Below are 72089 nucleotides of genomic sequence, written 5' to 3'. Positions count from 1 at the left end.
TTGCGCGGGCGCGCCTGCAATTGCATACATTACAGCGCGGCCGCCATTTTGAAATCGCATGGGGGATCGCATGGGGGACGATATTTGTGGAATCTGATGACTGAAATTCGTCTTGTGGCCAGATGGATGAAAATATTGAGACCAAAGAACGTTTTTTTCGAAAAGGTATGAGTTGCTCTACGACTACAAACCTTAACTTTGGAAATTTGTGTCCTGGATGAAAAGATAATCGCGATCGAAAGATGTAGCAAAATCGCTACATCGGCGGCCAACAAAATTCAGTCTCTGTGGAAGCATCGGGCGTCTGGCCGTACTACAGAGCTTGCGATAGTACTGTACGGCCATACGCAGTCGGGCTAGGAGGGAGGCAATTTACTTTAATGAAAACCTCAGCGTAATATTATAATATACTGACTATACAAACAAACAAGTATAACTTCCGAGACATTAATTTATAAAATACACACAAGTACTGAGGTTATGAAGGATTACAGTTACTGTAGCTCTTTTAGCCGGGTTCTGAAAACGAAGTTTTCTACGATTTAATGCTAACTCAATCATTATTGGTTTCTCAACTAAACGAAATGAAAACTTTTTTCCAATTACAAAACAATACCTCTACTATGATGTAAATAAACCATGAAAAATCATTAGATTAAACATCTGCACTCGTCAGGCTACTATGTAGAGTAAAACTAAGTTACAAAAATTAAATATTCAAATCAAAATAAAACAAAAATACTCAAACTAGAAAAAGCAATTTACAATTTCAGCGTAATATAATAATAAAGCTACTGAGGTTATGAAGGATTACAGGCACTTAGCTCTTTTTGCTGGGTTCTGAAAGTGGAGTTTACTAAAAAGGAATAAATGTGTGTTTTGGAGGTTTTCAACACTTTGTTTTAGAATGGTTGGAGTCTGGATGCTGATAATTACCCGAACCGAAGGTGAAGGTAATTATCAGCATCCAGACTCCAACCGGTCTTAAACATAGTGTTTAATACCGACCAAGTACATTATTTATTCCCATTCATTTTTAATACCTTTTCGATCATAATAAAATCACAACTGTTCGGTACAAAAGTCAAAACAAGTCAAACATTAAAAAATTCCAACGATTTCGTTCACAATTTCACTTCACGTTCTTCGAAACACCCCTCTAGCTACAGAATGGAGTGTCCAGCTCGCGAGTAAGACGTAAACAACTCTTTTTATGGAGATTGGCGCGCGCGTCGCGTGTACTGCGCGATGTCGCCCAGATGCAGCTGTAGCGAGTGCGTTGTGAATTTAGGAATGTGAACTTTTACTATACCTCATACATATTCATGATCAAGAGCCGCATTCTTACTGGTCCTTTCACCATCACGTGCCAGATGCCAGAGTATAAGGTACTGTATTGCGAATTTTTTAACTGAACTTTTCTGAGATTGAGCAATAATATTCTTCTGGTGAGCTGGACAAGTTGCATTCGGCAACTGAATATGTATGAGGTATAGTAACCATTGTTATACCTCTGACTTGTATTTCATTGTCCCAGAACGATCACGTGTTAAGTTTGTAAAAAGTCATGGCACACTCTCTGTGGGATATCACGTACGTGAAACGCTTGTATCTTTGGTAGCAAGCGCTTTTTCCACCATGTTTTCACGCATGAGTGGGAGCAGCGAGCAAGCAGACGACCAGCTTTTTCGAGCACGCGACGGGGCTTGTGAGTTGACGTTCAATTGTCATGATTGTTTTGTTTACTGCTGTTTGTTTTCGTGATTTTTACATCAAAATCCAAAGAATGCAAGACAGAGGTATAACAACACAATTGTTGACTGCTGTGATGTGCTATATAACGATTTGAACACCCTTGGGGCGTATTGCACCCTCGGTTTCGCCTCGGGTGGTATGCGCCCCTCGGGTGTTCAAAACGTTATATCCCACATCACCGCAGTCAAAAATGGTTAAATATAACCTGGTTTATTTCGGGTGGACAGTCGATATCAGCTCCCCGAGGTATCGAAAGTTGACAAACTAGTTCCCGAGGCGAAACGTCCAATACCTTGGGGAGCTAATATCGACTGTCCACCCTCAAACCATATATACTGACTCACAGTCACTCACTATTCGCTCGTACCCCCGCCCTGCAAACAGGACGCTGGGATACTCTGATGAGCTTCACAGAATCTTGTGAAGGATTAAGTGGCCTATGACCTATGTATAAGGCTGCAGCTGTTCAAGACCGCAGTTTGACAATGTGCGCAAATGCTATCCAAAAATTTCCCATAAAATTGCGCACATTCCATACCGGATGTGATTTCTGTTTCATTGCGGACCATGTGGACAAAATTGAGTTGAGCGTCGCATAATGCAATCCGACCGTTCGTGATTCGAAACGGAGCCTGAGCAAGTGACGGGAATTGTAAATTTACAATACAGATAAGTTTGACAGAATTTCCTACATTATTACGCTTTTTTAACGAGAAAAAAACATCTCTAAACTGGAATAAAAAAAAGTAATGAATCAGTCTTAACGGCCGTTTCAAACCTTGCAGCGTCATGACCTTGATGACGCGCAGGTCACTGGTTACGCAAAATCCAACCAATCAGAGCCTGAATTCATCAGAGTATCCCAGCGTCCTGTCTGCAGGGCGGGGGGGGGGGGGGGGGGGGGGGGGTACGAGCGAATCACTCACTAGTGGTATTGCGCATGCCTACGCGATGATAGTGAACGTTCTTCTTCTTGCGTGTGAAACCAAACAAACAAAAGTAGTTAGATCTCTGGGTGCTCAAGCCGAGAAGCCACCCTCGAGTTGCTGCATCTGCATCAATCTCGATCAGGCCATGGTACTCGTGGTATAGTGAGCGTTCAACCAATGAAACTTTAAAGAACTGGATTTCATAGTCCAAATTTCAAGTGACGCTGGAAAAGTGTTTAAAACCAGCCAGCCGGCATTTATCATCCGTTTAATACCGGCCACGTGACGGGCTCTCGACCAATGAGAATGGGTGAACTGCATTCGGTATCATGAAAACGATTTAATGCTAATTCAATCTTTATTGATTTCCCAACTAAACCAAATGGAAATTGTTTTCCCATTACAAAACAGTACCTGATGTAAATAAACCATGAACAATTATTAGATTAAGAAAGCGATATAATTATGTTTGCACTCGTCAGGGTATATAAAGTAAAACTAAGTTAATAAAAATTACTCAAACTGAAAAAAAATATTTATTTAATTAATTAATTAATTTATTTATTATCTACATCCAAAAGCAGAAAAAGAACCGCCAATTACAGGACTGGGTTAAAAACATTATAAAATTATTTTAAAAAAATATATATAAAAAACAAATATGTTCAAAAAGAATCATTATAAAAAAATGTATAAAGATATATAAAATGCTTAAAAGTAATGGATAAAAAAGACACACATACAACGCACATATACTTGAGACAAACACAAAACAAACAAACAAAATAACAAAAATAAGAAAAAAAGAGAGCAAAACAACAAACGTAACTAAACAAAACAAAAACAAGACAAGACAAGGAAAACAAAATAAAACAAAACAAACAGAGCAAAACAGAACAAAAAAATTCCAAGCCAAGCAGAACAGAACAAAACTGAACAAAGCAAAACAGAACAAAAAAGTAAGGAAATTATACACTAAGAAAAAACAAGATAGCAAAATTTTTGTCACAGAAATGAAAATAATAAAAACGAATGGCATAAAAAAAAATTAATCTGGAGAGAAGTGATGACAGTATAAAAGGAGTAGCCAAAAAAAAGGATAAACAAATACAATTCCAGCGTAATATGATAAAATATGTTACTTACAAGGCCAAGCAAGTAACCACAAGGCTGACAAAGCATACTAAAAGAAAATGGTTCTCAAATTTAAACAATGATCGTTATACGAACGGAGACAGACGCTTAAAAAGTCTCCTGACGATTGATGTAAGCGAGACGATTGACAGCTAGTCGTCCACCGAGACGAGTGAACCGTGACTCGTGAGTCAGCTTGCCGTGATATGGGTTGTACAGACGCTGGGGCGGATGGGCCCCTCTGTCATACGCCATCAGGTTTAGTTCCGGGGGTGCCGCAGGTTGTTCCGAGGCCTCGTACGCAGCGGATCTCATAAGGAATATGCACACACCAATTACCACCAGAAGGCAGACGAGAGCTATTACGGGGATAAGTACGGCGGCAAGGCTAGTAGTACCTAGAAAGGAATGGCAGAATTTTGATGATGGGTTTATTACTTAGTCCTGTAAATAAGACACAATATTGTCTTTCACTCTCTTATGGTTTTCCTCTTCCCATGACTTTTAATTTGCTATGATGGTACACTTTTCAGATCATATCCAAAGTCTAGTTTGGATATAAAGGTCTAGCGGTGGAGCACAGGATTCACGATCGTGAGGTTGTGGGTTTGAGCCCCGCCTCGGCCCCTTCGTGTTGTGCCCTTGAGTAAGGCGCTTTACTTCAATACTTCTCTCAACCCAGGTGTTAAAGGGGCACTAGGTCCTAAAATCCCCGAACATTTTATGTTTTGGATTGTTTACTTAGCCTATTTCAAACATCTGCTTGAAAGAAAACCAACCTAATGTCTTACCGTTCCCGAGAAAAGACGAACCCCCCCCCCCCCCCCGCTTGTTTACATCGTGCATGACGGAGTACGAATACGTTTTTCGTGTCGTTGTCAGTGTACGATATACACGTTATGTGTCTTGGGAACAGCGGTGACCAATCACCAATGGAAAAAAGGGTTTCTTCAACGTCCGCAAAAGGCAAACACACAAGACCGTGACGCCCTCGCACACACGCGGCGGCCACTTTGACACTCCCTCATTGAAGCCCACAACGCACGGATCCGTATTTATATAAAATTATTACATATTATACAGTAGCTTAGGAAGCAATTTTGGATCATCGAACACGTTTTTATATATTAATTTTGCCCACAATGTTATTTTACTCATGTTAATATTTGTTTCAAATATATAATTTTATTTCGTGATTTTGAATATATTTTTACGTGGCCAAAGGGAGTGTCAAAATGGCGTCCAGTGACTTCACCCCCACGGCCCGAAGTGCTATCCAGTCAGTATAACAGAGATCAGTGCGACCTATACCTAGCGTGACAGGACGAATTCGGATCGTAGAAAAATACCAAACAACATCGATGGAGAAAGAGAATTTCTTCAAATTAATTCTCAGAACATGATCTCTCTTTTCTGTGTATGTATTTTACATTATATTCATAACGAGATTGTTCCGCTCGTACTTGATACACCGTTTGCGTACAAAATGTTCGGCCATAGCACGTGGGTTGCGCCGTGTGCGCGAGGCGATATACGGCCACTGCTGGCTGGCGGCTGACGGTGACTAACGTTGAGCACAGCGACGTGGACAACTTAAATTCTCCATTATTTTTAAGAATCATTCACCTTAAATATTTTCATATTAGTTAAGGCAAGTTTTTATGGACAGTCTCGATAACTTTCGTGGCGCGAATGAAAATTATCCGGGCACAAAATATGCCTTATTCCTACGTGCTCCATTCATTCAATCAACACACAATATTTTGTTTAAAGAAATTAAATCAATTCCGACCTACCTTAATTTGCAACTTACTTTTAATCCATACTTTTCCAGTTCAGGAAGTTGTAATTTTGTGAAATGTTTATTCTATTTTTATTTGTAAAATATAAATTTACTCTGAATTTTGAGGAAAAATCTACCTCAAAGATCCCCACATTTGCTCTAAAATGCACCAGAGAGCTTCTGAAATTCAAAATTTTTCGGGGTCCTTAAGCGGGCCCCGAACCCCACGCCGTGGCTTCCCAAGTTGGTGTATCACGACAAAAATGTTCCACACAGGTTTGAAAAAATGCACGCCCCGCACCCTTTGAAAAATCCTGGATCCGCCCCTGTATATCATAGGGATAATATTTGTTTCTTGTTAGACCCATTCAGTTCGGGTTCGCATTACTACTGCCCAGTAAATGCACAGACGTCAAGTGCGATGTATTTGGCGGGGATAATGACCCTTGTGCGTTGTTGATGAATGAACAATTATTATGTAAAGGTAACTTTCTTACTGGTACTCTAAATGGTAAACCATGCTTGAAAACAGGTTATGCATCCCCATTCTATAAGTCGATCTCACTTCTGGATACAATAATAATTATGTTAGTGATTATTACAAATAGGCTTACCTGTTGGGTCTGGCACACATCACCACCGAATCCATTAGAGCAGCTTTGTAAGCAAAAAAAAAGAAAGAGTTCAACATACGGGGTAAAAACAAGCCAGGAAATGTGATTACGGCTGCGTTTCAGGAATGATCATGTCATTATCAGCCGTGATATAGACATGGTATACAGATGTTATTGTGCACCTATTACCCTTTTAATGGCGAAGTCATTGCCTCAGCAAAGAACTTACTGTCACTGCTGAACAAGTAATAACATTAATGTGAACCTACTTGCAGGAGAACTGGACTCTTGGCACTGTTCCTTCCAACAGACATTCCCCGCCATTTTGACAGTAGTCGACAGGGCACGTGATTGACTCCGCTATATCAAACAAAGAAACAAAGGAGCTGACTGTTACATGCATTGAACAGTGAGTCCTAATTTAGCATGGAACTGTCCTCCACTCCACATACACTGAATTCAAGAGATTGATGGTTGAGCAATATTAATTTCCACGTATCACAATCATGAAAAAATGTAAGACCAATAGATAGGGGTCCGCTCACAGCAAGTCCGACACCTCATAGGTCCGACGCCTCATAACAAAATCTCCTCCCCAACCAAATAAAGGCCCATAAATCCAACGCCTCATAAGTCCGACGCCCCATAGCTCCGACGCCCCCTATTTCCGACGCCTCATAAATCCGACACCTCGTTTGTCCGACGTCGACCGGATGTATTTGAGGCGTCAGACTTACAAGGCGTCGGAGCTATGTTGCTGAATCAGTGGCGTCGCCAGGATTTGTTTCTAGAGGAAGGCAAAGCACATTTTCCCTCCGAAATCCCTGTACTGTTCCCAATATAATTCTCGATTTATTATTTTTCGAGGGTGGACAGGGACATTTGTCCCCCACAACCCATTAGATTAACAGCAATATGACTTCCCACCTCTTTTTCTTACTGCTTTTTCCTTTTTTCTCTCTCCTTCCCCCCCCGTTTTTTTGCTTTTCGTGGGGGGGGGGGGGGGGGGGAACACCCATGTGCAGAATACATAAGTACAAGTCCGATGCCTCCTGCATGAATCCGACGCCTCATAAATCCGACGCCTCACAATTCCGACATTACGGAAGCTCTTAAAGTAGTGATTCTTTATAGAATAATGTACAAATTGTATAGAAACGTTGCAAATTGAAAGAACTTTTGTAAGTTTAAATGTGTATATGTATATCTATACATTTTTATGATACCTGTAAATGGCGGGTCTCTGCTGTTGGTTATCGAATAAATAAAAAAATAGAACAAGACAAGACATGCCTAGCTAGACTCAGAACTCTCAGTAACACTGACTAATCTGGTAACCGACTCGCGTATAAATTTATCATTAACGAATAGTATTGTGTATGGCCGATTGACCGGAAACTGTGTGGGTGTGGGTGTGGGTGTGTGTGTGTGTGTTTTCCCATATTATTATTATCACCTTTTGAGATACATGTCTTTTCAAAATGTTGTTAATTTATTGGCAGGACCGAATACACCCAGTCGGGGAAAACCCCCCAAACATATTGGACGTCGCCACGTTGTAACTCCACACGATCTGCCTGGTAGTCACGTATTCCAGTTTTTAGGTCCATTTGCAACCCAAAAGACATACAAAAAAGCAAAACTACAATAAATGTGTTTTAAGATAACGAAAAATAAAACCAAATGGCTGAGAAATAAAACTAGCCTGGTAGTAAAGACACAAAGTAATCACTTGGGCCCAATATTCTTCAATCATTGCCGAGCCTATCAGAAAATAACGCCGGATGAATTATTTTATTCAACTCACATTGTGCGACCACTGACTCTGGGTTGATAGTGTAGGTAACACTACCGCCAGCTCCAAATGTCCCCTCTGTGATGACGTTTTGGAGGACCCCCTGCACAGCGCCACTAAGAGGCGCGCTATTTGGATCGGGACTGAAGCCCAAGCGCACGTCCACGATAATGCTGCCTTGGTAGATAGCGATACATTTTGCCGTCGCAATTGAAGCCATCTCAGGGCTTAAAGCTTCCAACATCTGTTCACAAAAATATGTTCGGTTTGTTTATACTCAAATAGTCAACAGTACGGTATGATGTTCCATTGAAGGTTTGAAGCTGTAAACCTTAGGTTGACGTGAAGTAATTATGAACAGATACAATTTGCAGCATTCAAGAAAACGGCCGTTAGCCGATGCCATCAAATACGACATAATATTAAACAACGAAAATGGAATTTTTACGGCCGTTTCAACAGGCAGGCACAGTTCTCGCGACTCTGGACTCGTGACGTCGTTGTACGCGTCGATGAAGGGAACATCTGACCCATTAGTTTCATTTATCGCCATGGAAACAACAACAACTTCGGGATCTGTAATACAAATAAGGAAAAATCAACGAGTCAAAGAAAGATTGCAGCATTTCATGAACGGACTAGCCTCCTTTCTTAACATCAACTTACCGACGGTTACGCTAAAGTTGCATCCCGCCTCATTTCCAGCAGTATCTCTTGCAGTACAAACAACAGTTGTACGAACATCAACTGGGAATGAGCTACCAGCGGCTGGAATGCAGGTTACTGCAGGACTTGTCCCGTCATTGTCAGTAGCTGTAGGATCTGGTGTCCAGGTTACCATAACGTTGTTGGTTCTAACATCTGACGGACAATCGTCGATCGCAGGTGCTTGCTGATCTGAAATTGTGTCCAAGTTGAATGCATTTGTTACTTTTCTAATTTTGTTAAAATGTTATTCTGACTGTGAATTTCAATCAGACCCGTATACCATTCAGGAATTAATGTTACGTTTTGTTTATGAGCGGTTTGTATAACGTCTCGAGGAACATACCCACTGTGACCCTGAATGTGCAGCTGGCTTCATTTCCAGCAGTATCTCGTGCAGTACAAACAACAGTTGTACTATCATCCACTGGAAATGAGCTACCAGCGGTTGGAGTGCAGGTTACTGCAGGAGTAGTCCCATCATTGTCAGTAGCTGTAGGATCTGGTGTCCAGGTTACCACAGCGTTGTTGGTCCTTACATTAGAAGGACAATTGTTGATCACAGGTACTTGCTGATCTGAAATAATTGTTAAATGAAAAAGAACTTTACCTTTTAATTGTGATGTTCCCTCCAGCTGCAGAAATGTTCAAATTCTTTCCAACATCAAGTGCAATAGTAATATTTGCATTTACACATACCTACAGTTACATTAAAAGTGCAGATGGCCTCATTTCCAGCAACATCACTCGCGTTACAAACCACAATTGTAGTTGCGTCGACTGGAAATAAACTACCAGCGGTTGGAGTGCAGGTTACTGCAGGAGTAGTCCCATCATTGTCAGTAGCTGTAGGATCTGGTGTCCAAGTTACCATAGCGTTGTTGGTCCTTACATTAGAAGGACAATTGTCGATCACAGGTGCTTGCTGATCTAAAAATAATTGTTAAATGAAAAAAACTTTACCTTTTAATTGTGATAATCCCTAAAGCTGCAGAAATGTTCAAATTCTTTTCAAGTGCAATAGTAATATTTGCATTAACACATACCTACAGTTACATTAAAAGTGCAGATGAAGGCCTCATTTCCAACAGCATCAGTCGCGTTACAAACCACAATTGTAGATGCATCAACTGGAAATGAACTTCCAGCGGTTGGAGTGCAGATTACTTCTGGAGTGGCCCCATCATTGTCAGTAGCTGTAGGATCTGGTGTCCAGGTTACCACAGCGTTGTTGGTCCTTACATTAGAAGGACAATTATCGATCACAGGTGCTTGCTGATCTGAAATAATTGTTAAATGAAAAAGAACTTTACCTTTTAATTGTGATGGGAGCGTCTCATAAGTCGGGAACGTTCGCGGTCCAGTGGAACGTTCCGTTGGAACGCCAGGCGTTTCATTGGGAACGTGCCGTGTTCCCAATGGAACGCGGGGGCGTTCCGCGCATTGAATGGAACGCACCGAGCTGCGGTCCAGCTAGAACGGGGAGGGAACACCGTGATCCCGGTGGAACGCTGCACGGCGGGGTATTCGCGGTCGGGTATACGTACGGACGTCTGTGCGTAGCTGCAGGACTTGGAGTAGGAGTTTATTCAATCGCTAGATTTTTATGACAAATTGTGCATCGTCAATGGTAAGCTCCGCTTGTATCAGCGTTCTATGTTTATTTAGTAAAAGTATACAATGGTTTAGGTATTAAAGCCGTTGTTCTTGCACCAGCATAATTTAACGCGAATACACAATCACCGTAGCTATTGCATGTGATGTGAGGTCGGGGCTACCGAAATTTCACGACAGAAACGACATTTACGTTTGATTCAAGATTCCATCAACGTTCACTCGTAACTTGTGTCGAACTATTTACCCAAACCGTCATAGGAATTTCACAATCACGTCCAAATACAAATCCGCATAAACAAGAAAAACCTACCGTTCAGTGACGCACGGGTTGCCAGGGATCGGGACGCCATTTTTCCTGACGCAATATGTGCAAATATTCTAAACTGGGACATCGTTTACACGATATGCTGGGAACGTTCCACTGGAACGCCCAATAGAACGCGTGTTCCCAACCGTTCTGCTGGACCGTTCTCGCAAAGGGATTGTGGCGTTCCAACAGAACGGTCCCCAGTTCCCAATGGAACGCCAGATCGTTCCAGTCCGGGGACACGCGTTCCAATGAGACCATTCCAAGCCTTGCGACTTATGTGACGAAAGCTGCAGAAATGTTCCAAATCTTTTCAACATCAAGTGCAATAGTAATATTTGCATTTACACATACCTACAGTAACATTAAAAGTGCAGATGGCCTCATTTCCAGCAACATCACTCGCGTTACAAACAACAATTGTAGTTGCGTCGACTGGAAATGAACTACCAGCGGTTGGAGTGCAGGTTACTGCAGGAGTAGTCCCATCATTGTCAGTAGCTGTAGGATCTGGTGTCCAGGTTACCACAACGTTATTGGTCATTACATAAGAAGGACAATTGTCGATCACAGGTACTTGCTGATCTGAAATAATTGTTAAATGAAAAAGAACTGTACCTTTTAATTGTGATAATCCCAAACGCTGCATAAATGTTCCAACTCTTTCCAACATCAAGTGCAATAGTAATATTTGCATTTACACATACCTACAGTAACATTAAAAGTGCAGATGGTCTCATTTCCAGCAACATCACTCGCGTTACAAACCACAATTGTAGTTGCGTCGACTGGAAATAAACTACCAGCGGTTGGAGTGCAGGTTACTGCAGGAGTAGTCCCATCATTGTCAGTAGCTGTAGGATCTGGTGTCCAAGTTACCATAGCGTTGTTGGTCCTTACATTAGAAGGACAATTGTCGATCACAGGTGTTTGCTGATCTGAAATGATTGTTAAATGAAAAAGAACTTAAGCTTTTAATTGTGACGTTTCGTAAAGTTGCAGAAATGTTCCAATTCTTTTCAACATCAAGTGCAATAGTAATATTTGCATTTACACATACCTACAGTTACATTAAAAGTGCAGATGGCCTCATTTCCAGCAACATCACTCGCGTTACAAACCACAATTGTAGTTGCATCGACTAGAAACGAACTACCAGCGGTTGGAATGCAGGTTACTTCGAGTGTGGTCCCATCATTGTCAGTAGCTGTAGGATCTGGTGTCCAAGTTACCACAACGTTATTGGTCCTTACATAAGAAGGACAATTGTCGATCACAGGTGTTTGCTGATCTGAAATGATTGTTAAATGAAAAAGAACTTAAGCTTTTAGTTGTGACGTTTCGTAAAGTTGCAGAAATGTTCCAATTCTTTTCAACATCAAGTGCAATAGTAATATTTGCATTTACACATACCTACAGTTACATTAAAAGTGCAGATGGCCTCATTTCCAGCAACATCACTCGCGTTACAAACCACAATTGTAGTTGCATCGACTGGAAACGAACTACCAGCGGTTGGAATGCAGGTTACTTCGAGTGTGGTCCCATCATTGTCAGTAGCTGTAGGATCTGGTGTCCAAGTTACCATAGCGTTGTTGGTCCTTACATTAGAAGGACAATTGTCGATCACAGGTGCTTGCTGATCTGAAATGATTGTTAAATGAAAAAAACTTTACCTTTTAATTGTGATAATCCCTAAAGCTGCAGAAATGTCCAAATTCTTATCAAGTGCAATAGTAATATTTGCATTAACACATACCTACAGTTACATTAAAAGTGCAGAGGATGGCCTCATTTCCAGCAACATCAATCGCGTTACAAACAACAATTGTAGTTGCATCGACTAGAAACGAACTACCAGCGGTTGGAATGCAGGTTACTTCGAGTGTGGTCCCATCATTGTCATTAGCTGTAGGATCTGGTGTCCAGGTTACCACAGCGTTGTTGGTCCTTACATTAGAAGGACAATTGTCGATCACAGGAGCTTGCTGATCTGAAACAATCATTGTTAAATGAACAAAGAACTTTACCTTTTAATTGTCACATGTTGCTTAGGCCTCAAGCTACAAAAATGTTCCGCAACCTTTCCACATCAAGAAACCAAAGAAAATAGTAATTTTCGCATGTACACAACTACCTACAGTTACAAGTTAAAGGTGCAGGTGGCCTCATTTCCTGCAACATCACTCGCATTACAAACAACAATGGTACGGGTACTTTTTGGTGGGCGCCGTTTTAGGCAAAAAAAGTCTCCGGTTTCTGGTATGCGCGCACGTCGCCGTAGCCATGCGCGTCGGCAAAATGGAAAAAAATCAATGTAAGATGGTGTCTCAAAACCGCCAAACTCACTGTTGGGAGTCATGTTGTCCCGACAAATTACTAAACCACGCCCGCGAATTTCACTTAAAGGGAAGATACAGCATTTGCAACCATCACAAAATGGGATGATCAAATTATCACGAAATACCTCACTGGACTGTAATAGGGAATGACAGTCTAAAGCATCATTTAAAATCGTAGCTCCTGGTGTGCTGGCATTTTCAAGAAGGTTGTATTTTTTTCCAACACTGGTCGGCCAGCGTTGGAGAAAACTGGGTTTTTTCAAAAACTGCTCCTAAGTTTTCATATTTAGTTATTCCGCATTTTCTTTGCAATTGATTACACACCTGTGAAGGAGTACATGCCTGCTGGACTGATTCTCTGACCTTACAATTCCCCAAAGTCTATAAATTGCTCTGTTTCATCTTAAGTGGGGCCAGGGAACCAGACTACAAGAACATGATTGGTTTTCTTGTTTTTTTTCCAGCATCTACAAGCCCCAAAAGTGAAACAAGTCAGTTTAACAATATTTGCTATAACATACTAATCACCCAAATAGATAGATTAATTGTTATGTAAATAATACCCGCATGAAAGACGTGTGCTTCACAAAATAGGCTCTTCAGCAAAAACTACTGGACCGAATCGGGAGATTTTGGTATCATATTTCTTTTAAAAAGATTCTCTAGCCATTGGTACAGGTGGTTTGAGTCTGCATCTGAAGGTAGTGGAAATATGCCGTTCCGGTTTTTTTTTTGGGGGGGGGGGGGGAACCCGGTATAAGGGGGTGATCGATTTGGAAAAAAATGAAGCGTCATCGGTTAAAGCAATTCTTGTAAACGTACCCAATACAACGTTGAATGTACAGGTAGCCTCTCCTCCAGCCGTATCAGAGGCTGTGCAGTTAAAAATGGTCTCGTTGGTTGTAAGATGTATTGCACCTCTGGTCTCTACGCAGTGTATAGGCACGGAGTTATTAACGTTGTCAGTAGCTGTGACGTCTAGGCCAGAGATGATATCGCTCACCAGAGCTTTGTTCGTCCGCACATCTATGCAACTATCTATCGTTGGTGGCGCTCCATCAATTAGAGCACAGGGTGTTCTGGCAGAAGCGTTTACTACCGCAGGGTCTATTATGTACAAGAAATGCAAGTATAAATTAAGTATCAACAATCCTCTTTATTTTTTTTTTCGATATCTCTTACGGCTAGTTCAAAGCACCGGTAGAAGCATTAAGGATTCCCATTGGAGTATACTTGTCACATGTCCAATAATTTAAGTGCAGGTCTAGCCAATGCAATGTCATGTTAAGCCTTAAAAGTGAACAATTTTGAAAACATTCCTTTTCAAGCGAATTTGAGAGTCTTCAGTCTTGCGGAATTTATTCACGCTGATCAGCTCCTTTGAGAGAAAACTGAAGAAATGTTTATTTGACAGCAATTTTTATGAAGGTAAAATACTTTTCACTTTTCAGATTTCTGTGATAAAACCACATGTAATTAATATGAATATTTATACATGTATCTAACTGATTAGCTGGTGAAATATTTAACTTCTTTAGCAACATAAGTGCCTACGTACCGTAACAACTAAGCTCGTTCTCAAAATTCCTACAGTAACAGCACAGCACGCCCTCTCGTTGACTTACACATTTTCCGCCGTTTGTGCATGGATGACTATGACAGTAGTCCGGGTCCGGTGAAGATTCTGGGAATTCAACTATTAAAAACGAAAAAAATGTTACCAGTTCAGGGAAAGGCCATTAATACTTAGTTGACAATACTAGTAATTCGTTTTCAGCCTTTAAAACATAACGGTACTTTTATTTTGGCAAATGCGTTTCTTCACACAGGTAAGGTTTTGAGAGTAATCAACTCCACAACTTTCCAGGAACACGGGAATCCCCTTTTTTCATAAATGTAAAGTGTTAAAAGTAAATGATATTTATTGTTTCCAACTTGGTACCTTCATGCATCAACTTAATAATTCTAAACTACCCAATTTTATCTGTTAAATGTTCACCCAAAAAAATGAAAATATTCATCACTATTTTACAAGACAATGTACTGAATTCCACCGGTTCACGTACTAAACTTGCAGCACGAGGGTCCCAAACTATGGAATTCACTGGATACGTCTTAAAATTTTTTGCAGTCAATCGTTAATATAAATATATATATAGGCTCACTTGCTGAATAATTACTTATGTATAACGGGTTTACTCGTCATGTTCATGTCCCTTGAAGTAATTTCTGTGTTATTTATGTATGTGTATGTGATGTGATTGTTGTAACTTAAATTAAATGAACTAATTAATTAATCATTACTAATTAAGTGGAGTCACTACTCGACAAGCTTTGCTTTTTAGGGGCCCCTTCCACATTATTGTGATCTTATGATTTCTGGTATGGAGCTTGCCCAAAAAGTGGTGCGGCGACGCGGCTTTTTTGTAACCTTTTTTTTTGCTTCAAATGTCGACTGATGAATGCAAATGGTGCCCGACTTAACTTAGTGCAAATATATGGGAGTCCAGAGAGGCCACATAAAGCTTATTCTTGATCATAACCCCATCTAAAAACACGTTAAAATTGTGCAGCAGCAGGATTCCAGTCAAACCAGTGAGTTTGGCGGTTTTGAGACATCATCTTTCATTGGAAAAAAAAAGTCATTTTGCCGACGCGCATGGCTACGGCGTCGCGCGCGCATACCAGAAACCGGAGACTTTTTTTCTGGCCTATAACGAACATTTTTATGGACCAGTGTTCGTTGTAGTGGCGTTCTATTTTATACATGTTTATGTACACTCACGACGTGCATCATACATTGAATCGTCCGGCAAAGGACAAAGAAGTTTGTGGGTAACTCCTCGTATAAGAAGAAGAATTATTTGAGGCTGGAATTCATCTATCTGTGCATTGGCGGACCGCGTGGCGGCATAGGGGGCCACCCCCCCCCCAAAATAACCCATTGTTGTAATCGGAGGAGTGAAGACACCTTCTCCTTTTTGAAAAACAAAAACAATATTCTAGGCCTCTTGCCTCCCCCCCCCCCCAAAAAAAAATCCTGCCATGTCAGAAGCAAACAACCGGATACTAGTTTTTCTTCATATTTTCTCAGGCATCGTGACATATTTGGTTAGTAACCTTTTTGAAAACAAAAACAAGAAAACAGCCAGAAAGAATACAAATTCGGAGATTTCGTGAGGATGTACCCCTAGCCCTTTACACAAACACAATTGAGTGCCATATAGTACTTAGTAAAGTAGAGTTTACATTTCGCATACAGGCATGGAATGGATGCATTGAACGATGGGTAAAATGCCACTCAAAATATAAATTCACAAAACGTTTAAAGTCAACCAAACCTATACTTACCTACTGAGCATATCTGTGTCGTAACGCCGTTGCATTCACCAAATGCCACTGTAGGCCTGTTTACGTTGTAACATGGTTTACTCCGGTTGCATGAATCTGTAGGGAGCGTGTCCGGAGATAATGTCTTATACTGTTACACTTCATAGGCGTAGCCAGCGGGAGAGGTGGGGGGGGGGGGGGGGGGGTAAGGGGAATCCCCCCAATCCAAATGTTTTGTTAAGAACCCTTCTTTTGTTAACGTCGTGATGACGTCATCATTAGTCATGTGAGTCATCTAAAATGCGCAGAATTTAAATGTCAATATCCAGAGTTCTCAAGGGGGCATCCAGGGGGGCCAACGGGTGCCGCCCCCTTCCCCCCCCCCCCAAAAAAACCCCATTTTTATTCTAAGTGACGTCGCATTAAAGGCAGGTACTGCGTACACCACCATCTTTTCCTCCAAACAAAGTGGTTAAAGTGGTCGGAAATTGCCTCAGATCGCACCACAGAGCATCTAGAAACTAAAAATAATTTCGGGGCCCTTAAGCGGGCTCCGAACCCCTCGCCGTCATTTTTTTCTGCCCACGTTTTGGGGACCACATTTTTGTTGCACCCCCCCCCCCCCCAAAAAAAAATTGTGTTCTGGATCCGCCAGTGGGATTATAGGGGAATTTCCCTAAATTGTGCTAGTCCTCTACATGTATAACCAGCCTAAATATTTGTCGCACTTTGGCTGCAGATGTAAATGGTTCAGGTGGAATAATAGATAACATGTGATTTCGTTCTGAGCAGCACTTGTGACTTTTTCACGAATCCGATCGATGGCACAGTACTTAGACCATCATCTGAAAATACGTTCCGAATCATGACGTCATGAGTACGTCATCATGCACGTGTCATGTCACGCCATCATGAAAGTGCATATTGTTCAAGGGCATATATCTAGAGAACTACAAGGCCGATTCGGTTGAAACTTTGTATGTACACATAGCGGGATGTGTTGATAAACAATGCCGTGACGTCACGATGACGTCATCGTGTGGATTTTTTATTGATTTTTCATATTTTCAGCTCATCTTCATTTGTCCTGAAACAAAACATGCTACATTCAAAATTCTTTTTGTATTAAGTTCGGTAGGCAATAGATGTATACACAAAGTTTCGAAAAATGTGTGACGTCATTATGACGTCATCAAAAATGCCCCATATGACAGTTGTTGATAAACTGGTGCCGAAACAGCTATGTGGTTGTCGACAAACACAATTCTATTTAAGCATTGTAATTATGAAATGCACTTGTCAGGATTCAACTAATATTGGCACATAAATGGAAGAAAAAAATGATTCGGGATGGCATTCATATCTATCTGTGCACTTACCAAGGAAAGAAGTACAATTAATAATTTCATGAGTCTCATATCAAAGAAGAATTGTAATATGTATGTTTTATTGAAGACTTCATAACTACATCACTCATAAGTCTTCTTCTTCTTCCTTTCAAGTGCAGACTTCATGGCTGAAGATAAACGCACTGCCAGAAACATCAGGGCAAACCCCTTCTCTTAGCGATAAGTGTTACTGGATTCTTTTACGTGCATTAAACAACGCACGGGACCTACAGCTTTACGTCCCATCCGAAGGACGAAACAATAATGGTAAAGTGCCTTGCTTAAGGACACAAGTGTCAAAAAGATCGGCCGGGACTCGACTTGAACCCACACTCTGCTGATCAGAAACACTAGAGCTTGAGTCCGGTGCGCCTTACCGTTCGGCCATGACACTCTAAGTCTATTGGTTGCTTAAGAGAATAACTCAACGGTATCAAATTGTATTCTTAACGTTGAGTGTACTTGCATATTGTGACTACAGTTTTCCAAAACAGGCGTGTACACGCATGCCATGTACACTTTTGTGGGAGAGGGAAAGGGGGGGGGGGGGGTTGGGTTGTTGGATGTATGCGATATCTGGAGAACAACCTTGATCTTGTCATCTTTAAATACGACTGAGAATTTGTGTCAATGGGTTTCTGTTACAACAATAACCTAGAGGAGCTGAGCCAAGTCCTCGGGCGGTTTTAATGTACAAACCTTACGGGATACCTAAAAAAAGAAGTCACAAAATAAAAATAATACACACTAATAATGCATTCATCTTGAGGACAGCAAGACAAAAAGAGATCAGATTGTTTTTTTGTCCTAGAACGTACATCTTTTGTTGAGAACGATCCTCAAACGTAAGTCTATGGGAGAGTGTTTCGGACCAGTAACAGAGGGAAACACAAGGCCAATTGTCCTCGGATGTAATGGTGCAGAACATCCACAACTGTGCACGTTTATCTGTGATTATTGAGCAGTTTCCACCGTTAAACGGAAGATACAGGGACGCCAACTCGGTATTTGGTGTAGGTGCATTTATATGACAATGTATAGGGCCTACACACACTTACCAAATTCAGCCCAATCCTCCAATAAGTCAGAGATACAATAGTATCTCGTCACTGATGATGGGTTACAGAAATCTAAAAGAATAACAAAGTATCAAAACAACAACGCTGTATTCCTCTGGTTTTATACCCAGTATATTGCCTTTTAATTGTGAACTCTCACCTCAATTTGGAAACAGACTGCGCAATCCCACCAGAAAAAATGACTTCAGACTTGACTTGACTCGAATACATTTGACTTGCTGACATTAAAACGTTTCTTAAAGTTTCAAAAAAAAGCACAAAACTCCCGGCGTTCGTTCGCACTAGCATAATAATACCGGTTGAAAAGAATGCAGATGATACATAGCGAATTAGCAACCAGCAATATAGCTGGGAATCCTGAGACTGCCACATGACTATCTATGTACGTGTGTTATGGACAACGTATCATACTCAACCTCATACGAGGTGACGTTTGTGCCGTGCGTACAGTCCGAGTACCATCCGTTGTTATAGAGCGGTCATTCCATAAAGACCATAGGCTACACGTACACATTAAGTGGTTTGTCGTAAGCGTGCTAGATGCAACTAGGGTTTAAATGACTGGAAAACGGCTGCTTCCCCCAATCCGCCATAAAGCAACAAGAATTCACATCATGTATGAAACAAAAACGTTCGGAAGGACATTTTGTCAGACGTCCTTCAAACATTCAACATGATGGAACAAGTTTCAAAATATTATATCAAATGCGTTTTTAGATACAAATAAGGTGTTTGAGAGAGGATGTTTGAAAAGTATGATTTTTTTATCTCCTTAGATTCCCTACTCCGGCTCCATCGTCGAACACATAAACTGGTTCCCATAAGTAGTATGTGCATCTAATATTTCAAAAAAAAAATTACTTGGGACTTGACTTGATTTGTGAAAATTTGACTTGGGACTTGACTTGACTTGGAAAAAATATGACTTGGTTACAACTCTGCGGCCCCCCATCGGCAAAAGTCATGCATAGCTATTTTTGGCTTTTTTGTGGTAGTGTCCCCCCCTCCCCCACCAGTTGATACTTTCCCCCAAATATCCTACTATCCGTCGCGACGGTGCTAAACACCACCAAGGAATTCGACTTTTATTATTTTCTTTTGGCATTTCCGAGAGGAGACGCGCAAGTGTCACCCCTCATGCATGCAGTCGCATGCATGAGTCCCAATAAATTTGCAATTATTAAAGAAAAGATGATGTGATGTGTAATTCCATTGCTGTGATGCATTAACAAAAAGTCCATTTTTCTCATGTGAATGGTACACCATAATTGGTTGTTCACAACTCTAAATTTGATTAGCCTTTAAAAAAAAATTCTTGGATAAAAAATATAGTCTCAATGAAAAAGATAAAATGAACAAAGCTTACCCGCTTGACTAACACTCAACCATCCGGTCATCATGATTAAAACAATCCGCATGAAAAGGGCACCCATCTGGATAATTCTGGGGAAAAATAAACAAATATTGACTGCTACAAGTGGTGTAGTATTTAAAAGTATCCTCCCGAGGTCATCTATGTAGTATTCTGTTTTTCTCCCCCGAGATGAAGCAGAGTGAAAACAGTACTCTCCATGGATCACTAAGGAGACCAGTTTTACTATGCAAAACGTTTGTTTTATAATGCCTCCCTCGCGGATTCTGCATATTTTGTTACATGACTGTCTGGTTATTTATTAAAGTATGGTGTACCATTAAGGTCATTAATGCGGCGCGATGTCCGTCCATATCCGGCGCGATGTGAGTGTATCACGGCGCCATGTCCGTCCATAACCGGTGTGACAGGTTATTCTGTACCCCCTGGTAAATGTGGTCCCCCACCGGACAAATTTGTATTTCCAGTTTTAAGGGTGAGGGACTTTTTTTCGTTTTTCCTATTTTGCAAAGTACTGTATTTCTTTGGAATGTTCACAACTAAAGAAACGTTATTTGAATAGGCATAACGCGTTTCTTACGTCAATTGGAAATTGCACCATTATTAATAGTAGTCATATTGATCGAACGAAACTTTTATTTATTTTATTTTATTAAATATTCATTAATTTATGACATAATCCTTTATTTTGATTTTAATACTACCGGAGACCTGCGGAGCAGATGTAAATATCAAACTAAACCAAAGTAAAAGAATAAACAGAGGCTAAAAAAAAATCAAAAAGTTATGCGCTAGCCAAGCATTCAGGGATCAGTCTGGGCCATAACAATGCCCCAGACAATCCCTTAGGACTCTTTCGGGATCTCGGCGTTCCCGGCCAATACACACTTCCTTCCCTATCCATCCATGTAACCCGAGGGCCAGGCACCATGTAAAAGCAAAGAGCTAAGGGAGGAACAGGGCGGCACCCTAAGCCCTGATCCTCCGAGTGGACAACATGCCCTGAACCTATACGTAGATGCCAACCTGGACTTCGCAGACAGTCCCAGCAGCAGTGCTTACCGATTAAGCTAAGGTACTGTTGGTGTTTTTACGACGGGAAAGTAAACATCTTATAATGACTGAATGCGTGCGTTGAAAAGCAAAAAGCCACCGACGGGATTCGAACCCGGGCTCCGCGATTCGTAGACGACGAATCTAACCACTAGGCCATTCGGCTTCCTTAGAATTCTGCTCAAAACGACTTGTCTGAATAGGCGGAGAAACATTGAACATTGTTGAGTGCATCTGTTTGATCTAGCTCCATGGACAAACAGAAGTCGATATTTCAGGCAACAATGAGCCAACTGTTTTCATTTGTTATGTTAGGAAAATTGTACACGGAAGCCTTGTTAGTCGTAGGCCTATACGTGTGCTAAACCTATTTATCGTTCAGCAACAATGAACACCGTGATTATGTAGGCTTTTTTGAAAAGGCATTATGTGCGTTCATGGGCGGACCAGGATTTTTGCGGGGGGGGGGGGGGAGTCCAGGCCCGTCAGATGTTCATATCCGATTGTTGCGGACAGGCGGACCGTGTCATTATTAAAATAATTATACATTTTTCGTGTTTTCAGACCGAGAGGGGGGGGGGGGTGTTTCGACCCCGTCTAGATCCGCGCCTGACTTCTACTCTTTGTTGTAAAAAAGGCATGAGATTTTTGTCCTGCTGATCAACGGGTACGGAATGGGTTTTGCCTGGAAGCAGCCATATTGGCCATGTGACTAGGGTTAAAAAATAATTACGCGCATATTCAACATGATCTGGGTTTTTTTCTTCTTCTATAATGTCACAGTGTATGGTGTGCATATTGTTCCCATGCTCGCGCTATAGAATTGGGCTCAACAATTTTCAAGAAGGACTTATTCGGTAAAGCAAAATGTTCAATCACATTTACATTGGATTTGGTTTAAATCAGTTATCTCTCAAATCAAGCAGCATTTGTGAGTTAGGCTTTATAAAAACATATCGATTGCTTTAACTGGTGGTAAAACAGAACAAACAAGGGCGGATCCAGGAGAGGGGCAGCGGGGGCCAGGCCAAAAAGAACCCAATTTAAAAAAAGAAAATTTTTAAGTGACGTCGCAAATAAAGGCAGGCACTGCGTACACCACCATCCACCATCTTTTTCTAAAAAAATTGGTCAAAGTGGTCAGAAATTGCCTCAGATCACACCACAGAGCATCAGGGTTCTCCAATTTTCAGTACAGTTAAACGTTTTAAGAGCAACAGTATATTCTGAACAAAATAATGAAACAAATTGTCTGTATAATCTCAAAAACTGTTGCTAAAAAGTCAAATGAAAGTGGCCAGGAATCGCCTCAGATTGCACCACAGAACATCTATAATCCAAATTAAGCCACGATGTAAGGGCTTTGCGCTCCACTTTTGCATTAATTTTGTCCGTCCTTTATTCCAGCACCCCCTGGCAAAAGTTTGTTCCAGCGGCAGTGCAAGTTTGTCACAAGTTTAACTAGAGGTTCGGCGTTTGTTGTTACAAACGCAGAGTGGTCGGATAGACAACTATCTTATGAAACACTGTCCAGTTAAAGGGAACATGTAATAGGATTTTATATGACTTAAATACATTTAAAACAGCTTTCTTGCCATGGAACTGTGAAGTTTCCACCTCCTTTGTAGCAGTAAAAGAGATAAATTTCAACATTTAAGTTTTTATGCTAATACAAATTTCCATATTCATGAGCCAAAGCGTGATGTCATTCAAGGCAGAACCGTAGTGTCTCCATAGCTTTGTGTATACAACTACACATCAAAGTTTTCTTCATTTTCTTGGAGTAAATGCCACTTTTTATTGTTTAAAATGTAAAACAGCTTATTTGGACAATCGTAGTGACAAATGTTTCTTCAAAACTTGTTGTTGTTGTTGTTTGTAATTTTGAAGAACTAATTTTTGGACTGTTCATAACGCACCACTAATGGTGCGTAATACTCTGACGTTCAATGATGACGTCATCGGGTGTGCCCGACCACTCAACTCGGTTACGGTACGTGGGGCAGACCTGTATAAATAGGCCAAAAATTGCCTATACGCCGGCCAAATCACGATTTGGGGTTTAGTAGAAATGAAGAGGCCCCAGCTCTGAACTGGTCTTTGAACTTGTATTTCTGGAAAATATGTTTTTGAAGAAGTGATGTGCTAGATCGGGATCAGGGTAGATACAAAAAGAAAACATCTGTGACATGGTCCGGCTTGCAGATTGTTTGTGTGTACTGTACCGGGTTCCTAAGTACGCCGATGTCCTTCAAGCCAGTATAATTCAATATGCAACACCGGCCTGGGTTCAAGGGCGGATCCAGAACACAATTTTTGGGGGGGCCAAACAATTTTTTGGTCCCCCCAAAAAAGTGGGTCTAAAAAATTACGGCGTGGGGTTCGGGGCCCGCTAGGGCCCCAAAAATTTGTTGGATTCTAGATGCTCTGTGGTGCGATCTGAGGCAATTTCTGACCACTTTAACCAATTTTTTTTGAGGAAAAGATGGTGGTGTACTCATTGCCTGCCTTTATTGCGATGTCATATTAAAAAAAAAAAAATTGGTTTCGTTTTGGGGGGGGGGGGGCATGGCCCCCTTTGGCCCCTCCCCCCTGGATCCGCCCTTGCCTGGGTTTGGCAGAAGAGTCAAGCAATGGTGCGCCACCGCCCAGCGGCCCACGCATGCACAATATACACCAGTTCACAAAGAATTCATAAATGCAAATTCATATTTTTTGCCCATGCTGATTTCCCTTGACCTCGTGTACACGGTACGAAATCAAACTTGATTCAGCTAGCTTCATCTACCTTCACGATTCAATGAAACGTGACGACTGAACTTTTGTACAGCAAGGTGGTAAACAAATGGGAAGAAGTTACAGAAACTTCTGACATGTTAATTAATAAAACAATGAAATGCAGTTCAAAGTATTATAATCTGTTGACATTATTCCTAGCCTTTTGTCACACCAAGTTGGCAAACTTCTAAACTTCAAACTGCAGTCATCATGACAAACTATTCATTATACTATCACAATAATTATAAATATATAATTTAGTGCTTCTATTGTCGTATTTTATTTTAGGATACAGTTTAAACCAATTTGTAGCTCATATACCAACACATCTATACAGATTTAACGAATATTGCTCAAGTATTTCCACTTTTAAAGTAGTTTGTGAAAAACCACAGTTATTTGTAAACCTGTTAATATCTAGAATCCAACAAATGTCGGGCCCGAACCCCACGCCGTAATCTTTTGGACCTACTTTTTGGGAGACAATTTTTTTTTGCCCCCCCCCCAAACAAATAAATATGTGCTCTGGATCCACCATTGAAACAGAACGCGCCATGGATTACCCACATCACTCGAAAGCATTCAATATTTGCATATAATGTGATGCGCTCTCGGTCAATCAAGAGTCAACGTCATTCCATGTCAAGCTTCATCCCCGGCTGAAAAAGGTTACGCCACGATGGATGCAATGAACCTTGGCCATGACAATGATGGCAAAGTTGTTCATGCTTGCCAGGAGTAAATCTGTTGTCAGCATTTTTTTCTTTCGATTTTTCAACGAGGGCAATTGTTAATACCTTTCCCGAAAAAGCTATTTAAAAAAAAAGTTTCATATATATTGCTAGCATTCTGTCAACCTTAACAAACAGCAAGGTTCATCTCGTGTTACGCACATCCCCAGCCTAATAGGAATGGGACCGAAACCAGTCATGCTTTACGCCAATTCCTGTGTATTTTCGTTTTAATCAAAAAATTATTCATGCACACCAATTTTTAGCCCGATCCGACCAACCATGTGGTCAGGGCAGAAACCACAAAAAATTGACATTTTTTAGAGTAAAATACCACCCTTTTGGTAGGAATATGTCAAAACCATGTCAATTTTTATTGAATATTTGCGAATTTGGTATTAAAATAATAAGAATTGCATGCTCAAATTAACTCTTTTGTCAAAATGAAGTTTTGTGAAAAGTAGGTCACGTGACCTTTAATATTTTATTGTGACCTTTGACCCAATTTATGTACTAATGTATCATTCCGAAAATCAACGAAATGAAAATGACTTGATAGAACATGTCTTCCTCTATCAGAATCCACTGAAACTCAATTGGGGTCTTCAAAATTTACAACTTTATGACTATTTTTGTATAGTTGGTAGGTTACAAATCAGTCAGTTTATAGACTTTACATTAGAAATCCATCAACACAACTTACTATTCTGTTTCTATGTCCACCAACACAACTTACTATTCTGTTTCTAAAGCTACTTGAAGTAATCTTGGTTTGGGAATTTCCCATGATTAGGGCTGAAGAGGTCTAACCAGACTCAGAATATAAATTATCAGCAGTGGCGCACCCAGGATTTTGCTTTTTGGGGGGGGGGGGGCTCATAGTTTTTTTTGTCGTCAAATTTCTGTAGAAGATTGAACCATGGAGCAAGGAATCTGCTCCATGATTGAACAAACAAAAATTACCCCAAAATCAAACAAACAAATTGACAACCTTGGAGGTGGGTGGGTTCAAGCCCCTCGAGCCCACCTCCCGTGCCACTGATAATGGACCCATCCAGTAAGCCCCTCCCACTGCGCACGTGGGCAATGGACCTTTCCCATGCATGAATCATAATGCAAATAAGATGAGTGCATGCGGATTACGGTTGGCAGTGCCGCAGCCGTCTATACTCTTTAGCAGTGCTGGAGTACTGCTTCAACCAAAACCTGACGGTCTGCAGGTCAATCAAAACTGTAATCTGGTCCTTCTCCGAAATTTCAGCATCTTTTTCACGAAACCAAATTGACTTGCTAGTCTGCTGACCTTGAAAGGTAACATTTTAAAAAGTTTTATCTGTTACTTAGGTACATGTACTCAAGTCAAACCATACTGGTTTGACACACTACATTATTTCGTGTTCCACTCGCGCTCGCGGGATAACTTATATTGTTTGGCAGTTTGCGTTACACATACGGTAAATATATTCATTTGCCTGCATTATTACAAATAAAGTTGTCAAATTATCTCATTATTTTCAAATATGTTTTTTGCAACATTATTTTTTACAAATAATTTTCTAACGTTTTCTTATTATTTTCAAATATTTGTTGCAACATAATCATTTCAAAGTTGTAAAAAGGCATGAGATTTTTGTCCTGCTGATCAACGGGTACGGAATGGGTTTTGCCTGGAAGCAGACATATTGGCCATGTGACTAGGGTTAAAAAATAATTACGTTCATATTCAACATGATCTGGGTTTTTTTCTTCTTCTATAATGTCACAGTGTATGGTGTGCATATTGTTCCCATGCTCGCGCTACAGAATTGGGCTCAACAATTTTCACGAAGGACTTATTCGGTAAAGCAAAATGTTGAATCACATTTACATTGGATTTGGTTTAAATCAGTTATCTCTCAAAATCAAGCAGCATTTGTGAGTTAGGCTTTATAAAAACATATCGATTGCTTTAACTGGTGATAAAACAGAACAAACAAGGGCGGATCCAGGAGAGGGGCAGAGGGGCCAGGCCAAAAAGCCAAATTTTTTTAAGTGATGTCGCAAATAAAGGCAGGCACTGCGTACACCACCATCCACCATCTTTTTCTAAAAAAATTGGTCAAAGTGGTCAGAAATTGCCTCAGATCACACCACAGAGCATCAGGGTTCTCCACTTTTCAGTACAGTTAAACGTTTTAAGAGCAACAGTATATTCTAAACAAAATAATGAAATAAATTGTCTGTATAATCTCAAAAACTGTTGCTAAAAAAGTCAAATGAAAGTGGCCAGGAATCGCCTCAGATTGCACCACAGAACATCTATATTCCAAATTAAGCCACGATGTAAGGGTTTTGCGCTCCACTTTTGCATTAATTTTGTTCGTCCTTTATTCCAGCACCCCCTGGCAAAAGTTTGTTCCAGCGGCAGTGCAAGTTTGTCACAAGTTTAACTAGAGGTTCGGCGTTTGTTGTTACAAACGCAGAGTGGTCGGATAGACAACTATTTTATGAAACCCTGTCCAGTTAAAGGGAACATGTAATAGGATTTATATGACTTAAATACATTTAAAACAGCTTTCTTGCCATGGAACTGTGAAGTTTCCACCTCCTTTGTAGCAGTAAAAGAGAGAAATTTCAACATTTAAGTTTTTATGCTAATAAAAATTTCCATATTCATGAGCCAAAGCGTGATGTCATTCAAGGCAGAACCGTAGTGTCTCCATAGCTTTGTGTATACAACTATACATCAAAGTTTTCTTCATTTTCTTGGAGTAAATTCCACTTTTTATTGTTTATCATGTAAAACAGCTTATTTGGACAATCGTAGTGACAAATGTTTCTTCAAAACTTTTTGTTGTTGGTAATTTTGAAGAACTATTTTTTGTACTGTTCATAACGCACCACTAATGGTGCGTAATACTCTGACGTTCAATGATGACGTCATCGGGTGTGCCCGACCACTCAACTAGGTTACGGTACGTGGGGCAGACCTGTATAAATAGGCCAAAAATTGCCTATACGCCGGCCAAATCACGATTTGGGGTTTAGTAGAAATGAAGAGGCCCCAGCTCTGAACCGGTCTTTGAACTTGTATTTCTGGGAAATATGTTTTTGAAGAAGTGATGTGCTAGATCGGGATCAGGGTAGATGCAAAAAGAAAACATCTGTGACATGGTCCGGCTTGCATGCAGATTGTTTGTGTGTACTGTACCAGGTTCCTAAGTACGCCGATGTCCTTCAAGCCAGTATAATTCAATATGCAACACCGGCCTGGGTTTGGCAGAAGAGTCAAGCAACGGTGCGCCACCGCCCAGCGGCCCACGCATGCACAATATACACCAGTTCACAAAGAATTCATAAATGCAAATTCATATTTTTTGCCCATGTTGATTTCCCTTGACCTCGTTTGCACGGTACGAAATCAAACTTGATTCAGCTAGCTTCATCTACCTTCACGATTCAATGAAACGTGACGACTGAACTTTTGTACAGCAAGGTGGTAAACAAATTTTCGTCGCCGACACCACGAAGAAACACCCATCTACATACCAGTAAAAACTAGCAATCGGAGAAAACGGCAACTAAAGTTGAACCCTTCTAAAACAACACTTTGCGTCAAAACGACAGAGTATTTTCAGCTGGGTTTCTCGTTGTGGACAATTGATGAATTGAATTGATTAAATCTACTGTTTTTCACCCGTTTGTGTATTAAATAAACAAGAAATAAGAGAAAAAAGATGAGTGTTAGTTCGTGAAACCGAAAAGGCTGCGAAACTGTAAATTTTCGTTTTCACGAAGTAACACTCTTCAATGTATTCAACACGAGGAAAGTGCAACTTCAGGTCAGCGCGCGCGCGCTCATACAACTTATTACAAGAAGAGAGTTACTTCGTGAAAACGTTTTTGCTCACTTATTAGCAGAGTGCGCGCCATGCATTGCAATGGTAAATCGAACTTGAGTGTTACTTCGTGAAAATGAAAATTGTCTTTTTTGCGCAAAAGTTGCCATGGATACTTAGCATAATTATTAAAGTAAAGCTCTTGAAGCTTTGAAACTTCGTGCAATGGTAGACCTTGATAAATAATGTTTAAAAATCCAAAAAACTGAAAATCGAAAAAAATATGGTTTAACACGGTAGAGTGTTACTTCGTGGTGTAATGGGAAGATGTATCATTACAGAAACTTCTGACATGTTAATTAATAAAACAATGAAATGCAGTTCAAAGTATTATAATATGTTGACATATTCCTAGCCTTTTGTCACACCAAGTTGGCAAACTTCTAAACTTCAAACTGCAGTCATCATGACAAACTATTCATTATACTACATGTATCACAATAATTATAAATATATAATTTAGTGCTTCTATTGTCGTATTTTATTTTAGGATACAGTTTAAACCAATTTGTAGCTCAAATACCAACACATCTATACAGATTTAACGAATATTGCTCAAGTATTTCCACTTTTAAAGCAGTTTGTGAAAAACCACAGTTATTTGTAAACCTGCAATCTAGAATCCAACAAATGTCGGGCCCGAACCCCACGCCGTAATCTTTTGGACCTACTTTTTGGGAGACAAATTTCTTTGCCTCCCCCCCCCAAAAAAAAATTGTGCTCTGGATCCACCATTGAAACAGAACGCGCCATGGATTACCCACATCACTCGAAAGCATTCAATATTTGCATATAATGTGACGCGCTCTCGGTCAATCAAGAGTCGACGTCATTCCATGTCAAGCTTCATCCCCGGCTGAAAAAAGTCACTCAGTAATGAAGTCGGTTTGACGATCAGTCGGTCGGTCGGTTGGTGGTCAGTCGATAAATTTCCTGTATCCCAGCAGGATAACCAAGTAACCAAATTCCTCAAAATTGCAAGATTAGGGAATAGTTCACGTACTGGAAATTGCATGATAAGTACGAATTTTAGATCGAACCTTCACATCCAGCGCATCTGTAGCTTGACATGATAATATACGTACATATGTATAGAGACTTGCTTCCACATTTCTCCCTTGACACAGACGTATCCAACACAATACTATGTTCCAGTGGTTATATAGTTCATGATCAAGTTAGCTCTTTTCTTTCTGAATGTTTCAGCTTCTTAAAGTTTTAACTATTCCTAACCCTGCAGATCTTGTATCAATTTAAACAAACATTCGAATAAACTATTTCTTCAGTAATTCCTGCCAAAAACTATAGCCCCCCCCCACGCCCCCCGTGGCTACGCCACTGCTCCTTATAGTACACCACCAGAATGCTACTAACCTGTGTCTCCTTACTGCTATCCAATGTTGTCCCATGTCTCTGTGAATCATTTTCTGGTTGCCCGAAGTTTGCTCGGCTTTTTGGAATCCGAGTTCATCAAGCCAAGCCAACGTTTGTAAATGTAAGCATCCATGCACTATCCCGTTCAATGATCATATTACACGGGCTGCCTCGATGCTTTCAGTCATTTTGAGTTTGTACGCACTTCTATGATGTCATTGCCTTGTGCACAAACAGTAGCAGTTACCACGGACCAATCAGCTCCGTGATGGCCTTTCATGGCCACACCTCCCCGGTCGTGGTTTACGACTGCGGTTTTTGTAGTCAGGCAAGTATAATGACTGGCAAGGTCACGGAGGCGGCGGGGTTGCCGAACCGCCAGTGGGAACGAAAAGAGACTGAGGGGGAGGATCAAATGGGGCCCCCTCCCGACTTTAAAAAGATCGGGGATACCCCCCCCCCCCTCTCCCCCACCGATCGACGTCCATGGCGCCAGTGGAGTTACGCCACGATGGATGCAATGAACCTTGGCCATGACAATGATGGCAAAGTTGTTCATGCTTGCCAGGAGTAAATCTGTTGTCGGCATTTTTTTCTTTCGATTTTTCAACGAGGGCAATTGTTAATACCTTTCCCGAAATAGCTATTTTTAAAAAAAGTTTCATTGACGTATATATTGCCAGCATTCTATCAACCTTAACAAACAGCAAGGTTCATCCTGTGGTTACGCACACCCCCAGCCTAATAGGAATGGGACCGAAACCAGTCATGCTTTACGCCAATTCCTGTGTATTTTCGTTTTAATCAAAAACATTATTCATGCACACCAATTTTTAGCCCGATCCGACCTACCATGTGGTCAGGGCAGAAACCACAAAAAATTGACATTTTTAGAGTAAAATACCACCCTTTTGGCAGAAATATGTCAAAACCATGTCAATTTGTATTGAATATTTGCGAATTTGGTATTAAAATAATAAGAATTGCATGCTCAGATTAACTCTTTTGTCAAAATGAAGTTTTGTGAAAAGTAGGTCACGTGACCTTTAATATTTTATTGTGACCTTTGACCCAATTTATGTACTAATGTATCATTCCGAAAATCAACGAAATGAAAATGACTTGATAGAACATGTCTTCCTCTATCAGAATCCACTGAAACTCAATTGGGGTCTTCAAAATGTACAACTTTATGACTATTTTTGTATAGTTGGTAGGTTACAAATCAGTCAATTTATAGACTTTACATTAGAAATCCACCAACACAACTTACTATTCTGTTTCTAAATCCACCAACACAACTTACTATTCTGTTTCTAAAGCTACTTGAAGTAATCTTGGTTTGGGAATTTCCCATGATTAGGGCTGAAGAGGTCTAACCAGACTCAGAATATAAATTATCAGCAGTGGCGCACCCAGGATTTTGCTTTTGGGGGGGGGGGGGGGGGGGCCGGCTCATAGTTTTTTTTGTCGTCAAATTTCTGTAGAAGATTGAACAAACAAAAATTACCCCAAAATCAAACAAACAAATTGACAACCTTGGAGGTGGGTGGGTTCAAGCCCCTCGAGCCCACCCCCCGTGCCACTGATAATGGACCGATCCAGTAAGCCCCTCCCACTGCGCACGTGGGCAATGGACCTTTCCCATGAAATCATAATGCAAAAAAGATGAGCCCATGCGCATTACTACCTCTGGTTGGCAGAGCCGCAGCCGTGAATACTATTAAGTAGTGGTGGAGTACTGCTTCAACCAAAACCTGACGGTCTGAAGGTCCATCAAAACTGTAATCAGGTCCTTCTCCGAGATTTCAGCATCTTTTTCACGAAACCAAATTGACTTGCTAGTCTGCTAGTACGGTGCGGCGTACGTGTTTGCCTTTGTTGCGCGCACGTCGGCAGTTATATTGTGACGTCATTAATTTACATATTTTTGACAACCAAAGGTATTAATGCGCATGTGCTTGCTTAATTTGCATATTTCATGGGAAGATACGTCACAATTCAAATCCCCGCGCGCGCAACAATGGACTGATCCAGTAAGCTCCGCCCAGAGCGCACGTGGGCAAATTAACACGTGCTCCTCTCCAATGCCACACTGCATTTTCCTGCCGCGCGCATTCATACGCGCGTGCACGCACGTCGGACTTTAGTGCACGCACGTCGGACATAAATCACGGCTGTGATTGGTCAGAACACCATGAGCGGTGCTTACTGGATCGGTCCATTAGCGCAGCCACGCGCGCACGCAGTAGCGGCCCGTCACCTGTATAGTTTGACATGAGTACCGAATTAAAAGATAAAACTCCCACAAAATTTTCACTTTCCAAGTTCAGCAGAATACAAAATCATTTGGTTTTCGTGAAGAAGATGCTGAAATCTCGGAGGGCCTGGTTACAGTTTTGATTGTTCTTCAGACCGTCACCCCCCTCCTAGGTTGTCAATATGTTTGTTTAATTTTTTGGTTATTTTGTTCTATCTTCTACAGAAATTTGCAAACAACAACTTATGAGCCCCCCCCCCCCCCGAGAAAAATCCTGAGTGCGCCACTAGCACTGCTGATAATTTATTTTCTGGTTAGACCTCATCAGCCCTGATCATGGGAAATTCCCAAACCAAGATTACTTCAAGTAGCTTTAGAAACAGAATAGTAAGTTGTGTTGGTGGATTTCTAATTTGAAGTCTATAAATTGAGTGAGGGAGGTTCCGAGTAAATCACTCAAGGGGGTTAGGGTTAATAAACTCCGTGTAGTTCACACCGATCAAATTCCAACATCAATTGATAAAACCCAACCATAATCACGGTAATTTGAATTTCGCTTTTTTTTTTTATTCACATGCGATATAAGCCGTCAAAAACACAAACTTCTGGACTGCTGTTCCAAATAATGATGAAAACGAAAATTTGGGTTACACATGTACATTTCTGAAATGGTTACACTTCTAACAATGATTGAAACACATAATTGCCTTAATTAATCTGAATAAGAAACAAACACCAAATAACCCTGGAAATTGAAAAAAATAACTGCCCTAACATTGTTTTGGGGTCATCATCATGTTGTGCCCTGCCCAGACGTGTCTGGATTTGACGTATATCCAATAGATTTATACACAACATTATACCCATAAAGATGACTTCGTTTCAAAAAAAAAAAAAAAACTGATACATAATGTTCATGTATCCATGACAGTTCCATCTTCCGTGACTGCATCTTGGGTTTCTTCATCTTCCTCCTCCTCCTCCTCATCGCTAGATGTCTGGTCAGCATCATCGCACTGCTCCAGACACTTGACACAAGAACAATGGAACAAGTAGTTCTCCCTGCCAACGAATCGTCCGTGAAGAAAACAAAACAAGTGAGGATCAGAAATTATAAGCACAAGCCTTTGGAATTGAATCACAAAAGTCTTTCAGGCAGATATTTGCTTTTCCAGACAATCTACACACTGTTTATCAAACTTATTTTTTTCTCAAATGAAAAATTCTTTCTTATCTGCCAGCCTCCGAAAAAATAGTTTTAATTCTGGATGAATTTGTGCACAAACAGGTCTGCCCTGCAAGTAGAATTATCAACTCTTCATAAGAGGCAGGGACTAGTCTACCCAGCAAGAGCCGAATCATTGTCCGACCATAGATACATTTTTCAAGCAATCATTCAATAACTAAATGTGGACAGATCTTTCTGTTTCATGTCTCATATAAAAGTGAACAATTTTGTATTGCTAGAAAATGGCAATTCATAAAAGAAACTTTTTAGAGGGTGAGACTTCAATTTAGCAATGTCAGCAAAATGCTCAAACTATATAATAAATCCTTGTTTATGGATGAAACTGTGTTAAATTACCGGAGTATTTTCTGCCTGGAATGATGACTTCTTTCGCGGCTGCACTCATCCAAGTAGCATATACAGATTTCCTGCAACAAAAGATTTTTAAATTGCCTTCATCAGTTGGAATTAAAACAATGTAAACCTAAACAGGTACTAACTTGTCTCGTGGCCACTGGCTTGGGCCGACATATGGGCTGACCGTATGCAAAGAGTTTCACATGACTTTTAGTACAAGGCAGTGTTGTAAGACTCGAGTCTAGGACTCGGACTCGAGTCACATTTTTCGTGACTCGGACTCGACTCGAGTCACATTGGAAATCGCACACCGGATGCACACTATAGTCAATAGTGCAATATTCTCTTAAAAGACAGAATGGATGATTGAAAAATAATTTTTAAAAAATTGATTAGTTTGGTGAACAACTAAGAACAAATGACTCGTGACTCGGACTGGAGGCTTGTGACTTGGGACTCGGACTCGAGGCTTGTGTTTCGAGACTCGGACTTGGACTCGAGGCTTGTGACTCGGGACTCAGACTCGACATTGGTGACTCGACTACAACACTGGTACAAGGGAGGGATATCTTCTAATTGGATTTCTGATCAGATAGTGGACTTTATCTTGGTAAGGCCACCGTGTGCAGGCTGATTTCTCCAATCTTTTCATAAGCTCAATATGGGTTTTGCCTTTCAATGATGTATCATATAAACACTGTAGACTCTGTGTTGTTCCGAGTGATTGTGAAAAAAAACCCACCTGGGTGGGACTCGAACCCACACCCTTCTGCTTACTAGTGCAGACGTCTTACCACTCGACCCCTGAGACTGCCGTGGTCAGCTTTCCGGTTTTAATCGGGAAGCCGACCTGGAAAGCTCGGTGGTCGAGTGGTGAAACGTCTGCACTAATAAGTGGGAGGTCGTGGGTTCGAGTCCCACCCAAGTGATTTTTCTCTCTCACAGTCACTCGACACACCAGCATGCATTTGCACACAAATACTGCGCCATGCAACAAGGATGATCCTAACTGTTGAATAGTAAATCACGTTCACCATGGGCGAGTGGGACTTTTTGAGCCCCGGCGTGATTGGGAGCAATAATGAATGCCACGTGATCTGAGTTCCACCAATCAAATGACAAGGATCTGTATGTCAGTTATATAACATACACCGGCTCATGTCATTGGGGCAACACAACCCTTTCTTTCGTCACTACTTGGATCCATATTGGACATCAATTAAAGCTACAGTCCATCATTTGTAATTTGTGCATTTTGTTCGTTTGAAGCAACAAAAGAGTTCAAAATCTAATGAAGGATACTGAGCAACTAACCTGATGAAGTTTCAGCTAAGCTTCAGCTGTACATTCCGAGAAAAACAACATTCTAAGATCTCAATTTCAAATCAAAAGTTGCTGAATCATGTTTTGATTTGTTTTGAATTGCAACTATATATACGCGACATCGCGCACTGATCCGACGAAATATAACAACCGCGCGCGCGTGTGCGTCGTTCGAATACTTGTGCGCGCTTCGCTGAATAACAAAACGAACTACTAATTTAAATTTTCCTACGGTGCTTCTTAAGAATCACCGTTGGAAATGCCTTCTTTCGTTGATTACTTCAAAATGACAGCTTCCCAGAAAGAATAATTTCACAGGGAGTTTAGTCCCCTTACTATCTTTCAACCAAGTTAGTTTTTCAACAATAATTACGCCAGTTACTTTTCGGATGGCTGCAAATGATGGACTCTACCTTTAAGGCACAAATGAATTTTTGCTAGTGTAGTGAACATACATATTAAACGGCGATCATCTTTGATGGACTCACCTCCCCTTCTGTGATATCTCGAAGGGCTACAGCAGTTAATGTTGAGTTGTTGTCATTAAACTGAATCTCTGCATTTGGTTGGCAACTATGATTACCTGGAGAAACAAATAAATCCTCAAAGATTAGAACGTTTCCCAACTGGAGTTAGAAAAACCCCAACTTATCTACAACTCTATTACATGCATGTTTTTGCATTTGGTGCTGTTGGTCTCCTAATAAGACACTATACCTTTTAACGTTTGCAATAGCAAAACTCGGGAAGTACAGAGTGAGTAAAATAAGGGAAACCAAAATGTCAGGACCATATTTTTAATGAAGTTATGCATGTAGCACTTTCAAAATCTAGGATATGAAAGCCCAATTAATAAGCTTTCTTTAATAGTACAAGAATCATTCAAATCACTCATGTACTTTTCAAGTTACAGAATTATAATCACAAACACCGTTGTAAACTTCTGTCCATGGATCACCAAAAAAGGTAAGTGTTCTTTCAGCAAAAATTCCGTAACTTGAAAAGTACATGGGTAATTTGAATGATTCTTGTACTAAAGAAAGCTTATTAATTGGGCTTTCATATCCTAGATTTCAAAAGTGCTACATACAGAACTTCATTAAATAATTGGTCCTGCCATTTGGTTTTTTTTTGTCTAACTCCTACACCTAAGGACGTACACCTAACAAAATTGTGGTTCTAGTGTACATGCATCAACTTGGCTTTGGGTAACAGACATGCTCAGTGTCAATATTCAACAAATGTTCATTCTTCAAGAAGCAGAATGTCAACTTACAGCAACTTTGTAACTGGTATAACGCTGAGCCTTCACAGTTGAGAAATGTGCCTGATTCTGAAGAATAATAATAAAAAAAACAGGGTTCATTTTTGTTCAGCACACAAGCTGCCAGGGCATATATGATATAACACACCTGTAGTAGTCATTATGAGATAGTGAAGCTGTAAAAGATAATTAGTTTGATACTATACATATATTGAGTGGCTCAGAGTGGAATGGGAGGAATATTATCGCAAGGTAAAATCTGGATTTCGCCGAGTGAAATGGAAAAGTCCAGATTTTACTGAGCGATAACATTCCTCCCATTTCACAATTTAAAACCACTCAATATTTGTTTTGTATAACTGATATAAATCCTTGTCATTTGATTTACAGTTTAAATGAACTTCTATTTCAATACAAAATTGGTGGGAAATGCATTTCTCTCTTCCAAACCACCCCTTCACGAAATGTTCGAACCTCTGTAGAGCTGTAGAGCTTTAAACTCTGTAGAATTAATATGCGCTACGCGTACTGTGCACACCAGCATGCAGTTGCAAACGAATATCGCGCCATGGAACAAGGATGATCCTAACTGTTGAACAGTAAATCACATTCACCATGGGCGAATGGGACTTTTTGAGCCCCGGCGTGAATGGGAGCAATAATGAATGTCGCGTGATGTGAGTTCCACCAATCAAATGACAAGGATCTGTATGTCAGTTTTTGGATAAATACTATCAAATATGTTGATCAAAAAGCTTGACATTTTGCTCTCAAGTGGTGACACATTAACTAAAACTTTCAATTTTGTGAATGTCCACTTCCTTTTTTTTTGGTAATTGGTCACAATATTTGCAACCAAATGAAAGGTCAATGGGCCTTATTCACGAGTCAGCCATGTTGAATGGAAAGTGAGGTAAAATCTTCATTTTTGGAACTTGTGCAGAGAAATGAAAGTTAGAACATTACTAAATAATTCAAGTCCGCTTAAATGAATAATTTAAACTTTGTAATTAAACATTCCCTAATGTTTTAGGCCAGATAAAAAAAAAAAAATGAAAGTACAATAAGGCTGCATAAATAGTCTGGCGCCATTCCATTCAACAGTTAACAGTTAAGAAATACGTTCAGGGAACACGACAAAATGGCTACCTCGTGAATAAGGTCAATTAGCTGAACTTTAAGTGGATAAAATGTACATCTTGAATTTCTGTCTGATGCTTGCTTGAAAGAAACAAAGTCATGTTGAAGAGTTATCCGTGGAGTTTAGTATGTAGCTTGTTTACCTCGTTCGATATCAACGTAAAGTTGGTCTATGAAAGAATCCAGTGCCTGCCTTTCATCACCCGGCAAATCTAGGGCATCGCAGTTATGGACGTACACACTCAGGGAACTGAACAACAAACAAAGGAGGAAGTTGTAAAAATGCACTGACTTTTTTATCAAGGAATTACTATTGGAAACATTAACACATGTTTGGAGAACAGCAACAAACAGGCACGCAACTGGGAATTTACAACAAATGAGGAACCTCCAAACCACACAAGACTTTGTAAGTATTTTTTAATTTGTAATGGCGTTCATGGGAAGTAAACAAAATGAGGAAATCAGCGGATCATAAGAAAGGACTTATTTTGACGCTAGAAGGCACTGTTTTTGCTTAACAATTTTACACATTTCATAAAGTTGTACAATTAAGGGAAGTCAAAAATAATCATCTCAAAAAGTTACTTTATAAACACACTTCCTTTGCAAACGGCAAATTTCGGGTTTTTGGTGGGGGGAGGGTGAGCAAATGGGCACGTGCCCCCCCCCCCCCTCGACCACCCCCCCCCCCCCCCCCCCCCCCTGGCTACGTCACTGCTCTGGCTAGTATAATTTTATTTGAAATTTACTCTTTACCTTGTTCCAACCCCTTGGCCGTTCATACCAATGAGAGCAATAAGTGACCGCAGGCCCTCTGGTGTAAACCACTGCAAGGGACATGAAATATACTCCAGTTACTACATGAACTATATTAGAAAAATACATTCTTTTCTTGGTGCCTTTTAGAACTGAAAGAAGCTAAACCAACAGTGATCAGCATTGTTGTGATAGGCAAATGGTATCGTCTTTGTACTTCTACACTGTACATCTTTCCACAAAAACAGTGGAAATCTGTTTGTGGAGATCGATCTGGTTAATAGGTTGGGTTCAAGTATGTTTTGTCATAGATAATACAATGAAACTGAAGATGAAAATTCATTGTGCAGTTGTCATTTGAATTACGAAGGAAGAAAGTTATTGACCTGCATATAGCTATTAGCACCACGGTTCAAATTGAGTCATTCATAAGACAAGTCGCAAGCTATTACAATGAACTATGACAAAGATATTAAACTGTTCATCTCCTTAAAGCTTCAGTCCATCATTTGTAATTTGTGCATTTTGTTCGTTTGAAGCAACAAAAGAGTTCAAAATTTAATGAAGGATACTGAGCAACTAACCTGATGAAGTTTCAGCTAAGCTTCAGCTGTACATTCCGAGAAAAACAGCATTCTAAGATCTCAATTTCAAATCAAAAGTTACTGAATCATGTTTTGAATTGTTTTGAATTGCAGCTATACGCGACGTCGCGCACTGATCCGACGAATTATAACAACTGCACGCGCGTGTGCGTCGTTCCAATACTTGTGCGCGCTGCGCTGAATAACAAAACGAACTACTAATTTAAATTTTCCTACGGTGCTTCTTAAGAATCACCGTTGGAAATGCCTTCTTTTGTTGATTATTTCAAAATGACAGCTTCCCAGAAAGAATAGTTTCACAGGGAGTTTAGTTCCCTTACTATCTTTCAACCAAGTTTGTTTTTCAACAGTAATTACGCCAGTTACTTTTCGGATGGCTGCAAATGATGGACTCTAGCTTTAACACGTGTGACATGTGAACTGATTTGTGACTTTGGATTGACTTGAGATTGACTTGATGGCAGTGAATTCTTTTTCATGTTCATGAGCCAATGTAGAGGTTTGGGTGTATTCAATGTCACAAGTCACGAATCATGTGGAACAGTCATAAATATTTCCTTGGTCGTGATAAAATTAATGTAGTAACTGTCTGCCACATACCGTGTACATACCTGACTTATGCAGTCTTCGTACAGTGCTCCAGCTAACATACCCTGAAGTGTATCTATTTGTTCCTGTGTATTGAAAAATAACACTTCTGAAAATCGGTCATTCATTTTCGTCTGAATTTGAGAATCGCTCTGGACACGCGTTTTGATTCCATTTCAGTTCAATCAATTAAGTGATTGAGCAGCACCTTTCGTTTATGTCCATTCAGATTCGTTTACAAAATTTCTTTTCACTGTTAGAGGGCGATTTCAAATATTCACCATTCTATTTCACTTTTAATTTAATGTCAACGGCAACAGATACAATGAGGGGTTTCTTTTTCATTAACCGTCAATCAAATTAGCTGTACCTGAAATCAATTTAGAAAAGGAATGCTTGTGTAAATGAATGCACAGTTAACGTAATTGGCCATCTGTTTTTCAAAACCGAATGCACAGACAATGAAAACGATTGAACTGTCGTTGTATTGAAATGCATTCAAATTCAGATGCAAACTAATGACCGATTTTCAGAAGTCAATGAACATTTCAGGAAATTGGCCCGGAAAGCCCATATTTATATCAGGCTTCCAAGTAGCAAAAATAAATCAATGTATTGTTTTGGATATTATATAGTCATCCTGCTCAATCAAGAGTGTGGAAACTCACAGCTGTTACCAGTGAACAGAGCGTAGCACACGGTACGGTCACATGCGCTACGCAGGGTATACGCACTGTTTGACAACATTAAATATGGCAGCTTCGAGCGGTACGATATTCTCTTCAGTGTAAGCTTGAATAATTCCATGAAATTTGAGAACTAAAGACAACTGTACACAGGAAAAACTTTCAAAATTAACAATATTCGACTTGGGCAATATTATTATAGCTCGTGCACTATATTCTTGTTCCCCCCTGAAAGCCATCCAATATTGAATCCAATATGTGAACATTCTTGACCAACCTGAAATTGACTGCCAAGCAGCTTGTGAGCTAACTCTTGTTCCTCGTTGTTAGCTTTCTGACAAAACTGGTTGAATGCAGACAACACATGCTCTTTCTTCTGTGCCTACAAAAGTAAAGATAAAAAACTAAAAAAAACATGATTTCAAAAAAACGGGAAATGTTTACAAAACAAAAAAATCAGTGCTTATAGTTAAACAAAGTCCAACTAAATTGACTTTTTTTTTGATGAATGGCAACATGAATAAGCCAGTTCAAGTAATCGATGAATTGTCATCGATTACTTCAAATATATGTATTACCATCCGTTTTTTGCAACTCCTTTTAATATTTTTATACTGTCATCACTTCTCTCCAAATGTATTTTCTTTCATGTGATTCGTTTTTATTATTTTTATTTCTGTAACAAAATTTTTGCTATCTTGTTTTTTCTTAGATAGTGTATATTTTTCTTACTTTTTTGTTCTGTTTTCTTTTTTTCAGTTTTGTTCTGTTCTGCTTGGTTTGGATTTTTGTTTTTTGTTTTGTTTTGTTCTGTCTTGCTCTGTTTGTTTTTGTTAGCTGTTCCCAATTTCAATTGGGAACAGCTCTTGTTTTCGTTAAAGTTTTTTTTTTTCCTTTTTTTTTAGCTGTTCCCAATTTCAATTGGGAACAGCTCTTGTTTTCGTTAAAGTTTTTTTTTTTCCTTTTTTTTTTTTTCTTCTTTTTCTTTTTCCACTTTTCCCCATAGGTTTTGTACACGTTTTTATAGTACAAGCCACTTTGGCAATTATTTTAAATCCGATCAACTTTAAACTCAGCATAGTTATTAACCATCATCTGAGGATGTGTGCCGAAACTTTTCGTCATGCTGACGTCATCACGTGATTTATTATAGAATTTTGAATATTTAATTTTTCCCATTGACTTTGTACACAATTTTTTTTTAAAAATGTCGATTTTCAGAGGGCATTTTCAACTCTTTGCCAGTAATTCATTTACACCAATCTTTGTCCAAGCAAAGACCCTAAATCAAACAACATTGTGTAATGATGACGTTATGATGACGTCATCCGGTGTTTATTTATAGGCAATTAAATTGTGACACTTTTAAAATTTAAAAATGCATAAGAAATCAACCATACGCGTCCGCAGCATTCTGTTGCCGGCAAGTGGTAGAGTAGGTTGAGGTCTTTATTTCATTCAGTGTGCGTGATATCACGTGACCCTTGTTTCCGGTCGAAAAAGGCCAAAACCGGAAGTGGCTTATTATTTAAAAGTGGTAATAGATATGAACTTGCTTTCAACGGTGTTAGTCTCTTGGCTGACAGTATTCTTCAAATCATCTACTGATGACGTCATGCAATCTTCGAGCGCCCTCTAGCGACAGGTTGAAAATTTTCAAAAATGCATTTTGAATAGATGTCTGTGGCGAAGTTTGTCGGAATCGCCTAAATATTGGTGTATATGATGACCTTGACCCACTTAAGACGTGTGCGAAGTTTTAGGTGTATGACGTCATCAGACCGGAAGTTATAATGAAAAGACCCTTTTTCCTTAGAAAATTCCTGAAAAATCAACCATGGCAATTTTTATATTAGTTTTTACTTTAATTGTCTATTTAAGGGTAGGTCTAAAACATTTCAAAGCTTCGAGGCAATAAGCAAACTCGGACATGCCCTGCGCACGCTTAAAACTTCAGGTTGACAATACCTCTGCTTTAAAACATGCGCAGGACGTCCACAATGTACATGTACATGCACGTACATCGTACGTTGTACATATCGTATGTCGGTCAGCCCGCGCGCAGTGCACGTGTTGCTGAGGTCAAATCCTGTCCACAGTGACCGTTTTAGCCGATTTCCGGCTAACTTTGACAGATTTTATGTTCATGCATAGTGATAGTCAGGGACGTTGATAAAAACAAATCATAATGCGGAAAGCCCTATCTTCTGTTGCAAACAGACATAGATCTCTACTTATATGTCTATTGGTCCAACAGATAATCAATATTGGGAACAGCTCTGTGGTTGTTCACAACCACAATTTCTAGTTTTACTTTGTTTTCCTTGTCTTGTCTTGTTTTTGTTTTGTTTAGTTACGTTTGTTGTTTTGTTTTACTCTCTTTTTTTCTCTTCTTTTTGTTATTTTGTTTTGTTTGTTTTGTTGTTGTCTTGTGTTTGTCTCAAGTATATGTGCATTGTGTCTTCTGTTTTTTTTTTATCCATTACTTTTTTAGCATTTTATATATCTATATATGCATATCCAATGAAATCGTCTCCTATCACAATTCACAGTGCTCGTTTCATCCCTATATACATATAATTTGTTTTTAGTTTGTTTTTATAACATCAATATATATTTTTTATAATGATTCTTTCTGAACATATTTGTGTATATATATATATATATATATATTTTTTTTTTTAATAATTGTATAATATTTTTAAACCAGTCTTGTAATTGGCGGTTTTTTCTGCTGTTGGATGTGGATAATAAATAATAATAATAGTTCGGTATTTCAACTGCGCATGTGCACAATAATATAGGTCATTGGTCATTCGGGATAATTGAAAGTTTCGAAGGCGCATGAATGCGGGCGCAAGATGCTTGCGTGTCAATTACAAGCAGAATGGGCGTGCGCGTAACATGTCATAACACCACGTCAGCGATGTTATCCCAAATGACCTCGGGTCATTGAAATACTGAACTGGCTTATTGGGAAACTCTGATTTCCGTAAAATACTGAATATACCAAAAATGTAGGCACATGTCCGTCTTCAAACTTTTCACTGCATTATGTTTGTACCTACCAACCTGCTTCACAGTGGCAATCATTTTGTTGATGATAGTGATGCTGGCTGTCTCTGGAGGATAATGCATGTTTCTAAGGAAAAAATATTGACAAGTGATTAGAGATACATTATACATGTAAACAGGATGGTGCAAAATGAAGGAAACCCACTTTTTGCAGGAATTTTAGCCTACTTACTTAAAGGGAAGATACAACATTTGCAAACATCAAAAAAACGAAATGATCAAATTATCACGAAAAGTCTTACTGGATTGTTAGGAAATGACAGTCTAAAGCATCCAGTAAAGTTGTGGCTCTTGGTGTGCTGACATTTTCAAGAAAAACTGTATTTAAGTGCTACTACTTATTTTCGTCTGCATTTTCTTTGCAATTGATTACACACCTGTGAAGACTACAAGCCTGCTAGACTGATTCTCTTGTCTTACATTTCCCCAAAGTCTATAAATTGCTCCATTTCATCTTAAGTGGGTTCAGGGAACCACACTACAAGAATATGATTGGTTTTCTTGGTTTTTCCAGCATCTACGAAACCAAAACGTGAAACAAGTCAGTGTAACAATATTTGCTATAACATACCAATCCTTCCAAATCCATTTATTTCTGAAAATTGCAGCAAAAGCAAATGTTGTACATTCCCTTTAACTTATTTGAACTGTTGTTTTTTTATAATGTAGTGAAGTATAGCTCTTCAACCATGCGTGGTGAATAGTGTTATTATGCTAAATTTGAATAAAAGTCACTGTTGTCTACGTGTAAGTCCAGTGTAGTGCTTTTTTGTCTTCAAATCAAGCTCTGGAGCTCAGTCAAGCGGATGGAATAAAGCCGTCCACGGACAAACAGGTTTGGCACATGACATTTTTTTTTAACTTCCATATCTCAGAGACAAAATATGCATTTGAAATCATTTTTTTGTCACTTGTGTTTAAAGATCAATATTTTAATACCATTCAATTGAAGTTTTGAAATATGCTCAACAAGTAGGTGAAAAAGGCTGTCAAAAGTGGGTTCCCTTCTTTTTGCACCACCCTGTATACGGATGATGCAATTGTATCAGTTTTTCAATGAATCATTATCAATTTACTTTTGACTGACTTGTGATTTACTTGTGACACTGCGGGCCTAAGTTCTTGGCTCTGCTTACCGTTAGCAAAAAATCTCTGCTTATTGTAGCAGAAAATTCCGTGCTTACAGTAAGCATATTTCACAGGTTAGCAAGGAATTTTGGCTTATGCGCATGCGCACATCCCGTAACTAAGAATTCCATGCTTACTGTGCCAGCGCAGAATTTTTTTTTCTGCTAGCGTTAAACATACATGTAGCATGGTGATCGTAAGCGTGAAATTGTGTGGTTAGGCTGAGGCTAGCAGAGCCATAAAATTGGGCACAGACTTGTAATGGACTTGTCGTTGGACTTGCAACGCAGATGAAACACAGACACGACAGAAAGCTTACTTCCAGGTTTCTTGTAAGACGACCAAGGGATGTTCTGGATCAGGGGGTGACTGGCCCACGCACAAGACCTGATGGTACTGAGCTACAGCTTGATCCCTACACTCTGTACTGCAATAGGGAACCTGTATGTAGTGCATCAAAATAACATGAATCAGCTTTTCAGCTGAGGAAAGCAGCTCTACAAGTACTCATGTCGCTCCTTTAGTCCGTAGGTTCATTAGTAACAAACGTTGGGATGCGCACCTGTGCACTATAACTCACCTTAGCCAGCTCCTGCTTGAGGCCCTGTGTCGGTTTTATGGCCCTCAGGGGAGGGCAGACAGACTTGCATTATCCTGGGGTGCGTTTTGGCGGTCATAACCAAGAATTGGTTCGGTTGTTACTTGTCGGCGAATTTCTTCGGGAATTTTAAATGGATGAGAATTACTCACGACAATGCAATACTCAAACCCCCAAAACAATTAACCAAAGAGAAACAACAGAACCAGTTTTTGGTTATGACCGCCAAAACGCACCCCAGGTCAAATTTGCATTGTGACATTCAACACATGGGAAATCGTTAATTTCAATGCCAGAGACGTGTACATGTACGTGCAAGAGCGCCATCTATCTCATACAGACTTGGCAGAACACGAAAGCATCAGACAGACCAATCACAGGGCACTTTTGGTTGGTCACCTGGATTGGTGACCAATCAAAGTGCCCTGTGATTGGTCAGGTGACAAATCAAAGTGCCCTGTGATTGGTCTGTCTGATGCTTGCCAGGAAACAGTCTAGCCAGCCATGCACCAGTCTACTTTTCCTGAATTCAAAATGGCAGCCTCAAACAAGGCATGTGCGACAAGAATGTTTCCTGAATTGAAGGTGAAATTTCTCTTTTCTTCCAAAAGGTATGTAACCCTAACCACCACCATTTGTATTTCCAATTCCCACTGAAGCATACAGGTTCGCATAAGGCAGTTTGAAGACTGTTTTGGGGGTGAAATCTGAAGATTTTGATTGGGGGTAAGAGTGAAAATGGTCAAAAAAAGTTATTAGCAACGCAATAAGGCTATGTACCTAGGACTCTACTATCGCCCGACCATGTCCAATTGTTCAAAAAGGCGATTCGTAGAGTCCTAGTTACTCGGACTAGGGCTTACCCTGTTTAATCTGAACAATGTACCTGACACTGGGGGCATGCGGTGTGCTTCTCGCTCTGAAGTGTGCAGCATTCAGGATGTGGCAGTACAAGGGAGGGATTGGCACTCAGCCTCCGTGCCATGTCTTGAGCCGTCTCCATTGACCGCATGCAGAACTCGCAGGCCGTGTAACGGTAAAACTCGTTCCAGAGGAATTGGGCACAGACCAGAGGATTCTCAGTGAACAGTGTGTCGTTGGACTTAAAGTCCCTGTTTGCAAACACACCTTTTCCCTGTGGAAAAATCACAACTTAAGTTAGGTCTCCCATGAGATGTCAGTGTACATGAAGTTTAGAACCCCATATGTTTCTGTAATTCTGTTATCGCCTTAAAGGCTGGCAATGTTAAGAAGTAACAATACATGTCATGAAAAGGCAGCTTGATTTTGATTTACCTGGAAAATTATGGGGTAAAATGATGATATACATACAAGTACACAGTAACAATGTTAGTGCGGAACCAGACAAAGATTCGTCATGGTAAAAATTTCTTAGTATGAAAAAAAACCCTCACTGCGCATGTTCAGTGTCGTGCCAGTACAATACTGAAAACAATCAGGGACCGGTTTAACGATAAAATATCCACCGCCTAAATAAAATGGGGAAAGTGTGTTAACTTAAGGACCCCTCTATCTCTATTAAGTTTAATTTATTTTAACACTAAAAAATGTACTACTTCAACCTCAAGCAGTCTTCCTTTAGGTCTCAACAGTTGTTTGACACTTGACAGAGAATATGACTTTTTCTTACCCATTTTTGTCTGTTTTATGCTGGGCAAATAGTTTTCCTAAAATTCACCTACATAATTTTTTTTAAACAATTCACCTACACGCGCACGTAGCCCTATATAGTATCATCATCTCCACTCTGATGTTGTAATTTGTCATTTATGCCCTACAAGTTACATGTAGGGCCTAAATGACAAAATCAGACCTACATTTGGAAAGATTTCCATATACGAAGTTCACTCAACACCCTGTGTACAAACCCTATGAGATTGGACTGAAAAATTAAGTGTTTTCTAAGAAAATGCTTGTATTCTCTCACTGCTCAAATTGACTTTGATGACATGAAATTGCTATCTGGGGGCTTGTTAGTCAATACAGAGGAAAATTAGTGAACTTCGTATATGGAAATCTTTCCCTACATTTTTCCTAGTATTACATTTTTGGACTTTATTAACAATAGAGGAAAATTCTTATTTTTTGGGGCATACAAAATAATAAAGTTTCAAAAACATTGGTCATGCTGGGACTCAGAGTATAAATCATTTGTAAATCGAGCAGCTTTACTTGGAGGCGGGCATGCTTGCATGCATATACATGTACAAGTGCATAAAGGCACTATGATCTGCCGGCTTAGAGACTAACTTAGACATGTTATTGTTAGAACGGAACGGAGACCCGTTCACGGCTATAGGCTAAACATGCCAAATAAACACTTACTTAGAATTATAAAACAAGGTTAAACCCATGACTAGACAAATCAGTATGAAATTTCAAAATTGAGGTAGTCTATCATCATTAAAAAAAAAAAAATATTATACTATAGCTCCATGAGCAATCAAATCAATCATTAGCATACACAACCGGTAGAGCTGGCTGTCCGAAAACTGGACCAGACAGTTAAGTTTAGAAAAAGCAGTTCACTTCTTCATTCTTCACAATAAGGAGCTTTTAAAATATCTCCCCCAGTTTTTCTTCATATTTATGTCACACGTACCCTCAGATTATCGATAAATCTGACGCAGATTCCCTCATTTTTGGTACAATCGGCCGCATCACGGGCATTTAAGCACATTCCCATGGAGGCTGCCATGTTGCTTTTGAACCCTTTAAGCTGGTAATTTTTTTTCACTCATCCGCGTAGCTCTGACCTCATTATCATGTTTCTTTCGCAAGCATGAATACCAACGAGTGATAAAGGTGAGTAAGCTAAAGGGTGGTAGCTGACCCACTTTGATATCCAGGTGCCACGCGTGCAAAACGATGTCCACGTTGTTTATGCATGCATTGCATCATCGACCAGCCGTCAGATCGGGTCGCACTAAAAAGCGTCAACACAGCGTCAACACATGACAGAAGCGTCAACACACCGTCAACACATCCAAAACATATCCAAAACACATTCTGAATTGACAAAAAAGGTATATAATTGTAAAGCATAGAATAAAAGAGAATTTCCATTGGATTGAGTTTCCATTTTGTTGTTAAAAATATAGTATTTTCACGCGAAAAAATGACCTTTAACTTGCTCGGCCGTTGTCCGCCATCTTGACTTCGCACAAAGCTTGGACTACACCATTTTAAGTAGGGGTGTGTAGGTAATGACATTATCTTATCATAAACAACAGTGCATTCTGATCTGTGAGAGACTGAGGGACTGCGGTTTATTGTACAACGCTATCATCCTTTAGCATAATGGAATGGTCTGCACTGCCACTGAGGCAGCGATCTCAGAGCGGCACGGAGAGCCAATTTTCTTGAACTGAAAATCGCAATTTTCAGACGTTTAACCTATTGATTTTAAGCCAAAATCTTGTTTCTGTCCACACTCTATGGGTTACATACTGCTTGTGTCAATTTTAATGCATTTTGGATGTGTTGACGCTGTGTTGACGCTGTGTTGACGCTTTGGAGTGTGTTGACGCTGTGTTGACGCTTTTTAGTATGACCGGTCAGATCTGGCGCGCCGACCGGGCCGTGCATGCTGTGGGCAAAAACTGTTGTCATTAATTGTCTGTGAACAGGTTGAGGCCGTACTGTACGGATTGGTTCGGTGAGGTTGATGTGCATTGTGATGATGTTTTTGGTAAGTAGTTCTGTTTTATCGTTTTTTTAGTAGGCCTACTAATATGGAAGTTAATTCTGTGAAACATGATTTTACAAAAGTCAGACCACAAGTTCTATCAATCAGTATCATGTAAGTTGTAACATGTCAGCTGGAGTTACACAAGCTACACCCACCCCTGCATGCTGCATCATGACTAGCTGTTGCTCTAGTCCGAGTAACTAGGACTCTACGGATCGCTTTTTTAACATTTGGACATGGTCGGGCGATAGCAGAATGTTAAAAAAGCAATCCGTAGAGTCCTTACTCGGACTACTGTTGCTCTATGGATAAACCATGGAGGTCTAATTCTACCGCCATGGATAAACACAGATCTTTAGCTTTTTCTGGAGATAAATCATGTTAGAACTTTATATTGCAAGTTATTAGTTTTTTAGTACATTTGTATTGTGTTAAACATATACTTTTAGACCCCTCCATTTTTAACATTTCTTACACTAGGGCCTACACATTTGGGGAAAAATAACAAAAGGAATAATGAGAAATGCCTTTCCAACATTTTCTTGATACAACTCTAATTTATTTCAACATAATCGGTTAACTGGTCTGTCAACATCAACTTGATTTAAAGTTAAACAAAGTTGTAACTTGTAGTGCTGGGTGTACATGACCAAGTAATAGTAGTATACATTGCTTAAATACTACAGTCTTTTCCCCAAATTGATACCAAGTTTATAGTATATGGTATTCATTTCTCCCATTTTCTCTCCAGATGTTAGATTCCTGCAGTTGATGCGACTAATTACAATGGATCTACAATTAAAACTGTTCTAAAACATAAGTCACATGTGACAGTTTTGAGTGTTTATGGTCTAACGAACATGCTCATTCAAATAGATTCTCGAATTCACCGCACACATTTGGATTTAAGTACCGTTTATTTGTTGCAACGTTAGTTGTGAACAGCGGTGAAGCGATCTCACACAGTGAACAATTTATTCAGCAGTCATGGCAGGCATTGGCCGACTCTTTCAAGTCAGTGGCGCTTCCCGCCAAAAACTCTGTCAGAAATTTGGCACGCGGTGGAAAAGTTCCCAAAGCGCAGCATACACTTTGACAAATGGCAGAACAGCATGCCCGAACAGCATGCCCGACTGTGCTACAAAGCACAGTCGGGCACTCTGGAATGCTCAAACTAATAACAATTTAAGCCAAGAGGCGGCCAGGATTGTTGGGGCGAGGGGCATATCCACCTCCAAGAACCAGAAGATCAGAACAGCCTACCGGTCGGATCTCAAGAACTGCCGGCGCATCGTGCTCAAGTTGGGCAGTGCGGTGATAACACGCGACGACGAGTGCGGCCTGGCGCTAGGAAGGCTGGCTTCCATTATTGAACAGGTACAGTTTGTACAGTAGGCTAAAGAAATTAACCCTAACGGGCCCTGAATCCTTCAAAATCCTCTTTGCCAAAGTGGAGGAATTTGGCGGATTGAGGTTACATGTACATGGCAAAAGTGCATTACTGATTTCGTAGGATGCGCATTGTCAAGGTCTTGGGCCGGACCTTGTGTTGTTTTTTGCTCAGCCGTGCATAAATATAGGCCTGGATTATGCTTGAAATCCTCCGTACTGTTCCAGGATATCACTAACCAATTCTCAACATATTGACAGTCACTGCCGCAGGATTTTGCAGGATTCAGGCAGTGGACGGATCAGTTGCTTGTCTGTTTTTATTATTTTCACCCAAATTTTAACTATGATGTACAGTCCTAAGTATTTCTACATGAATCAAACAAACAAACAAACAAACAAACAAACAAAACAACTGAGCGTGTGCCCAGGATTCAGTGTCACTTAAATTGTATCCCTCAATGTCAGCACATTTTCAAGGTTATGGGGGAAAGGGTCCACATTGAAATATAAACCCTAACCCTAACCTTCCCAAATCCATCAAAATCCATTCTCCCATTTTGGGGATTTTGGTCAGCAAGCCATGAGCACCAAGTCAATCAAAAAAGTAGTGGTGGTCTTGTGTTGGATTTCAGCGGATTTGCTCCCAAAGCATTATGTGAAGCAGGGTCAGTGATGGATTTGGCGGACTTGGTCCAGTGCTTGGTAAAAGACACTTGGGAGTACTATCTCCTGAAATTGTGGGGGATTTTTTTTTTTAAATATTCAACTGTGAGGTGTCTGCAAAGTTGACAAAGGCCTCCTGCCTACTTCAATCAGTACTCAATTTTCAATTTCCCCCCCCCTCCCCTTTGTTAAAATTATTTTTTTCTTTTTCAAATTGATTTTGATGCAGGTCTCAGAACTCCAACAGGCCGGGAAACAAGTCATGCTTGTGACCAGTGGTGCGGTGGCATTCGGCAAGCAACGCCTTCGGCACGAAGTGATCCTGTCACAGAGCATGAGGGAAACACTCATACCAAACCAAGAAAGAGTAAGTCATTAAACCCCAATTTATCCTCTTGTAAACATATGTATTTGTCAACCATTCGAAAATATCAATTTCGTGAAATTTCTCCGAAGGTTTGTTTGTTTGTAGTTGTACTGTTATGGTCTGGAACATCATGAACAGTCACTTGTCCTACTCCTTTTCCGATACAAACTGTATCTTGCCACGGTTTTCCCTGTGTTACTGTTAAAGGGAATGTACAACATTTGCTTTTGCTGCAATTGTCAGAAATAAATGGATTTGGAGGATTAGTATATTATAGCAAGTATTGTTAAACTGACTTGCTTCAGGTTTTGGGTTCGGAGATGCTGGAAAATCCAAGAAAATCAACCATATTCTTGTAGTCAGGTTCCCTGACCCCACTTAAGATGAAACAGAACAATTTATAGACTTTAGGGAATTGTAAGATCAAAGAATCAGTATAGCAGGCTTGTACTCCTTGACATGTGTGTAATCAATTGCAAAGAAAATGCAGAATAACTATGAAAACTTCAGAGCACTTTTTGATAAAAGCCACTTTCCTCCAACGCTGGTCGGCCAACCATCGTTGGAAAAATACAAGTTTTCTTGAAAATGTCAGCACACCAGGAACCACGACTTTACAGGATGCTTTTGACTGTCATGCCTTAACAATCCTGTAAAAGATGTTGTGATAATTTGATCATTTAGTTTTTTGATGTTTGCAAATGTTGTATCTTCCCTAAGTTCCCTTTAATATTGTCAGTCAGTACTTTTGAAAGTGTGTAGTACAATGTAGCTTTTTTGGATATAAATTTTGATTACATTAATTTACAAATGCTTTTTATTTTGGTTTTTAACATGGTTGATAAATATTGAAATAGATTAAATTGAAGGGACTTTGTAAGGGGTTACTTTGGGGTTACTTTGGGGTTTTGTTTCTGTGTAAGGGACCTAAATTGAGTCATTTGTTGATCCTCCTCTCCCCCCCCCTGAAAAAAATAAAAAAGTGCAAACAAAAACAACCAAAATCAACAAACACCACCTGCCCCCCCCCCCCCCCAAAAAAAAGCTCAGTAAAAAACACACATATACATGTACCGGTATGATTGAGAAATGTGCCCGAACAATAAAAGCGAAATTACATGTAAGAACATGCACAATTTCTTGAGACTTCACAATATATACATATTCCTGCATTTTTTGTGTCAAAGATTTAGGAAAAACAGAGAAGCATTCTTTTTAGCCTCCTGGTACACATCATTTTGTCTGTGACTCCAAATAACCAAGTAGTAGTCTTCAAATCTGTCGAATAACAAATTAAGTAAAAATGTTTAACTCATTGTTTCATCAGTTCTTGCCCATTTGGAGTTAAATACTGCACAACTACATGTGTGCATCTTCCTCTAGCTGTAGTAAAGACATAATTCCTTAATATTGATCTTTGATGGATTATGGATAACATGTCTTTTAGGTGAACGGCCGCTCCGTTATTTCTCATATTTGTCCATTTGGAGTTAAATACTGCACAACTATGTTGTGTGCATTTTCCTCTAGCTGTATTAAAGGCATAATTCTATAGTATTGATCTTTGATGGATTATGAATAACATTTCTTGTAGGTGAACGGCCGCTCCGTTATTTCTCATATCTGAGTGGTTCTTTGATTGCCCCTGAGGCATGTGGTTGCATTAAGTGCACAGTTGGCAGACCTGTGCCATAATATTGCATTGCATCCGAGGGGAAAATTGTGAAAACCACAGCAGTTGTGCTGCTGTGAATGACATTTTATTTCAAATACATGCAACTATCAGCTCTTAAACATGACTTTGGTCTGCAAAAAGGTGCTTTAAAATATAATTTAAATTTGTATGCATTTTTCCCTTAACTTCTCAAAAAATTATTTGGGAACGTGCTTAAATACATACTTTAATTAATGTTTGTATTTAATTTGACTAGTAAAACCAAAAGGATAAAAGTACAGAAAACAATTTTAAAAATGCTCAGATGTGGACGATGGCTTTCTTTTCAAAGATCTTATTGAAATACAATGTACAAAAATGCACATGGCTATGTACACGAATGTGTATTTTTGTTGACTTCTTGAATTTTATCTTTTAAGTGCGTGTGGAAGAGGTGAAGTTTTGTTTCACAGCATAGATTTTATTTCAAAATGAACAAGCAATTACAGTATGCGTAATGTACATTGACATCTATACATGTGTTGAATTTGTACGTTTTTGAAGGCAAGAAGACATTGTAAATTAAATTCACACAGTGTATAGATTTCCACTGTAATCTGAAACTGTGCATCCATTCAGGCAGCTTGGCCAGAAATCTCAAGAGCCTTCCTACCGTACATTGACTGAATAAGAAAGACTTAAATGAAAACAGATGGGATGTGTATGTGTTCGTGTGCAGCTAAAATGGATCGTGGAATAGTGAAATTCGTTGAGTGGCCGTCGTGCATGCTTGACAAAAAAACAAAAACAGTAGGCCTACATGGCAGGAATTTTGTTTCTATTCTGACAGGTGGTTGGGGAAATAGGGGATGGGAGATGAGGAGTTGGGATTGGGATTGGGAGAAAGGAGTATGAGAGGTGAAGGAAGGTTTAGGAAGGTTTGGGCTTAGAAGCTAATACTTTCTGTACATTTATAGCAAATTTTTGTGTTGTTCTGTATGATAAATCTGCCCCCTAATTATTGACCATGTCTTCAATGTAATTTGAACTCCAATACTAGGACTTGGTTTCAAACACCCCAAAGTGTACACGTGTACATTGTACAATCGATAATTAATTATTGCAAGTTCATTACATGCATGTGTGCCGCCGTTCGTCTGAAATTATTCATTATGTGAAGGGAACAGGTCAGACTTGCAGAGTGGAACAATTGATTTGATTGATTTTCAATGAAATCGCTGCAACTTTCCAAGCGTATCTGTACACTGACATAGGTACTTAGTCGTTTCTATTTATAATGAAACAGTTAAGAAGGCTGAGAAAAATACAGTTAACTAAGGACGAAACAAGTACACAATTTTATTGGACATACCGGTATAATAGGGAAATGCCTATTTTTTGTTGCCAGTTAGGGATTGAAGTTTTCATACCTTAACCCACCTCACTCCTCCAAAATCCTCCTGGCGGTTTTGGAGGATTCTAGAGGATTGAGGATGAATGGTGATTGAATCAAATGAGGATTCTGGAGGATTGAGGATGAGTGGTGATTGAAGCACCAGAGGATTCTGGAGGATTGAGGATGAATGGTGATTGAAGCTTATAAGGATTTTGGAGGATTGAGGATGAATGGTGATTGAAGCTCATAAGGATTTTGGAGGATTGAGGATGAATGGTGATTGAAGCACAAGAGGATTTTGGAGGATTGAGGATGAATGCATTTTGAGGCAGTCGACTGTCTGATGATTTTGAAGGATTTGGCGTTGGTTATCCTTCATTTAAACCCGAGTGCAAAATTTTGGGATGAGGAGGATTTTGGAGGATTGACGATGAATGCATTTTGAGGCAGGACTGTCTGACAATTTTGAAAAATTTAGGCGGAGTTGCAAAATTTTGGAGGATTTTGGAGGATTGAGGATGGTTCTTAGCAAAAAGGGCCTAGGGGGTTAGGGATAATTATAATTAACATTAATATAAAATACATTGCAGGAATCCCAGTCACTAACTGCGAAAAATGTGCCATGGTTTATTGCAAAGTTAGCCCACACAATTGTATTTTAGGAGATTCACACCCATTGCAACTTCTTGTACAGGTACAGGTACATGTATGTACACTGTTTATTCATTGATTACAGCATTTACATGTAGTTTATTGTCAGATTGTGGCTAAGTGTTCACACCTCAAGTTTGTTTATGAGCATGTAATCTCACTCTCTCACTTTGCTCACAATAAACCAAATGATTACAGTTAACATACATGTATTTGCATAAGGTCATAACTTGACAGATATGTTTCAAGTTGAAATGTTATCTTAATACTACTTTTTTTTTGGCTAGGGAATTTTACTTTTTTGGTTCTTTTTCTCACATCTCTCTACATAATAAAGTAAAATTTACAGTATGTAGTAGTTCTTAATTCAATAAAAGTATAATGTTTAATTTGTATTTGGGGATGTTTATAGAATCACATTTGTTACAGGGCTCTACTCCTGTTCCATTTGCCATGTTCGTTCATAATTATGCGTGAGACATTGTAAGATGACTTTGTGGAAATGGGAAAGTGAAAATAAACATAAGGAACATAGTACCTGTACCAATATTAATTATTATATAACACCCAAGTAAATCCTTGTCATTTGGTTGGAGGATTGTAAAGTCATGCGGCATTCATTAATCGAACCATTGCATGGCCTACGTCATAACCGTGCATTTTTGGTTCCATTCACCGTGCATTTTCGTCCCATCCCTCTTGATCTATTGCACGCACGCTAAGATGCACAGCGGCCCGGCGCGTTCTTTAGGCTACCATATCATGCGTTATAGCGGTACAAAACTTGCCTTTGAAGTTGATGCAGTTGCCTTGATGATTTTTTTGCATTGTATTAAGAACTTACAATGTTACATTTCAATAGTGTCAATGATTTGACTTTTAAACCTTTCAAGCTGAAAAAAAATAGTGGATATGATACAATTTTGTGAGTTTTGTTGGTTCTTAAAGTTTTATCCTCTAATCGAATGACAAAGATCTACTTGGGTGTTATATAAAACAATGAATGTTTTGCATTCGTGCAATGGTGAGAATATTTTCATTTGTTAAAAGATTGAATGTTCCATTCACTTTCAACTCATGAAAATATTCTCACCATTGCACTCATAAACATTCATTTTTTTGTATACTAATTCACGTGTAGGCCTGTGGTTTGTGAATTGCAGTGAATTGGAAGTAAAATCAGTGATTCTCCCCCATATGGTGGAGTTAAATGGAATTTTAAAAAGTGAGGGAACATATGAAAGACAAGCTTATTGAGTGTGGGTAAAACAAAATGTATAAATAAATACAAATAAATAAATTAAAACAATCCCACCCCTGTACATAAAGTACTGATGTACATGTACACATCTATGTACACATACGTGAACATTATGTACATGTACTTGTGCAGTTTTTTACTTCTTTTTTTCACGCCGCCAAAAATCACCAGCCTAAAAACAGCATAATGTTCAGAAACACCTTGCCACCTGTCATCAGGGGTTTGAGGTCATTTGAGGTCATAGCAGGATTCAGCTCCCATATGGTGTAGTACAGTCTGCTGTGTCAGCAGCAAGTGTACTGTATGTCTTGTGTTATGTTGTATTGCATCATCCTCAGTCTACACATGGCTAGACATCTGAAATCCCTTGTGTCAAATATGATAGTTCGCTTAACTGGATACCCTACCTACCCTATTTTGACAGCCCCTAGTACCCTAATTTTTGTTGGGAAAAATATACCATGGAGCTATATTTAGCTCCATGACTATACACACAGGCACCTATGTCTATGTACATGCATGTGATCAACACAGAAAAAATGCCCCCGCCCCTAAAAAAATCCCGACCTACCAGTTTTGTGACCTTTTCGTGCCATCGGCCGTTACAGGTGCTTTTTTTGTTTTTGCGCATGTATCGCCCCGGATATTGTGCCTTACTGTGCATAATCATCGAGTTTTGAAAAGCGCCCCCAGCGACAGATGGTAGCAGCCCCCCCCCCCCACTGTTTGATTTTATGGAGGCCAAAAAACATGTGTCCACAATTTTGTTTTTTGGTAATAAATATTTTCTTTTAGCTGTCTTTTTATTGAACATTGTAAATGCCATGTAATTCAGCATTTTGCTGCAAAACGATTTTTTTTATGAATTAAACCAACCAAACCAACCAATTTAGCACAGATGTGGAAGTGCCCTTTTCAAGAAATGTTTAACACCCCTCCCCCCCAAAAAAGCAAAAAATAAATGACCTTATGCCACTGATAAGGAGTCAATCTGTTCGGTTCTGTAGGCTAATGAAAAGGTCGCGCTGAATCCGCTGATGAAGGTTAATAGATTTGGTTCATTAATCGGGTGGTTGGTTATCCTTCATTGACTGTTCATTTAATTCAACATTATCAAAAGTGTGGTAAAATGTAAGGTGCATAATTATACAAAATTTAACCTCTTTGGTTTTGAATTCGAAATTGAAGCATATGGTGAGAGGAAAAACATATGTTGACCACATTTGCATTAAATGCACCTGGCCATGAATCTGTGGCTTAAGCTATAGCTTTGCTACACATGCCCAATGAATTTACTCCATATGTACCGGTAATTATTATTTCACCTTCTGTAATACATGCACGTACATTGCACTTAAGTTCTGTGTACCATTATGCGTGTGCTGAGAATCACCCAGCAATTAATCTCAGCCAGCTTTTTAGGCATTAAGAACTTTTCCAGTTGAACAGATGCATGAATACTGTATTACATCTCTGTGTAATTCAAATTATTATTAGAAATTTCATAATTCACCAATGTACATGTACATATACAAGTGCCCATTACATCATAAATCATGTGTACATGTACATGAGAAGCGTTATTTTCATACTTTTTTTTTTCAGTATTTGAAAGAAAATGCTCTCAGCTTTAATCTGACACCCAAGAGACAAAAATCCATTGATCGCTTTTTTGTTAAAAGGCAAATGGTTTAGGGTATCTTTGTACTGACTTGGCCTCAAACAGTTTGGCGTACATGTACATGTGCATATGTAGGCAAAGCTGGTGCATTTTAAGCATAATCTGCACAATGACTTTGTTCATATTGTTACTGACATAATGGAGCGATACCCATAATTTCCTGTCTTTCTCGTTTGGCTGCAGGGCAACTTCTTATTGGATTCGCGAGCGTGTGCTGCAGCAGGCCAGAGTGGGCTCATGTCACTGTATGAGGCCATGTTCTCCCAGTATGGGCTCACTACTGCTCAGGTAAAACCAAACATGCTGTGTGCTTTAATATACCTCAGAGGCTGAGATAACATTTCAACATCGAACATTTTTCTGTTATTTTTCCTTTGTTGTCCATTTGCTCAAGTTAAACTCAACTTGTCATAAACAGCTTGTGAAATGCTGCATTCTGTTAGCACAGTGTTTTTAACAATTATGAAATAAAACTTTAAATAAAGACTTTCTGTTGGCTCACTTCAGCTCAGTGCATACAAACCTCTGAGGGTAAAATAAAAAAAAAAACGGTCCAACATCAAACACGTTTCTAGTATTTTTCCATATTTGTCCATATTTTCATCATAATCATATATTACCGTAATCAACTTGTGAAATATTAAGTCTGTTTGACTCAGTTTTTCAACATTCGGAAAAAAAGGAATTCCCCATGAAGTTAATTCAAGGCCATAGACGGGACATTTTAATTTTAAGCATTTGCCATATTTTGAGATTTGAAGGTTTGCATGGTTTAAACAAATTTGTAGCCTACTGTTAGTTCGCTATGTAGCTCAAACTTGGGTATGTACAACACTCTGTCATATAGAGATACGTATGTAATAAGCCAACGAAGCAGGTCGATTATGTCAAAAAAAAATTCCTTTATTTTCTTTTTCATGAATACGTTGGCTTTCCCAGGTGCTGGTAACCAAGCCCGATTTCTACCACGATTATTCCCGGAACAACTTGAGGGGGACTCTGAACGAGCTGCTAAGGATGAACATCATTCCAATCCTGAATGCCAATGACGTGGTAGCGCCCCCGCCTGAACCAGACAAGGATCTGCAAGGGGTGAGACGCTGACAAATATCAAAGAGTACTTAGGTTGTCAAAAGACTACCCCCGCATTTGATTACTTCCCCGTGCTTACTTGTGCAAGCCCGACTGCGTTCGATTTGACTTTCACATGAATTTTTACGCTTACTCGAGCCTGGCCCAAGTAACCGACTGGCGAGCCGGTTACTTGGGTAAGTATCCCACAATACAATGCGACAACGTGGTGGCTAAGTTTGACGCTGTGGCGACGGGGATTCAAAAGTGTCTCAGCTTCACTTCACACTTGTACTAAATGACGGGAGGAAAGTCAAGTTAATTTTGCATATACCCAGCATTTCTTGTACACGATGAGTCAAAAAGGGCAAAACCCAAATGTCAGGACTATTGTTTTAGTGAAGTTCTGCATGTACAATGTAGCCCTTTCAAAATCTAGGATACGAAAGCCCAATTCATAGGCTTCTTTTAGTACAAGAATCATTCAAATCACTCATGTACTTTTCAAGTTACGGATTTTAAACCGTTTAAACCACTGTTTTAAAGTTCTGTCCACAGATCACAAGAAGGTAAGTGTTCTTTCAGCAAAGACGAAAACAAATCACATAGGGATGTGTGTGAATTGTTTTCATTTTGCTGAAAAAAACGCACACATTTTTTGTGATCCGTGGACAGAACTTTAAAACGATGGTTGTGTTCAAAATTCTGTAACTTCAAAAGTACATGAGTGATTTGAATGATTCTGGTACTAAAAGAAAGCTTATGAATTGGGCTTTCATATCCTAGATTTTCAAAGTGCTACATGCAGAACTTCACCAAAACAGTAGTCCCAACATTTGGGTTTCGCTTTTTTTGACTCACCCTGTATTTGGCAGAGCATGTACAATGGCCAACATGACTCGCTTTCAACGGCTTAAAGCCATTTGCAAAGGGGATTTAATAGGCACATGACCTCTTGACCTGGTCCAGTTGACTCCAATTTCGAAAATGATGTTTAAATGATGATCTTTGCTCAACAAATTGGTTTAAGTGGTCAGAAATTGTCTCAGATCGCACCACGGAGCGTCTGGAATCCAACATTTTTTTGGACCCTTAAGCAGGCCCCTAACCCCAAGCCGTTAGCGCTTCGCGTTCGCATGATTTCTGATCAAGGTATGTCCCACCAATTTTGAGAAGTGATTGACGCCTTTGGTAATTACCACACTGTGATATTTCAAGCTCATAATATAGAGGTTTGAATATTTAGTTCATCAGTCTCAAAGTGCTGCTGAGCTTTTCTCAATTTTCAACAAGGGCACTTTGCGACTTTCCATTCGACTTCAAATCCGAATCATTCTTCTACATTCCCACACATCAGGTCATCAGCATCAAAGACAATGATAGCCTGGCAGCCAGATTGGCCGCGGAGATGAACGCAGACCTGCTGCTGCTGCTGTCGGATGTGAGTGGCATCTTCACGACCCCGCCCGACCAGGAGGGATCCAGGCTATTGGACACTGTCTACCCGGGCGATACCGCCAACATCGTGTTTGGGGGATCTCCAGAGTGGGCCTGGGCGGAATGGAATCAAAGGTACATGATTAAAACTTTAATACAGATAGACCCCGAAACCTGAAACATGCATTGAAACCGTATACACATCTTACCTTTTTCGTGAAACTCCTACTTTTTGTCCCACAAGTCCGAAAAATGAAATCTCATTGACTATTTTTCATAACAGTGTTACACACTTTATGTAAATCACACAAGGGCTTGGGTGCAGGAGTACTGCAATTGTACTTCCAAGAGCTTAGTTGAGGATGGAGCACAAGTGTTGTAAGTATACAGACCATGCCAAATGAGGCTTATGATGCTGTGGACGTGGTTGAGTATCAATAAATCTACTCCTGAAAGCCTGAAAAGGCCTCCATTTATCCATATTTTGTCATCCAAAGCCGTACTTTTGTCCTGTATATTTGTTTCATTTTGATCCTACTCTTCTCTTACTTTTTCACCTGTGTCTGCTTGAAAGCCTGGTATTAGTCTATTTTATGTTATGGAGAAACTGAATCCTGTCAAACAAGGCCAGCTTTTTGCCATGGCAGTGTAAAAAAAGTCATGGGCTTGAGCTGCTTATGCTGGTTGGTTGGTGGGTTGGTTGGTTGGTTGGTGAACAGTTTACTGGGGGTGTATTATGCTGTTCCATGCCACGCATGTATCACAGCTTTGCCAGTGAGTTTCTATGGAATACCTACATCTTTGTGACACTGATGCGCATGCGTCTAATTTGCATATTAGATCACGCCTCATTGCATTGCAAAATTTGCGGTAGTACTGTTCGTGGAACCGCCGTGGGTTGTACCACTTGGGACTTGTTTTCATTTGATTTGCATGTTGCAGGATATGAAATTGCGGGCTGTAGATAGTGAAGCTAGAGACAAATTCTGGGTTCCATAAACCACTTGTGTTTGAGATTTTTGATTTTCTTTTTGGCTGTTATCTAATCAGGTTAAAGCAGCTAACTGGGCCCTGGAGCGAGGCATTGCAGTGGTCATAGCCAACGGCATGAGTGAGGGCCAGGTCATCTTGGATGTGGTCAAGGGGCGAAAGGTCGGCACCTTCTTCAGCGAGACCAAGCCCTCGGGCCCCTCACCGGACCTGCAGGCTGCGAAAGCACGAGACGGCGGAAGGCTGCTGCAGTCACTTACCCCAGAACAGGTCTGTCTAGCATATTCCGCTAACAGCTTAACTCCTACCCTCGCAGATCCCTCAAAATCCACCAGAACGATTTGGAGGATTTTGCAGGATTTCGGAAGGTAGAGCCACTGTTAAAGATGTGTTCCCCGTGCTATTTTCGAGTTTCACCTCGAAAAATAGATACGTTTTTTTACCAATTGCTATTTTCTAGCTAGCAAAATTAAAGTTATTCACTTTTGAATGAGACATAGAACATTAAAATCCAGTGACGTTTAGTTATTGAATTATTTCTTCACGTATGTGACTTATACAATAATTCGGCTCTTGCAGGCTGGAGTATTTGTGCAGAAAATGAAAAACCTATTTTAGAGGGTTGCAGACGACCGAAATTGGAGTAAAGTATTTTTTTTTAGTCAAAACAAAACATACAAATTGAAAATTCTTAGGAGAAAAAATTTCCATTTTTTGGAGAGCATGAGGTATGCATTTTTAATTTCAGTGGGGCTTGATGATGCCCCTTTATTTTTAGGACCACAAAAGTGTGATTGTTTTTTTTTCTACACAGTGTAAGATTTCTGGAGGGTTCACATGTATACATGCATTTTATGCTCCTATAGGTCTCTCTCAAAGAGGGCCCCCTCTGTAGGAGAACTTTTTACTGCGTATTTTACGCAATGAAGCACGGATTGAAAATGTTCCAAACGTGCCCTTGGTGCTCGAAATGTGTTTGAAATACGACGCAGCCGATGCGCGTGATGCAAGTTGACACTCAAAATGCCAATGCACGTGGCTTGTCTGTAGGAAGTGACATCGAGAGAGACCTATAATGGCGTGTTAACAGTTTGACAAAATGCAGTCTCTGTACGAATGGAGAACAAAGTGCCATACTTTGATGACAAAATTTCAACGAATTGGTGTGTGTGTGTGGGCTCTTGTATTGTATTACGTTCGAGGACAGACAAAAGGAGCACAAAGGAGCCTTTGACCCTCGGACGACGGTGCCTATTGTTAAAACCGGTCCTCGATCGTACGGTTTTGTGCTTAGTCTATGGGAAAGTGTATATTAGAGGGACAAAGGAAAACACAATAGATTGTCCTCAGGCGTATAGTAAAAAAAGACTGGGGGAGTGTGTGGGAGCACAGGTTTAATTTAAATTGTAGCTATGAACAGTATTTGTTTGGAAATATGGTGTTTTGCAGAGATCAGACATCATCAAGAAACTTGCCGACTTGTTGGTGGAGAGATCTGATGAGATTATCGCTGCAAATAAACAGGACATGGACATGGCCAGAATGAGTAAGTAAGGTAGATTGATAGACTGACAGAAAACGAGTAAGATGTTACAGATCAGCACCCAGACAACCTGGCACATTTTCAAATGGGACATGTGCTTGGCACGAATGAGTCAGCTGATTGTACACTATGTTGGGTGCCCGGCAAAAAGGCATATGAGCGTTCCAACGCAAAAATCATTTTCAAGAAAATTGCATTGAAAGATTCCATTGTTCCCCTGCGCGCATTTTGAATCAAATCTTTAAATTTCATTAAAATGGATGCAGTTTTCTGCATATGCCCTTTTGCTGGGAACGTTTTGGTCATTACGCGCTATTGCATAAGGGCTTATGCACATATGCCCTTCTGCTGGGCACACGACGACTATACAATTGCATACAAAAAAAGCCCTTTTACAGTTATAAAATACTTAGTGCAGAACACTCCAGCGCCCCATATCGATCGCCGCACACAACTTTGAACTGCCGCACTCTTTGTGCAACTTTTACAAGCGCAGCACGCAGTTGCAGATTGCAATTTCAAATATCCGAATATTCGATCAAATGCAGTTTTGAGTAATCGAGTACTATATTTCTTTATTCGAAAGTGGACAGCCCTAGCGTGTGAAAAAAAAATTCACAAACTTGTCCAATTGTGAATCAATCTCAAGATATGCTGCTTAAAGCTACAGTCCATCATTTGTAGCCTGCCAAAAAGTAACTGACGTAATTATTGTTGAAAAGCATACTTGTTTTAAAGATGATAATGGGACTAAAATCCCTGTTAAATTATTCTTTCTGGCAAGCTGTTGTTTTGAAGAAAACAATAAAAAAAGGCCTTTCCAACGATGTGTCTAAGACACAACGTTGGAAATTTCCGTTATTAGTTTGTTTGTAATTCGGCGAAGCGCGCGCAACTGTTGACACGACGCACACGCGTGTGCGCCCTCTATAATTCGTCGGTTCAGTACGCGACATCGCTTAGCTGCAATCGGCTCAGTGAGAATGTGTCCCGGACGCTGAATTCGGGAGCAATTTAAAACATGACTCAGCAACTTTTGATATGAAATCAAGATCCTAGAATATTGTTTTCTCGAAATATACAGCATTCACTGAGCTGAAACTTCATCGGGTTAGTTGTTAAGCATCCTTCTTTACATTTTCAGCACTTTTGTTGCTTCAAACGAACATAATGCACAAATTACAAATGATGGGCCTTATCTTTAATGGAGCAGATGACTTCACCACTCAACAACTGAGTGCTTATAAAATCAAAAAGGCAAAGGGAATTATCCAATTTTAACTTCACATCTCCCTGGTGCAAAACTCTGTCATATAAGTTTAACGTCATCGTCTCTCAGGTCAGATGTCTGGTCCCATGCTGGCCCGCCTGTCCCTGACTGCTCCCAAGATACGCAGCCTGGCCGACGGACTGAAACAGATCGCCGAGACGTCGCACAACAATGTCGGCCGGGAGCTGAAGCAAACCATGATGGCTGACGGCATGATTCTGCGACAGATCACCGTGCCCATCGGGGTGCTCATGGTCATCTTTGAATCTCGTCCCGACTGTCTACCCCAGGTTGGTGGAACAATCTTCCATAGATGCAACCACTTTCTCATTGTTAGTCTGCCTGTTGTACAGATACTATTTCACACCTTTGACTGACAAAGAGGTGGCTAAAGTTCAATTAAGAGAATTACAGCATATTTGAAAAAGAGAACTTACATTAGATGTTTTGAAACTTTTGTCTGTACTGCGATGACACGAACATGCATGGTCCGATAAATCTTTGACTCAAGAACACGCCACATAAAATCATTGTGAATGTAGTTGGGTCCATCCGGCAAAAACATAAGTCCAGTTGTTGGCGCATTTCCAAAATATTGGAGACTGTTCAACTTATATTAATTCAACAAATAGTCAATGCAAGAGTTAAAACGACTGTAGAGTACCAAAAAAAAAAATATTGGAAATCACACGCTATGAGTGACGTACCCAGTAGAAAATTTATCATTGATTTACACCCCCGTAATTTTCTACAAACCATCCAAACATGTCAAAGTGCGAGTCGGAAATGTGACCAATTTTTTTCCCTCAGATTTGATCGGAAAAACATTTGTGTTTCAAGACGATAACATTTTACTTTTCAAAATACACTGCGTCGGGAAAAATAGTATAGGAAATCAATCCAAAAGAGAGTTTTAATTTGAAGCAATCCGAAGCTGGGAAAATTTGGCACTAGGAAAACGACTGTGGTAGCATATACATTTGCCAAGCAATAGTTTTTTGCTTAATAGCTCTTTGAAACTGCCCCACTAATTGTTATTGCAGGTGGCAGCGTTGGCCATCAGCAGCGCTAATGGCTTGGTGCTGAAGGGAGGCAAAGAGGCTACCTTGACTAATGAGTACTTGCAGGGTCTGGTCACAGAGGCATTGGAGATGTATGGAGCCAAAGATGCCGTAGCATTGGTGCGTTATTCCAGTTATGTTGAGAATTAATTAATTTATTCTATTTGTTTCACATTAGTGAAATGTTGTGCAGCGTAAAATGTTGTGCAACTTACGTAATAAATTTTGGCGCAAGCAGAGTTGCGCCATTGCATAAGGTTTCGTGTAATCGGCTGCAGGTGTTTTGCTTTTGTACTCTACACAAAAATGGGGCATCTCGCGTATGTGTGTATACTTTTCCGTTTGAACCTCAAAATTCCTACAAAATGTCGGAGCCGACACGAAATCCCTGCTCTAAGTCTGTACTGCACGCCTGTTTCGTCCCTCAGATCAACACCCGTGAGCAGGTGAGCGACCTCCTCAAGATGGAAGGTCTGGTGGATCTGGTCATTCCCCGGGGCTCCAAGGACATGGTGCAGAAGATACAACAGGAGAGCCAGGGCATCCCAGTCCTTGGTCACAGTGAGGGCATCTGCCATGTCTTCATTGACAAAGAGGTGGACCCAGAGATGGCCATCAAGTTAGGTAGGCTGGAAAAAAAAATATATAAACACATCTATGGGGTCCTGTGGTCCAATGGTTACGGTGTGCGACTCATTTGCCATGGTGCATGGTTCTTGGTAGGTTATTCTCCTAAATACTCCGCGTGGGAGTTTATACAGGAGGCCAGAAACGCCCGGGCAAACCCCTTCTCTTAGCGATAAGTGTCACTAGGGTATTTTACATGCATTGCATTACACAACACACTGGACCTACGGCTTTACGTCCCATCCGAAGGACGAAGCAATATTGGTTAAGTGCCTTGCTTAAGGGCACACGTGTCCACCCGGCGGGCTCAAACCCACGCCACTGTTGCCTCTGAAACACCAGAGCATGCGCATGAGGCCGGTGCTCTTATCCGCTAGGCCATGACACTCCACATGGGTTCGAATCCTGACGGGGAACACAGTGCTTGTGCTCTTGAGCAAGGCACTTTACCGTTATTGCTTCGTCCTTCGGATGGGACGTAAAGCCGTAGGCCCCTTCAGTTGTGTAATGCACGTTAAAGAACCCAGTAACACTTATCGCTAAGAGAAGGGTTTTCTCCAGTGTTTCTGGCAGTGGCTGCAATATGCGCCTCAGCACCTTCCTAATGGGTTTCATATTTCTCATAAACTTCATTTACCTGTCTTTAAAAAAATAGACATATTTTCCAGCGCCTTGAGTACCTAATTTTTGGTAGATACGTGCGCTATATAAGACTCCGGTATTGTTATTATAATTACCCCCTCCAAAAAAAAATGTCATCATATTATGGTGAATTTGTCCATGTAAGATGTAAGGGAAGCAATCACTCTGATTTACATATTGGTGCAACTGTACAGGGTGGTCCCCCCAAAAAACCCTGAATGGCATACATCCGCTACCCTGAGACTCAAACCACATACACCAATGCATGGAGAATTTTGTCCCGATGAATTACTAAACCACGCCCGGGAATTTGACTTACATTGTAATTAACAGAGGGATTGTTATGTGATAATACCCACATGAAAGAAGTGTGCTTCACAAAATAGGCTCTGCAGCAAAAACTACTGGACCGAATCGGGAGATCTTGATATCTTAATTCTTCTAAACAGATTCTCCATCAATTGGTACAGGTGGTTTGAGTCTCAAGGTGGTAGACATTTTACATGTTATGCTGATATAGACCATTTGTGACTTCCCTGTCCACAGTGCGCGACTCCAAGTGTGACTACCCAGCCGCCTGTAACGCCATGGAAACACTCCTTATTCACAGCGAATTGAGGCACAATGCTCTCTTTGACGATCTGCTGGACATGCTTCGGTCGGAAAATGTAAGTTTTGACTGTCTTCAATCACAGACGTAACATGTGTACGAAGCCACTCAAGATTACTTGTAATTTCTACACCCACTTACCACTCCATAAGAAACCACAGTTGTATTCAGTGAGCACCCACCCAGAAATGTTACAGACATATACAAAGAAGTCAGTGATCAAAATTCTCTTAGTATGGTTCTTTTGCTGAACTGGTAACTGTACATGTGCAGTAAGACAAATGCTTGACTTCAAAGCACTACGAAATCCCATTTAAACCCCGATACATTCGATGTTTGCACGAAAGGTCTTATTAAAAATTCATCAATAATAACAAATACATTGTCACCCTGAAGTACATTCATAACGATTGTCTCGCCCATCTCTCAATGCATGGTGGATTCCAATTGGACGGACATTGAAATCAGCTTACTGTGTTACCCAATCACAGGTGAGGATCTATCCCGGACCGCGCCTCTCCAAGTCCCTGAAGATTGGTCCCGCCGAGGCACGTAGCATGAAGGTGGAATACGGCGGGCTGGAGTGTGCTGTGGAAATAGTGGACGATGTGGACGAAGCAATTCAGCACATCCACAAGTATGGAAGCGCGCACACAGATGTCATTATTACAGAGAACAGTAAGTAGAAGTTTGCATGTGTCTTGTACATGCAAGTTTTCTTGGGCTTCAGTTCATTTGTTTTGGTTGACATAATGCATCCATTGTGTGAGAATATTTTTATTTTGTTATAAAGAAAGGATTTGTTTTTAAACCAGTACTGAATATAAATAAAATTTTTGGGTTTTCATATGCTTTCCTTTTTTAACGATTCAGAAATGAAGTGCAGACAAATATTAAAAGAGAAAAACAGTTTTTTTTCACCATGGCTGTATTTTGCTCTTTTTCTCTCCCTTTTTTTAACTTCAAAGGCCTCTACTTGATTCTAGTACTAGTAGTAAATTGCTTCTAAATCTCCTGTAAAATATAGGCACCCTTAAAAGAAACATGCAGTGGAAATTCAGCTCATCTTGTTTTTATGTACATTACTATGTGTTGCAACAATACATACAAGATCTTAATACTTGTTTTCATTGAAAGTGATAAGAAAGTGGTACTTTTTCCATTATTAGCAAATCCTTTCATCAATACATGCAAGAGGGCGCTATTTTGCTTTTGTCACACAAGGTACTCCTTGTCAAAAGTGCATATGAACAGTACAAAAATTGGTCCTTTAAAATTACCTACAAAAGAAGGTTTTGAAGAAATATTGGTTGCTACTATTGTTCGAACAAGCTGTTTAACATGTTAAACAAGTAAAAAGTGGAACTTCCTCCAAGAAAATGAAGAAAAGTTTGATATATATTTGTACACAAAGCTATGGAGACACTACTCTTCTGCCTTGAATGACATCACGCCTTAGCTCATGAATATGGAAATTTCATTAGCATAAAAGCTAAAATGTTGAAATTGTTCCCTTTTACTGCTACAAAGGAGGTGGAAAGTCATAGTTACACGGCAAGAAAGCTGTTTTAAATGCATTTAAGTCATAACAAAAACTCAGAAAAATCCATTTCATGGAACCTTAAAGTTGTATATTTCATGCATTGTTTTTCAAGAAGATTTTGTCGACATTTTTTGACATTTATTAATACTACCTTGGTATATTTCACAGCGCAAACCGCCCAGAAGTTTATGATGGGAGTCGACAGTGCCTGCGTTTTCCGTAATGCTAGCACAAGATTTGCAGATGGTTACAGATTTGGATTAGGTAAGGAACAGCTTAAGCTTGAGTACAAATTAGGTTGCCTTTATTTGGTGGAGTAAAAAAACGATTATTTTTAGGACTGAGTTGATATATATTGGCCTACTGTTGAAAATGGTTAAACAGCACCCACTAACTAGCCTGTCAGCCCAAGCTTACTTTTATTTCTAGTTAAACCAGTGCTCTTTAGGAATTAAACTCTGTTTTATATAGAAATGCATTTTGACAAACCAAGCCGCACATGCAGTCAGTAACCGTATTTTATCATGTTGATGGGGAAAAAAGAATTAGTTCAACTATAGGGTGAAAAAAAAAAAAAATTCATTCCAAATGGCATGACCGATTTTTGAATGAAGTTTTGCCTTAAGCACTTTCAGAATCTACGATATGAAAGCCCAGTCAATAATAAGCTTTCTTTTAGTACAAGAATCATTCGAATCACTCATGTACTTTTCAAGTTACAGCATTCACTCATGTACTTTTCAAGTTACAGCATTTTGAACACAAAGTCGGTTTTATAATTCATTCCACGGATCACAAACAAGGTACCTGTTCTTTCAGCAAAGCGAAAACAATTCACATGCATCCCTATGAGAATTGTTTTTGTTTTGCTGAAAGAACACTTAATTTTTTGTGATCCGTGGAATGAACTTTACAACGGTGTTTGTGTTCAAAATGCCTAACTTGAAAAGTACATGAGTGATCTGAATGATTCTTGTACTAAAAGAAAGCTTAATGACTGGGCTTTCATATCCTAGATTCCAAAAGTGCTCCAGGCAAAACTTCATTCAAAAATTGGTCCTGCCATTTGGGATGCGTATTTTTTTCACTCACCGTGTATTAACATTAATGCTATACCATTGCAAATATAGGAGCTGAAGTGGGTATCAGTACGACACGCATCCATGCCCGTGGGCCGGTGGGAGTCGAGGGCCTTCTCACCACCAAATGGATTCTGGAAGGCTCTGGAGATGCTGTACAGGAGTACGCAGAAGGGGGTCCAAAGACATACCGACACGAGTCTCTGCCCATCAGCAGCTGATGAATGCTCTCGCCGGTGTGCAGCTGGTAAAAAAACAAAACATGTAGCCAAAGCTGAAACAGTATTGCTGGTATTCTTATTGTTTTGGGATTTTTTTCTGGGGGTGCTTTTTAGATTTTATGAGATTTCATTTGGGAGTTGGTTGGTAAAAGATGCAAAGCTACCTCTCAAGCTGAAGATGAAGGATTGTATTTTGCGTCGTGGACTTACTTCCATGTCCGAGTCCAATATGCAAATCTTGGAAATTTTAAGCATACCTTTTTTGTCCATATACTTTAATTGCTACCTATAATCAAAAGCCCACATGCTTGGACTGTGTTCGGAGTTCCTGAGCTGGGCTGTACATGCCATTGTTATGACACAGACAGCTATCGTAGAAGGCAAATTACAACTACGTATTCAATGTCATGAGGTACGTATGCGCGCGCAGTGTGCAAAATGTTCTTAACTTGTGTACATGTTGCTCGAAATGTCTTAGAAATACGGCACAGCCGATAAGTGTCATGAAGATTTGACTCCCAAAATGCCGATGCAAAATGCCAATCTGTAGGCAGTGACTTCAATTCATTTGAGAAGGTTCTATACAAACTTGCACTCATGTAGGAGTTTTTCTTCCTTTTTTTCACACATAAAAAGGTTTAAGTATTTTGCCACCCCCAAGAAGAACTACACCTTGCCAAAAAACTGTTGAGAGGGGAAAGTCCACCACAGTACGTAACTGAGTGTATGATAGCAACATGCTCGATAATGAACTGTTACTCACCGTGTAGTCCAGTCCATTACAAGTTGCTCACAAGTCATTGACTCCCCAGTCAAGTCTCAAGCTATTCAAATCATATAATACCCTGTGAAATTGAAATGTTTTTTGGTTGAAAATGCAGTTGTGAATTGACTGTCATGACCGTGCGGACTTGTGACGTACTTGTGCTTGACTTGTGATGGACAATGATAGACTCTGATGGACACTATTAGTTATCCCACGAGCGCGAGTGGAACACGGAATAATGTAGTGCATCTTGTGTCCCACATCAGTAGTGTATCCAGCTTTTGATGTCGGGGGGGGGGGGGGGGGGGGGGGGGGGGGGGGGGGGGGGGGGGGGTCAACCGCACATCCGTGCTGAAATGTAGACATTTTTTTTTTCCCCGGACACTTGGTCTTCCTAAAATCAAAAGTGGGGGGTCTGGTCAAAACTGACCATTATTATGCATACTGGAAAATATATGCCGATTTTTATGTAATGTGCTGAAAATGTTGACATATTTTTTTCTCCGGACACTTGGTCTCCGTAAAATCAAAGGGGGGGGGGTGGGCTGGTCAAAACTGACCATTATTATGCATACTGCAAAATATATGCCGATTTTTATGGCACATTGTAATGTTTTTTAGCTTGTTTTATTGGTTTGAGGTGAGGTTTGAAATCTGTTACCATTCATGGAAATCCTAACTGAAAAAAAATATCTTTCAAAAAAAAATCAGCCGGGGGGGGGGGAAGTTGCCCTCCTGCCCCCCCCTTCTGGATACGCCACTGTCCCACATACCATGGACACAGACGCACTACATTTTACATGTTCCACCAGCGCCAGCTTGATGACGAATTTATCTTCAAGCAAACTTGATGCACAGTAAAAGTTAGAACTAGCTTTACATAAACTTTGGGGCAGTGTTATGTTGCGCATGCAGCTGGAATGTTGCTCGCTTCTTCAAAAGCGCAATATGCAGGGTGCGATATGGACCGTGCGATACAGTATAATATCACATTGTTGTTGACATGGGTCAACCAATGAGCATCGAGGTTTCAAGTTTGCTTGAAGATAATGATTGATATGGTTTTCCCCTTCTTTTTTTTTTAGAAGTGCACAAATAGTCCAAAGTTTAGTACGCTTCCCATTTGTGATGTACATGTACACGAAGTTTAGGCTAGTACAAATGTCTGTCATGTGTTACAGCTTATTTATTATTATGAATATTATGTTTATTATTATTTTAATTTTTTTGGTGAAGACAAAGTGTTTGTACAGTCCTTAAATGCTGGAAAATAACACATGGTCAGTTTTTATTGTTGTGCTTGACAATGAAATAGTAAAAAAATGCATTAAAGAAAACCAATATTTTATGTAGTTTTTAGAGCATGTAATGTGTATATTTTACTACTGCTACAGGGTATGAACAAAGTTGAGAAAGCTTCATATACTTGCAGTCTTGAAATATCTGCAAGGATTCAGTGGGTCTGTACTAAGTTTAA

The 72089-nt window shown here is 39.9% G+C and overlaps 3 protein-coding genes across 3 annotated transcripts; 1 reads left to right on the top strand and 2 right to left on the bottom strand.

Moving 5' to 3' along the window:
• Positions 1–3926: 3926 nt before the first annotated feature.
• On the bottom strand, positions 3927–20175 carry LOC119740074 (hyalin-like). Its single transcript, XM_038215277.1, has 15 exons — positions 20145–20175; positions 18758–18829; positions 13804–14088; positions 12399–12632; positions 12053–12283; positions 11700–11930; positions 11347–11577; positions 10994–11224; positions 9762–9995; positions 9415–9645; positions 9062–9292; positions 8677–8907; positions 8459–8586; positions 8023–8254; positions 3927–4216 (listed from the first exon to the last, which is right to left on the bottom strand). The coding sequence occupies exons 1-15, from the start codon at positions 20173–20175 to the stop codon at positions 3927–3929; spliced, it is 3123 nt and encodes a 1040-aa protein (XP_038071205.1).
• Positions 20176–32932: 12757 nt separating this feature from the next.
• Positions 32933–47741, bottom strand: LOC119739797 (SET and MYND domain-containing protein 5-like). Its single transcript, XM_038214871.1, has 12 exons — positions 47599–47741; positions 45862–46110; positions 44697–44818; positions 43247–43316; positions 40452–40556; positions 39512–39574; positions 38296–38366; positions 37680–37786; positions 36409–36465; positions 35621–35715; positions 33810–33880; positions 32933–33286 (listed from the first exon to the last, which is right to left on the bottom strand). Exons 1-12 carry the CDS (start codon positions 47692–47694, stop codon positions 33139–33141), a joined length of 1254 nt encoding a protein of 417 aa, XP_038070799.1. The 5' UTR covers positions 47695–47741; the 3' UTR covers positions 32933–33138.
• Positions 47742–48543: 802 nt separating this feature from the next.
• Positions 48544–69881, top strand: LOC119739796 (delta-1-pyrroline-5-carboxylate synthase-like). The gene is given in 16 exon segments (XM_038214870.1): positions 48544–48687; positions 49439–50064; positions 50972–51109; positions 57936–58040; positions 58692–58844; positions 60181–60358; positions 60361–60395; positions 61311–61520; positions 62700–62796; positions 64133–64353; positions 65107–65244; positions 65553–65748; positions 66940–67061; positions 67495–67681; positions 68715–68810; positions 69677–69881. Coding segments are annotated over 15 exon segments (2436 nt in total). The 5' UTR covers positions 48544–48687; positions 49439–49674; the 3' UTR covers positions 69847–69881.
• Positions 69882–72089: the final 2208 nt, after the last annotated feature.

Source organism: Patiria miniata, unplaced genomic scaffold, assembly GCF_015706575.1.
Source record: "Patiria miniata isolate m_02_andy unplaced genomic scaffold, ASM1570657v1 HiC_scaffold_4, whole genome shotgun sequence".
In the NCBI taxonomy this organism is placed as follows: Eukaryota; Metazoa; Echinodermata; class Asteroidea; order Valvatida; family Asterinidae; genus Patiria; species Patiria miniata.
Note: the sequence above shows the minus strand (reverse complement) of the source record. Positions and strands in the feature narration are given on the sequence as shown.

What these genes read in the sequence shown, in the direction of transcription:
- LOC119739797 (XM_038214871.1), bottom strand. Translation starts at nt 47,694, where the DNA reads ATGGCAGCCTCCATGGGAATGTGCTTAAATGCCCGTGATGCGGCCGAT. An exon ending in GTCTTACAAGAAACCTGGAA is followed by an intron (nt 43,317 to 44,696) that starts GTAAGCTTTCTG and finishes TTTTTTCCTTAG; the next exon opens with AAACATGCATTATCCTCCAG. An exon ending in GGCCAAGGGGTTGGAACAAG is followed by an intron (nt 37,787 to 38,295) that starts GTAAAGAGTAAA and finishes TTTGTTGTTCAG; the next exon opens with TTCCCTGAGTGTGTACGTCC.
- LOC119740074 (XM_038215277.1), bottom strand. Translation starts at nt 20,175, where the DNA reads ATGACCGGATGGTTGAGTGTTAGTCAAGCGG. An exon ending in GTTGAGTGTTAGTCAAGCGG is followed by an intron (nt 18,830 to 20,144) that starts GTAAGCTTTGTT and finishes TTATTCTTTTAG; the next exon opens with ATTTCTGTAACCCATCATCA. An exon ending in AGAGTCAGTGGTCGCACAAT is followed by an intron (nt 4,217 to 8,022) that starts GTGAGTTGAATA and finishes ATTCCTTTCTAG; the next exon opens with GTACTACTAGCCTTGCCGCC.